The sequence below is a fragment of the Falco biarmicus genome, chromosome 9 (genome assembly GCF_023638135.1).
Source record: "Falco biarmicus isolate bFalBia1 chromosome 9, bFalBia1.pri, whole genome shotgun sequence".
Taxonomy (NCBI): Eukaryota; Metazoa; Chordata; class Aves; order Falconiformes; family Falconidae; genus Falco; species Falco biarmicus.
The window spans coordinates 40,387,394-40,448,703 of NC_079296.1; the positions used below are offsets into that span (position 1 = coordinate 40,387,394).

At 40.2% G+C, this 61,310-nt stretch overlaps 1 protein-coding gene across 3 annotated transcripts; it reads left to right on the plus strand.

Annotated features, from left to right (window-relative positions):
* The first annotated feature begins 5,247 nt into the window (after positions 1–5,247).
* RHOBTB1 (Rho related BTB domain containing 1) lies at positions 5,248–59,976 on the plus strand. Of its 3 annotated transcripts, XM_056352046.1 has the most exons (13): positions 5,248–5,521; positions 9,642–9,740; positions 28,902–29,020; positions 34,354–34,555; positions 34,913–35,016; positions 42,146–42,256; positions 48,082–48,267; positions 49,843–50,810; positions 51,225–51,343; positions 53,583–53,733; positions 55,477–55,565; positions 57,028–57,133; positions 57,657–59,976. In XM_056352046.1, exons 4-13 carry the CDS (start codon positions 34,364–34,366, stop codon positions 57,824–57,826), a joined length of 2,196 nt encoding a protein of 731 aa, XP_056208021.1. In that variant the 5' UTR covers positions 5,248–5,521; positions 9,642–9,740; positions 28,902–29,020; positions 34,354–34,363; the 3' UTR covers positions 57,827–59,976. The 3 variants fall into 3 exon arrangements, with proteins under 3 accessions (XP_056208021.1, XP_056208020.1, XP_056208022.1); XM_056352045.1 differs by lacking the exon at positions 28,902–29,020 and having other exon boundaries at positions 5,249–5,521; XM_056352047.1 differs by lacking the exons at positions 28,902–29,020; positions 42,146–42,256 and having other exon boundaries at positions 5,251–5,521.
* Positions 59,977–61,310: the final 1,334 nt, after the last annotated feature.

Genomic DNA, 61,310 nt, shown 5'->3' on the forward strand with positions numbered 1-61,310 from the left:
TGGAGATAGTGTGCTTATTCTTATCTTCCTCACTGGTTCCAGACTTCAAGATCAGGAGGGAAGGCACACAAAACAATTTGACATTTGAATTGTGCTAAACCTAGGAAGGGAGATAAAATTGTATTTTTTTCTCAGAAACTGCTGGTCACCAGAAGAATTTGTGCCTGCAAACAAGTAATTTGATTAAATGCAATGTACATTTTCAGCTAAACAGCATTTAACTCACAATGGTCCTGCTCTCCATTAGTTACCTCTGATCACTTATGCTTTCCAAAGTAGAGTAAAACTGTGCTGTTCTAGCTTGGTCGTATTTCACATTCACTGTGTGGTGAAAGGTTACGGTGAAAGGTTGCTGAGGACTAAGTCTAGGTAGTATCTCAGGCCTTGATTTGTTATACAGAGGATTTGCTAGGAATGCAGCTACATTGGTGCAAATCCTCTGTATTGGCAGAGTAAACAGCCACACACACTATGCATTATTGCAATCTACCTTGTTTCAAGCAGGGATTAAATTCTGCAACTCAGGCTAGGCAGAGGAAGACTCTATGGACACAGTCCTTCTACCAAATGTTGCAGGAACACACAGCCCCACACAAACGGAGGGACTTTGTCCCTTCTTCCCCATAGCAAATCCATTGCTAAACTCTGTAGTTACAGTGTAGAAAAAGGAAAAGATAGGAATTTTGGTCAGTTATTGCTTTGCCTCAGTTTTACATCTGAACACGAGCATGGATAAGCTTCAGACAGTTTAACATTCTACATTATGATTCCTTTTTGCCTGGATCAATTTTGTTTAATTTTAAAGTCATATAAGCTTTCCTTGCTGAATTTTGTGTTTTCCGAAAGACTAGCTGCACGTGGCTAAATGTATTCCCTGACTATGTTTAATGAAACTGTGGAAATTATTGAGGGAAAAGGTTTGACTTCTCTATCCTCCTTCCATAGCACTATTGCTCTTTCCAGTGTTCTTTGGAGTGTATTCTTCACAGGTTTGTCCAACCTGGTTATAACCTTTTTATTTAAAAAGAAGAAGCTGTATTAGGACACCATTTTGAGTGATGCTGGATGATCAGAAACTGTCCATCAAAGCAAAGTTAACAAAGGGTTTTCTGTTAGAACCTATAGATCTCATGAACCCTACTGTCATTTCACTCCTACTATTTCTGAGCCCCCAAAGCAATAGCAGATTCAGGTAGGTTTGTCAAAATTAGGAATGGATTCCCTCTGCATGAATTTTGCATATTATAGATTTGGCATTTCCACAACCTAACTATTATTTCTGCTCAGGCTAAAATATTTCACAGTTACAACAACCTGTCAGTGAAATCCTTTCTCTCTCATGTAGTGTCCAAGCCAGAATCATCACCCAGACAAACCTCCACCAGCCTTACATAAAAGATTTGTCTAGTACAAACACTACATGGTGTACAATCACAGTGATGATTGCTTCAGTGTTTAGACTATTATTTTTATAACGGCCTATAAAGATGATGTAAACCTTCAGCAAAAGGTTATAGGAAGCTTTCTAACATTTTTTTCAGCTGTTGCTCTGCTCACAACTCCCACTAAACTATGTACAGTGTTTTAGGTGTGGGCTTGCCAAAACCTCATAGGAAAGAACTAAAATCTCTCACTACTCTGGAATGATTTGTTGTATTACAGCTTAAAGCCATAATAAGGCCTTCTTCTAAGAAAGGCTCTAAAAGCCCTCAGTAGCTGTGATTCTGATGTCTCTTAGGACAAAGAAGCAGCCATAAGGCCAGTACTATCTTTGCCAGACAGAGATGTGGAGAACAGGAGTTCCACCTGTCCTAACACCAAATGGCCGGGAATAGGAATGTAAGCCAGAGGTGGCCACAGCCTGCTGGAGGCTGTGGGCAGAGTCATAGAATACTGAGCCATGGAATGCCACTATCTGAAGCCTGTTCCTGTCCAACATGGCAGTAAAGGGCTACAGCGACCACAGCCATAACCTTAAGACAATAGCAAGTAAAATATTACAAACACCTATTCGTGACAACGGAGGGGAAAATATTAAAAACATCTCAATAATTTGTAGCATAATAAGCCACTGGCTTCCAGGCCTATCTGGAAAGGCCAGGGACCTGCTCATTACCACCTCCCATATGACCTCCCTTGTCACCACAGTGCAGTTAGCTGAACTGAGTACACAAACACTCCCTATTCCAGCACAGCACAAAGGCCTACATTCTATTAACTGTCAGTGACACCTAATGCTTTGAGGCACTGTTTGAAAACAGGCGCTAGGACTTTCAGAACGTTCAGGCAGTCTAGTCGCGTATGTTTAGTGGGTACTGAAGGGGACAAATGCGCCAACCATCACAAAATGTATTTTGCATCACTTTTCTGGAGAACAAAAACCTCTCCCAAATCTATTATCCTTTAAGAACTTAGATATATAATGGAAGACATGAGTCATCTGGAGCTACTATAGTAAGAATAATGTAACTGCAGCTCAGGTGCAGCAATGAAAAGGCTCACAACCATAAATATTTTTGTTGCCACAGTACCTTCTGTGAATGGGGAGCAAGGTAATCACAGTCTTGACATCATGACTGGTATCAGTCTGTCTTATGACTAGTTTCAAGAGATATTGTCACAAAAGTTAAACAACTGTCAGCCAACAATTATTCTCAACAGCAAATTTTTTAAAAAATGCTTTGGAATCCATTCTGGGAAACCTAGAACATACACAGCTTCTCTTCATCTATTCCATGTGCACTCTGAAGGATAACATCACACTCTCCATCTCTGCTTAGAGCTTCAACACCTGCAATTTTGCACAAAAAGAAGCTGTGTCTTAAAGGCAAAAAGAATTTGCTTGCAAAAATCAATAAGGACAATAAATCAAAGTTCATGAAGACGGAGCAAGTTGCTGTAAAGACCATTAGCTTTCTATACTACCGCCCAACTAATTTAAGGATGAAACAGAATAGTCATACTTTAAAAAGCAGATGACATACAAATACTTGCTTTTTCTGAATTAAACACGCAGTCTTAGTATCCAAGGCATAGTTTTTGTGTAACAAAAATATCCTAGACCCAGTAACTACAGGGCAACGAAGATACAGGAAATCCTGCCTTTGCTGGCATGAGAAAGTAACTGAATGGGACTATCCTCAGCCTAGCAAAGTTTCTTCCCTGATAGCATCGAGAAGCTTCCTTGTGCTGGACCCTGTCTGGGATTAAACATGGGAGTTCAATTTCCAAAACTGTCAGTCAGGAACCTTTCACACATCCTAAATTTATTTTGAAGTACTAAAGGAAACATCAAATAGAAGCAAGTCACTCAATGTTCACAAAATGCAGCTGATTTAAAGCAAACTATATAACCTGTTGCGTGGGTTGACTTTTATCTCATGTGGGTTTAGTTAGCAGAGCTGAAAATGTTAGCCAATACAAGGTCTGAGGCTGTCTCCTGCACAGATGCAGATGATAACCTTGTGAGCTCAGCTGTCTGCTCCAATCGCCTTGCAAATGATAGTGTGTTTCCAGCACGTTACAGGAATTTAGACAGTTTGTTTGTACTAATTGAAATTGCACAACTATGTGCTTCTGCACGCAAATGCTGTGGAAGCACTGGGGAGGCTTCCTCATTGAGGCTTTAAATGCGAGTTGCCAGAACTCTGAATAAACTCTTCCCAAACAAAATAATCCTTCCGTTCCTCAGGGGTAACTATGGCCCAGCAATCTTTCTTTGCCCTTGGTACCACACATGGGACAAAGGTCATTCTCTTTCAGGATTTATTCAAAATCTTAAAATTCAGCCAAGTTGTTAACACTTCTTTTTGTTCCCTTAATGAGGGGCTCACAATACCAAGTGTCATTTATTTTAAAGGCCCAGCTCCTGGAATCCTGTGATTATCCTCCCACATTTCTTTTACAAAGTTAAGGCAGAGGGTATGCCCATGCTTGACAGTACTCTAAAGTGATGACTGATGTGCTGAAGGCAGTCTGTCCACAGCAGCATGGAGTTCCACACGGGCTAATTCACCCTGCTGCACAGTTCAGCATATTGATATGGTATGTATTGACACACTATGCACGTATACAACAGTATGGATACAGTACACAGCAAGTAAACCTCAAGGCCTTTGTGACTCCACAGGAAAGTATATGAAATAAAAATCATCATCAGAAGAAATAAAATTCAACGAACCCCACTTTTGTTCTGGTTTTCATGATCTGGGGGCTAGGTTCATTAGTTCTAAACAGGATGCCTGATCTCCGCCACTCAAATAGGACAGCATTTTGACATCTCCTGCTGTCTTTAGGCCCTGTATCACTGTTTCTTTAGCCTGGAAGAGCTGTGTTGTCAGAAACTCGCCATAACCAACATTAAATGTCGCTGCTGAGTGACATGAAGCACTGGCAAGTGTACCAAAGCTGAGTGCCTGGCCTCCATAGTCCTCCAAACTCCTGAACCCACAAACAGAAAGACCCAGGGTGGGAAATCGAGTCCAAGACATCCAGAAAACAGAGAATCCCTGTAATACCTGGCTACAGGGCCATTCCTCAAACTTTACTTAAGCATTTCAGCAATATGCTCTACAACCCTTTTACATACTGTACGGTGCTGGATTACTTATGACTTCCCACTACTGTTCTCTTTAAAGACTTCTGTCAGCGTATTATTGATGCAGAGGTCAGACACCCTGAGGGCAATGTAAATGGGAAAGCATCCTGGCAGGAAAACAAAACTCAATGTTGCTTTTTAGCAACAATTCAGCACGAAAATTCTTTGTAGGGAAACTGTGGTGAACAGTGCAGTGTGATTTTACTCAGCTGACAGAAATGTTGAACACAGAAGCATGCACGCTCTATAGAGGCACACAGACCCTGATCCCGCAGTCGGATTCAGCATTCTGTAACGCATGTGCTTACACAGAGCACGGGTGTCCTTGCTTGGCACAGCGAAGGGGGGACAGGGCACCCCCTCGCTGCGGGGACGGCCCAGCCCAGCCCGGCCCCGCCGGCACGGCCGCTCCCCTCACAGGGCCTCGCAGGATTTCCTGAGCCGGCAGCCCCTCAATTCCTGGAAGCGATTTCTCCCGCGGGCAGGAAGGACGGCCCGAGGGGGCGCCGAGCCCGGCGGGGGGCGCTGCCACAGCCGCTCCGGCCCGGCAGGAGACGTCGCACCTCACCTGAAGGGCGGTGCGCGGCACCACAGAGCGCAGCACCGCCCCGCCCCCTCCTCCCCCCCCGCCCCCGCTTCCCGCCGCCGCCGCGCGCGGCTGTAACGGCCGTAACGGCACCGCGTGCTCGAGCGTGCTCACGTGACGGCCCGGCGCAGCCCGCCCCGGGGGGCTGGTTGGCTGGCTGGGGCGCGCCGGCCGCTCCGCTCCCCGCCGGCCGGGCAGGGCCGGGCAGGGCAGGGCGGGACGCGCCGCGCCGCAGAGCAGAGCGCCGCCGGGGAGGCGGGCCGCGCCGGGCAGAGCGCTGCGGGCGGCGGCGGCTGGCGCGTCTACCCAGTCCTCGGCGGGTCCCGCGCCGCGCTCAGGTGAGACGCGCGGCCCCGCGGGGCGGGCGGGCGCCGCTGCCGGACTCTGCCCGAGTCTCTCCGGGGCGCTGGCCGGGCCGGGGGCGTCGGGACGCGGGTGACGCCAGCGGGGCTGCGGTCGGCCGGGGCGGGAGCTCCGCTGGAGCCGAGGCGGGCGGGAAGCTGCCGGGGCAGAAGGAGCGGCGGGCGGCTGTGGCACCGCGGGGTGGGGACGGCGCTGACCCCCTGCGAGGGCAGGTCCGGACCGCAGCCCCCGGCTCCCCCGGGCCGCTGAGCGGGGCCGCCGCCCCCTGCCCCAGGGCACGGCCGGCACCTGCCGGGCCCGCTCGGGCGCCGCCGGTGCGGCTAAAACCGCTGCCAGCTCGCGGGGCTGTGGAGGCGGTCCTGCTGCAACGCTGCTGAGCCGCTAAATACCGTTAGGTGTATGTGTCGTTTCTCTGGTTGAACGCGGTGTAAATAGTGTGTAAATATCCCAGCACACTGCACCAGGTAGGACTTCTACTTGTTCGTTCAGAGGACTTCTTCATACGATTTATTCTGGCTCTTTGAAAACTTGACAGACATAACTCAAATCTGTTCGTAATTCTCCTTCTGGATATTGGTCTGGCACATTCGCCATAAAAATTAAACTTTCCTCTCCTATAGATTCTCCAGGCGCTTTCTGAATGTGCTTTGTTTGAAAAGCAATTTAATGAATTAACGTAGCATGCACAAAGATAACTTGAGCTGACGTACTAGCAAAGTAACATCTATCGCATGAGCAAAAATGGAATATTCCTGCCCTGAGGTTCCTTTTTAATCTTAAATTATTAATGGGTCTCTGCATTACATGAATGAAATTTGCAATTGGTACAGAGAGCAAATGCACGTAGAAAACCGGATACAAGAGGAGCTGGTTGTGAGGAAGGACGTATCCCCAAAAAGGCTGGCAGGAGGAGGAAGGAAGAGAGCACCTTCTGTTCTCTTGGGGACCTCTGGGGGAGAAGCAGTGGGCCATACCCAGTCCATCTCTTTTGCAGCTCTCAAAAAAGAGGTGTGAGAAAAGGGCAAAACTTTTCCCTACCTGGGGAGTGTAGGAAAGTCCAGCTTTAGTACATACGTTTTTGTTTAGCAGCTGTTTAACTGAGTTCTTGTGGGTGCTCCTGAGGTAGGGTTTGTGGCAATCATAGTATCCTATCTTCTTTTAGAATCTGATTGTCAACTTCACACCAAATGCCATTTGTACTTAGTTAAATAAAGGTACTTACATCACATGTCATAACTTACTTTTGTCTGTGTAATCAATGCAGGAAAAAATGTCTTTTATCTCCAAGGGAGACCCTAGAAAAAGCCCACTTACCTAAACTGAAGTAGGAAGGGCAAAACACTTGCATTTATTATGGCTTCTGGAACATAAATGTTTGAAAATACGTTGAGAGGAAATGTTGGTTTCGTAATCAATGGGAAGTAAAATTTCTACTGTCTGTTCAACCATGTAATGTACAGTAAGTGAGGTGTGTCATAGTAAAGATTACAGCAGCGAGCTAAGGTTCTCCTCTTCCTTTTACCTGAACTTCCAGTATCTCAACTTTTAAAGGCAGAAGTTTGAAGTAAGACCATATTAAATAAAGCAGAAACATCGTGCTTGTAAGCAGTTACTTTTCTTCCGTGTAATCACTCAAGAGTTTGTTGAAGAGATTTTGGGCAGATATATTGAAAATGTGTGATGTTACAGAAGTACAAAACCAATACATAGAGATGATAGACTAGTAAAAGGCAGCTCTTAAGGAGGCTGAGAGGATATATTTCTGCAATATTGTTAGTTTGGTAATAATCTTAAAAAAACTAAAGAAACTGTGGGAGAAAAAGATACCGGATCAACTTAGGCTACTGAACAACCCAAAGGTGAAGCTAGCGTGGATTTGAGGAGAAAACTGAGCTGAATTTTCCTTGAGTTTTCTGTGCTGTCATTGTGTTAGAGGAGTGACTTGTCCATAGCAGAAGAGTCTCCTAGGCCACATCATACATGACCTGTTGGCTCCAAGAAGCCATCCAGGGACCTGAGCATTCCACACGGTCTCATCTGCATTCCTTCTGGGCCTGGTTTGCTCTGCGGTTGTATCACCTGCCAACCTGCAGCAACAACCACCTGCTCCTCCCCTTTCCATCAGTTTAAGGGAAGTTCCCCGTTTTGGAGAACTAAACCATATAAGCATATCCCTCACTGAATTACTCTTTGTTCCAGCTGGCTTTAGTTTCCCTTGGCTTATGGTGACCTTACTGCATGTCCTGCAGGCAGCACTATAGTGCACTTGCTATTGTGGATGAGCACTAGTCCAGGTAATGCCTGCCTGGGCGAGGAGCCGGATGGGAGAGAGAAGGAATGGCACTGCCATGGCCACTACTGGTGCTCTCTGTTGCAGGCGTGCAGAGCGAGTCACATAAAGCCAGCTCGCTCTTCTTGGCTGTAAGTGCCTCAAGACTAAGATAAGGAAGTTGCACGTAAGGTTTAGCTGCTCTATTCTGAGTGCAGGTCATCATAGAAATAGAAGATCTGCTTCCGCTACCATAGTAGGGAAGATGTTTATAGCTAGAGGTAGTAATCAGGCAGCACAATGCTAATTAAGATTAGAACCTTTCTTTTGTGGTCCCATCCACAAAACCAGAAAGCAGAAGTGAGATTAAGGGACAGGGGGATGGAAGCCAGAAACTGTTTTTCTGTTAGGTGGAACTTTTATGCTTTAGTAATGATGAAAATCAGGTTAAACTACATTTCTGTCTGCTTACACCTTTCAAACAACTGGTCTGACTTTACAGCATAATAATTAAAAAAAGTCTTAGCAAGCAGGAGAGTCTCAGTGTGGCCTTTAATAGAACAATACTGTAAATAATGATTTCTGAAAAAGAAATATGATTGAGCTGGTGGAAGGGCTTTGCATGTCTGTTTGAGAGTGAGAAATTTCCCAATGTATCTGTGGATGCCTTATCTGTAGATTTTAAGGAGGGCAATGGAAAGAAGGGCTGGTTGAAATGTATGATATCTCAGTGAAATAAAACCAGACAAAGCACTGAGTTTATGATCAGATAAATCAGATCCTTTTTTTTTTTTTTTCTCAAAAAAAGGGTAGTTTGAAAGAAGCTGCAAATAACTTATCATCTGCCACCCACAAAGCCTATTCAACAAAAGTGTAATGAGGTGCTACCTCATTTTTTCTGTTCTCCCTCACTGTTTACTTGTGCAGGGTATCTACAGAAGGTGGGACTTTTTGTGAGAAACTAACTTTAGTCCTAAATTCAACTCTGAAATGTTGCGGATAAGGATCAAGAAGTGCCTAGAAAAGCTAAGAAGGCTACTAGTCTCTTCAGCTGAAGAATTTGCATTTCACTTCTACTTTTCAAGCTGGCATGAAACCTCTGAAAGCTACTTGTATCTTTGAGCATTGCTTTTAGGGCAGTGTCTGAGGTGAAATCAATGTTGCTTCCACCTTAGGTTCCTGGAAAACTTCAGCCTTGCTCCTGGATGACAACCAAGCCACAATAGTACAGACATTTACCAAACCTAATGAAGCATTTTTATAATTAATTTCATTTGAGACAAAGGTAGAAGCAACGCAGAAGTCCCAATACACATAGCATCAAGCTGTCAGCTAGTAGTTTAGTCTTGTCACCTTCTTGAAATTGGGCAAAATACCCCTCCTCAGAGTCTGTTAGGTAACCTATGAAGACCTGGTTAATTGTGATACAGCAGTGTTTCAGTGTTTGGTTCTGACACATAAGGTTATTGATTATTATTTAAGTGTAAATACAGAGGGGAAAATATTCAAGAACATGCTTTTTTTAACAGAGCTGTGTCAGTCTCCAGTTATGCTCAAAAGCTCATCTAATTACCCATTACTTCAGTGCACTGGAGTGAACAGTTGGTATTTTAGTTCAGATACTCAATTTACCTGTTTAAAACTTTGAAAGACTGTTTTATTTACCAAGCAGGCTTGTTTTAAAATATAAAATGGATCATAAGAGATGTTTTTGCTATTGGATGTGTTGTAATTTTAGGTTTAAAATGGTGAGATTTATTTTGTCTCTCTTTTTCTGTTTTTTTTTTTTTTTTCCTTTTTTTCTTTTTCTCTCCTTTCCCCTTCAGGAGTGCCACAATAAGAGAAAGATTTGAAATATCTTTATTGGAATTCTGCTTTTGATCAACCTGTTAAAAATGGATATGAACATTATTTTCTCCTGTGAGGTAAGTATTCCTGGGGAGAAATTAAGAAAGAAAGAAGGGGGGGCTGGGGGAGGGGGGACAGGGGGGACACTGGACAGGACACCCAAATAAAAAAAGAGGAAAAAAAAAAAAACCAACCCAGGTTCGTTTCACTTGTTGTTGTCTGTCACCACTGCTGCTCTGTCTAGCAGCTTTTGGTCAGGAATTTTAAAGTTTTAGCTTATGTGACTTGGAGAACCTTGTACTGAAGGTCTTAATTGAAAAGTCCTAGAATTAATACTTTCATTTACAGGATTAGTCATCTTTGTTCTGATATTCCAGTAGATAAAAGCAACTGTATAAAGGATCTGCATTGTTGCAGAGTTGTAAAGGGTGGCTTCTGCACATAGTAGCTTTTGACCCAATGTTAAGCTTTTCTTCAAAGCATCAAAGAAACGGAAGCTGCTAAGTCTCATTTTCAAGAGTGAATACTTACACAGACTAACTGCAGATACAGGAAATGAGTGAGATCCTGGGGTGAAGAAAGAATTTGTACCACAAATACGCAGGTACTCTTTCATGCAACCAGGCAGCTTTCTCTGTTCTTGTTCGGTGCAGACTACAGACAAGGTTGGGCTGTTGCCAGCCTGAATTACAGGTGCTTATTAATAATGCTTTTACTGAGTCCCACATCCAGATTTTCATGGGTTCATATAGTAAGCATGTACGTTAGTAAAATAAAACACATTGGTTTATTTTTAAATAAATAAATTCTATAAAACACGGGAAAATTCGGGTTGTAGGGAACCTCGGGAGGTCAATGTAGTCCAGCCCCCTGCTCAAATTTTTGAGTAGTCAATGAAATTAGGTCGCTTTCACCCATTAATCTTCCCAGTCTGTTATATGTTCAGAAGCATTAACTAAAGGTGGATTCATATCTTGCCATATGTATTAAATGGATGCTATAATCAGATAGGAACATAACATGCTACTAAAATCTGTCAAAATAGGAAAATATTTTGAGACAGGATTGTACAAGAATGGTCTGCTTCTCTGAACAAAGGAAACAATCTTTGATTTATTAATTTCTTGCAATTACAAATGAAATCTCTACAGGTCATGCAACACAGTGACATGCTGCCAATATTTTCAAGACTGGTTCCCTGCAAGAGTGACCCCTTCCCAGGCATCTCTAGGGAATCTATTTATTTACTTCCTCATGTAAGCAAAATTGCTTTCTCATAATCAAGGGAAGGGAAGTGAACACATTGCTTATCCTGCCTGATACATGTTACTGAGACGTTTCCTCTGAAGTATAAATATTTGTTCATGGGAAAACATAGTGACAATGTGAATAAAAATAAGCGTCATGTCAGGAAGCTTAGGGAGCAATCTCTCCCCTGGGATTTCAAAGTAAACACAAACCAAATGTTCCCCCCCATCATTATGTACTACCAAACAGAATGTTTCATGAGCCCTAGGAATAACTTCTTCAGTGTTTCGGCCGTGGAGGGTCATGTGTAGAAGGAGTTAATGCTGTTGGTAGAAAGGGATTTCAGCATTCACAGCCTCATAGGAGGGTCACTGAAGTGAAGAGACACTTGGTTTACTTTGGATTTATGCTTATCTCAATGTGCTTTGAATTGATCCCTCAAAATTGGTAATTTTATAGCTTTAATAGTTACATTAGTAATTTAATGAGCCCTCTCCAGCACATTATCAAAGACAAGCATATACTTTGTGAATAAAAATAGAAGTCATTTTATAGGTAATGCAGTTCCTGAAAGCCAGTATATAATATTACATGTATGCAAGTTGTGATGCTATGAATTATTTAATATGCACCGAGTGATCTCAGCATCACAAAGGCAAATGGCATATTAAGGCAAATGACACACCTAAGAACCCCAATATCTCTTCACCTCTGCTCCCAGCATCAAGTCTCACTTCCCAGCCTGATTTTCTTTCTTTAAATGACTTTGAGTAACATGCACAGCTTATGTAATTAAGTTACAGAATAATGTTCTTGGAAACTTGCTGTTTCCACACTGGTTTGTTTCTTCTGTGATCGGGTCTCGCTTCTTGAAGAGAACATATCTGTAGGTCTGGACAAAAGTTAACTTGCTGTCATGTGCTTGAGTAGGAAAATGCTGCATCTGTGGAAGGCTTGTCTTTGTAGAGGTGCTATTTGCTCCTTAATATCCCAGTCACGGCTTATTTGCTTATGGGCTTCTGTGTCACTTGAGGCATTATGAGACAAGTAGTAGTAAATTTAGCTCTCTGGTTAAAGAAGCTACTGCTCTCTCGGAGATTACTTTCTCCACAGTCAGTGGAATAAAATAGGTACATGTGTGTTGGCCACTGCAACGCAGAGTCTGGCAATTTAATTTTGCTGGCAATTCAGATAGTTAAATGCAAAGTTCTGGACTGTGCAAAGTCAACAGAATTGTGTGTGTGAAACAGTAACCTTGAGTAGAATCAAATGTAGTAGAGCAAATTTAAAATTTTAAAACTGCTTGAGCTGTTTTTTACAATTGCTTGCTTATGATTGCTTGTGACTACAGATTAGAAAACTGGGGGGGACTGCTGTGCCTCCGTGGTTGGGGTGTGGGGGGAGGGGGCAGCGTTGCTGTTTGCTTTTAATTTTTGTAATTAAATTTATGTTTCTAGCACTGTCTATCACAGAGTGTTGAAATCCTGTACTAAGCATGTTTCTAACTTCATCATGAGATTTCCTGTGCTTTTGACAAAGGAGAATGATTCTTGCAACACCTGTGCAGAATCTGTAAACAATTCTTTGTCATTGTTAGGTGGGAAATGAAGAAAGCGATGATGTAGCCCTGAAAAGCCCATTCAGGGAGCTTAAGCAAAAAGAAATCCAAGTTGTGATATAAAAGCAGTGCTGTCACCCCAGAGCATCCTCTTGCCAACTGGAATTTCCTGTCTCTCACTTATGGAAGCAAGGGCCTAGCACTCTCGAGATTTGCAGCAATAAAAACATACTTAGTACGGTAACAGCACCTGAACTTTACATACTTGCTTGTTTTCACTGCTTTGTCAGTGGTGAAATGTGCTTCTACATGGGGTTTTAAATGGGCAGGAGTTCCAATAATTGTCCTGACCAACGTGTACCATTTACACCTGAGATAGATACACGTGTTGTTGCCCTTATGACTATCCATGTTTCGGTTCTTGATTTATTGCTATTGCTTAAAACCTGAAGTACTTAAATTTGTCTCTTCTATTTCAGGTACGTGTTTTCATTTGCACTTATGCAGATTATTGGTCACTAAACAAAGAACATTTCAAAAAATACTTCCCAGTCTTCTAAGGAAAATACTGGTGGGTCAGGCTTTTCTTGAGGCAATGCAACTGTCTCCACTGGAATTTCTGCAGGGGTGAATTTGGTTCTTTTATCCTCCTTTCTTTGTGTGTTTGCAACAGTGGTTCCCACTGGCAACACTATAAATAAGGAATTCTCAGCTTTCTCTTACAATAATAGTATAGTAGTATTTTAGCTGTAGTTCTGAATTTCAGCCAGAAGCCTATTGTAAAAAATAAGTGCTGTTCACCCATTTTAAATTGGAATTGTGGAGGAATGTTTGTCTTCCCTAACAGATACAGTTTAACAAAATTTTGTAGGCAGTTGCTTCTGTAAATAATTCACTTTTCCCTGCAAAAGTATTTTGGAGATGATGTGGGAGGTATTCAGTTCATTTGAGGCTCTATAATGCTACAAAATGCACCCTGCTTTAGCACTTTTGCCAATATGTATGGGAGCAAATGAGATTAATACCTTTGTAGCAGATCTCCTCTACCCTTACCTGGGAAAAGGACTTCTTGCCTGACTCAGAAAAGACTGTAAAGGGTTCTTTAAAAATAAAAAGCTGCATGCCTTGCTACTGTATTGAAAAAGAAAAAAAAACCAGTAGATTTCATGATACTTTGGCAATATAACTTCCAAGCAATGAGTGTATGAGAAATGTCAAGGCACTGGAATACTTTTTATTAAAGCTCCCTGAATGCCTGATTAAGTTCAAACCACTCCTGGTGGTTCTAGCTTGTTTTTAATTTTACAAAGGTAAATTCTACTGCTGGCATATTTAAATGCTGCAGTTATCTGTTTACATATGTGTAGTTGGGAAGTGATGTCTATTTCTCCATACTTTGCAAATCACACAGTATACATAGTAGCTTGGATCCTTTAAGGTCTGTGTCTTTTGCAAAATCTCTATTTCAAGCCTGTAATAATGATACTTTGACAGCTCCTGGGGGTAGTATGTTCCACACCCTCTGTAGAAACTGCAAATATGTGCAAGAAATATGTGCTTTCATGATTGATGGCTTTTGGATGGTAGCATTAAAAAAAAATAGAATCCTTTTTGGTCGCTATTCCTAATAAACATAATTTGGGAAAGTCTCATCAAGCATCCTGCAGTGAAACATGCAAACTGTCTTCATTCTCTGTTTCTTAGACCTAGAATCACTTGTGTGCATTCCTTTTCAATTTCTGCAATTACCATTATCCTTAAGCTACATGGTTTTGCTAAGAATTTATAGAAATTGTTTTAGGGGGAGAAGGTTGTCCATCAGAACACACCATGGTAATATTCTTTCTGCATATGATCAAAGCCCTTGACTCTGTGGGAAAACAGTAAAGTGACAACTAGATTTGCTTAAACGATTCTATAATTCTGTAAGTGGTAAGACAAGAGGAAATGGCCTCAAGTTGCACCAAGGGAAGTTTAGAATGGGTATTAGGAAAAAAATCTTCACAGAAAGGGTTGTCAAGCATTGGAACAGGCTGCCCGGGGAAGTGGTGGAGCCACTATCCCTGGAGATATTTAAAAGACATGTAGATGAGGTGTTTAGGGACATGGTTTAGTGGTGGGCTTGGCAGTGCTGGATTAATGGCTGGACTTGATGATCTTAAAGGTCTTTTCCAACCTAAATGATTCTATGGTTCTATATTGAAGGAAACTACTAAAATATATGAGCAGTGTTTGGACAGTGGAAACCTTGTGTTGGTATAATCCAGTCTAACTCACTGAATTTAAGTTTGTCTTGCAAAAGTGCAGTCTTTGCAAGGCAATATGTGCTAGTGTAACTAAATCATGTCATTAAACATGACTAAATGTAAATGGTTGCAAAAGGCGCATGATCTTACCCTGGAAATGCTTTCTCTTTCAAAAAAAAAATGGTTCAAAAGTAGAGAATATGCAGAATATAATAGAAGTTTCAGACTTAGAATTTGGAACTTGAGTGACTAAAGCCACAGTGTTGCTATTGTGCAAAATCATACTATTAAAAATAAATGAAGAATTGCACTGTAATCTTGGGGGAGGGGTGTGTGTGCATATGGAATTTGTAAGCCGAACCAGTACATTCTTTGAACAGTGTAGTGGAAAAAATATTAAAGTGATAGGTGTTTCATTCTGTACTGTTTGGTTTCAGCTGCTTTAAGTTATATATCTTCATCTTTCCAAGACAAGCATGTGGCAACTAGTTCTATGGACTTTTTCTTCATGAATTAGCACCTGAATTGAAACATGGAGAAGTCAGCGGAAACTTTAGCCATCATTTTTAGTAGGATTTATATCAGGCTTTTAAACCATAACTGGGGTCTTTCACATCTAGCTAACTATGGGACAGAGGTGCAGGAGAGTAAGTTGTCGTTAATAAGGCTGTTTCTCAAAGATTAGTGGTGATGAGATTAAGCTGCCCTTGATTCTACTGTTTAATCCTGCTCTGTTGGTTTGACACCCTATAAAGATCAGAATATGGATGTTGGCTGCTGTTCTTGTATATAAGCAGTGATTCAGAGACCAACAATACTAGCCTTTGGCAACTGTGAAAAAGAAGATAAAATCCACTTTTCTTCTCTTCCCCTCACCACCCCTACCCTACTCCTTCCAGTTCCTGTAATTAAAGATCTGTGTAAAAGACTTGTCCTCGTGATAACTTAATAGCACCAGTATAAGCAATTCAGAGCAGTAGTGGCATGTGATTGTAGAGATCTCTATGTATTGCTCCTGTAGAATTCATGCAGTCTTTGACCAGTATTTCAGCTCCTAGAATTTGGTCTACAATTTGTATCCTTCTGCATGTAAGATACTAGTTTTTCATACATTAGGTGATTTTTACAAACCTTGAAGGGCAGGGAGAGCATTTACAATGCTTTAAAGAATGAGAGCTGATCCATTTATATATGGCTTTTAAAGCTCAATACCTCGGATCGAGATGAGAAGCAAAGACTTTTTTTGCCATTGAAAACCTTCTTTTATAGTATAAAAGGATTCCAAGATATCACTGTCTCTTTGAATCTCGGTGCTTGGGCAGAAGTGCATTTTGTCTGATCTACGTAGAGGAGGGACAGAGACAGACAGCTACCCAGAAGGTCAGACAGACAGAAAATCTTCCCCAGCTGATGTTTTTTCCCCAGCTGATGTTTGCTGTGACTCTCATTCATTTCACAAAGAAGTTCTTTTCATTCCATTAATGTCTGGTTAAATAGCAGAAACGTTTTAAGAAACTCTGAACAGTTAAGTAGATGTCAGCACTACAGGTGAGATAATTGGATAACATAGTGCAGACATGAAGTCAGTTCTCCAAGGTGAGGATTTTCTCCTGGGATTAACATTTCATATACGTGTGAACCTTGTCCTGTGGCACGGTAATAAAGAGTTATTTGGGGCTGAAAATATGTTTCTGGTATGTCCCAATTTGTGAACAGAGGCAGTAGCTAGGTACAGAATTGTCAAGACATCAGAATAATTCTCATATTAGTCCAACTGCTGTGTTAAACATAACATTACCCTTAATTTTGGTTAGTGAGCTTCATAAAATGTAACGCTCCAATAGATTGAGTGAAAACCTTTGATTTTGAAGATTAATCTCCTGTACCTTGAAAAACCCCTTAAATGCTGGAAATAGCCGATAAAGCAGGCATGCTTTGGATAGTTGGGAAAAAATCTTATGACACTTTGCAATCACTTCCAGTTTCATTCCCTTGCCAAACAGAAAAATGGCACACATTCAAGAAGAAATCCTACTAGCCAGTTCCTCCCATTTAGCTTCTTTTTGGAACTGTTCTTATAAGCTGATTAAATCTTTCTTACCACATTGTAGTTCTGAGGATCTAGCAGCAGGGAATATGGCAAATACAAGCTGTTGTGAACTTGTTACCACTGAAAAAATTTACATATCTAATACAAAACTGTGCTGTCCAACAAATTCATGCAGCCTTGTCCTCTCTGGGTTGTGAATGCAGTGAGCCATAGCTCTGCCACTGCTTCCCTTGGGACAACCTTACATAACAGTTCAGCTGTTTCTCTTGCTGTTCTTCATATTAAGCCAAAATTTTATTTTGCTTAATTGTATCCTGGTATGCCTAACTTTGCAAACTGGGACTATTCAAGTGGATCCACTCCCTTTTAAGACCAGCCTAAGGAGCCTCTCGGAAGGGAAGTGCAGCCCTGAAGGCAGTAATAGAGTTTTCTAAGGTTTCATGAGAGAGACTCTGGCAGCGCGAGTGAGCTAGCTGAGACATACCTGACTCAGCAGAGTGCCCTCCCAGCAGCAAAGGCTGGCCACATACTGGGCTGCGTTGGCATGAGTGTGGCGAGGAGGTCAGCGGCAGTGGTTATTCCCCTCTACTCAGCGCTTGTGAGGGCTGCATCTGAAGTACTGTCTCCAGTTTCAATAGAGACTGACTGGCTGAATAGAGTGCAATGGATGGCCACGCATACAGTTAGGGGACTGAAACACAAGATGTACACAGAGACACCGAGGGAGCTGTTTATGTGGCCGGGAGAAGAGAAGGCTAAGAGGCCGTCTAATTACTATCTCAGGTACCTAATGAGGAGTTATAGGGGAAACTAGACTCTTCTCACAGCTGCAAAAAAGGACAAGAGGCAGCAGTCACAAGTAGCATCAAGGTTCTCACTGGGTGGGTGTAAAGAAAAACATTTCATAGTGAGTAGCTGAGCAATGGAACAGACTGTGGACTTACCATCCTTGACCTGATCGGGCTTTGAAGTTAGCTGTGTGTTGCAGAGGAGGTTGGACTAGGTGACGTGCAGGGTCCCCTTCCCACCTAAACTGTGAATTCTCATGTGGGATGAGGTGGGGACAGCAGGGTCTTATAATTTGCAGGTTAAATATGGAAGCGAGGGAAGGCACAAGTCAACATCCTGCATGTGATTAGACTGAAAACTAAAGCATTGTTGAAATATAACCCTCTGCAAAAATGGTAGGTATCTAGTTTTTATTCCAAATTATAAGTATTGGTGTTTTCCTTCTCTAGGTAGTCCCTTTCTTTTTTACCCAGCTGTTTAAAATGTATGCATAAATTAAACATTTTATATCTCTCTGCTAGTGAAAAAAGAATGTGGAAATGCAATTCATAAGGGAGACAACTGGTGCTGTATATCATTCATAGAATGCTCTAATAAAATCTGTGCACTGCAGGCTTCTTAAGTGGTGATGGTCTTGCACTATATTTAGCATTCAGTGAATAACTGAAAAAAACCCTAACAAATAAATGCATAGTGGTCTATGTTAGTGTCTAATGCATGCAGTGAACATAATATTATATGTGTTACATGAAAAGGGATGCAACTGGCCTAATCAGTTTCACAGTGGACTGAGAATAGATGTTGACATCACTAAAGAGAAGTACTTTATGTCTAATGTTAAACCCCATCCTTATTACACCAAAGAGAAACTAAGACTGTGTACAATATAGAACAGTTTTAAAAGAAAGCTAATTGTGAATGCATAAGCATTTGGCATAGGTACCTTACAGTTCTGAATGCAAACCCACTGATACAAAAATTGTATTGACAGGAAATGAATTTTATTTCAATGTGTATAGAATATGCATTTACATAGTTCTTTTGATACATATCTTTGTGTATTTTTAATGGATAAAATCTAATGAAGTATATATTAATCCATTACAGAACTAGTTAGAAATTATTTTGATCTGCCCACATAATTAAAGCCTCTAAGCCTAATTGTGGGGGAAAAGTAGACTTCAATGACAGGAGCTGGATAATTCTGATATTTTAATTCACATGCTGCCAGTTGGCTGAGGCTACACATCACATACAACGGGTGGATGGGTGGTGAAGTCCATAACTGAAGTACCACATGTCTCATTTTGGTTGCACATCATTCATTCATGTTCTTTTGTATTGTTGAAATGGTTTCATGGACTGTAGAGAGCACCTTCTGTCCCTGTGAGATTGCCATGTGCCTATACAGGATAATTTGACTGACTTTGGTTTACTTAATTCCTTGTGCATTTACATTTACTTCCGCTAAAAATCTTTTAATCCTAACATGCTCTTAAAGTCCCCTAATATGAAGGGCCCCTGCATTCCAGGATAAGGGAGAGAAGAACTCTAATTTGTTCTGTACTATTGTTTCAGTTTTGGACTTTCCCACGTGTCCTCTGCAATGTCAGATCTGTCCTGTCATCACACACTCAAGCCTGGTCCTGTAACTGTCCATGTTGACTGTTGTCAGTGTGTGTAACTTGTCTTAGGAAACTGCCTTCGTGCTTGGGTGTTACTACCTAAAGCAGAAGGGAAATAATCTCAGTTGTCCTGAATTAAAAGCTTGAGTGGGTCCTCAGAGGGAGCAAGGGGCCACAACACTAGATTTTTTTTTATTTTTTTTTTTTTTTAAGCAGGCATCTGTGATAGACCCTACCTAGACCTCTAGTACCAAACCCCATGCTTCCATGGCCTTGAGTGTGTGTGGGTCTGGGATGTAGACTTTCTCAGAAGGCTGGTAAACAGTAACATAAAAGCTAAACCCCAGGCTTCCCATGCTTAGATTACCATTCTTCTGCAGATACAGCAAACTTAGATTATGATGGAGTGGTAAGAAGCATTGGCTAGTCCATTTCCTCCTCTTGCAGAAGTTTTGACAAAGAAGCTGAAGTAAGTACATATAGTTCCCTCTTCCTACAGCTCCTGTTATCCTTGACTGGTATTTTCCCAACCTATCTACTCCTGAGCCTTTCTCTGGTGTCTCAGGAGTGCAGAGGATGGAAAGGCCTGAGGGCACTGAGCTTCAGCGTTTCTGAGCTGGTAGACAGTTCCCTAAGGAGTTCTGCTAACACTGCATGTTGGAGCAGCCTCTGAAGTTATACTAGCTCTCCAGATCCAGGAGCAGAAATGTTATTTGTAAATTCAGTTACGTTTTATGTACAACTGATGTTCTCTCCTGATGTTTTTTAATCATCTGAGAAATCTATTCTCAAAAACAAAAGGTTAAATTAGTCCTAGAGTAACAAATAAGATGTTGGAGCATATGGGAATGTACCTTTACATTTTCACTTCCAAATGTGTTTTGTGATTTAGCAAAACAGAAATAATTCTAAGTACAATTCTCCATGGGTGTGAATGCATTTTTAGATTTTTGTTATATTGCGTTTTATCCAGTTTTTCTCCAAGTTGTGTGACAGTGTTTAAAGCACATAATGGAGATGCAATGACGGGGCACTCTTGGCAGGCCATAATCATGTTTTGGAAAGCTGTTTAGACTTGGCAAAAGCAGACTGTAGTTAAATGCTAGCACGGTCCAATGCCATGTCCTTTAGGATTACTCGCAAAGATGGAACTCACTTCCTTCTCCCTTCCTCTAGCTGTTATACTTCCTGAAAACAAACAAATAAAAAAGAAAAATCCAATGTGGCTACCTGGAATAGTTAAGCATCTAATTGGGTAAAGCTTTACCACTCATAAATTTTTAATGCTTATGCAAAGTCAGTGGGAATACTTGTGGTTTATTACTATGCTTTCTTGTATCAGAGCCTAGAAACTGTCAGTTGCTCTACACCTTATTAGAGATCCATTCCAGACACTTCTCAAGGTATGTCACTCAAGTTTATGGTCAAAACTCAATTGTTTGTTGAAAAGTTTGGGAAAATGTAAATACAATGCAATAGGAATATGTGTCAGAGAACAGAGAGCTTCTGACTGCCCTGGGGTTTTATTTTATACTTTGCTGGAAAAGCTGCAGTCTGAATTTTGTAAGAAGTTATACATTTGTGGTGGGAAGGCACTAAATAGTAAAAGTTGCTGTAGACAGTCATTAAAATGGAAACTACATAGTAGCATGTAGCTGTTTCCACAGCTGCAGAGGCCTCCAGGCTCTGGGTACCCTTTGATGAAACAGAAAAAAAAGAGAAACTTGAAACCTTTTCTTTATCCTCATCAAAAACTAAGCCTTGTTTCTCTTTTTCCCATTTTAACCACCTGACTAATCTTTCTTGTTGCTAAATTTACTGTTGTGCACTAAAAATAACACTTCTCCCTTCTTCCCGCCCTATTCCTTTACTCCTGTAGAAAAGCTCTGTAACAAGCTTGCAAGCAGATCTAAAAGTCTTGGAGTTTTGGGTTTGTTTTGGTTTGGTTTTTTGTGTTTTGGTGTTGGGTTTTGTTTTGGTTTAGTTTTTATTGTAGTCCAATACTTCTTGAGTTTGTATCAGAGCATGTCTGGTTGCTTTATACCAGTTTTCTGCCACGTGATGCTAATTTACCTTTTCTGACAACAACATTCACTCAGTTTGCATCAGTGATAGTCTGGGTATGTTTAAATAGTGACATGGGGTTCCAGCTCTGTCATTTGTCTTCAGAAAGTGACCATTTAGACTGTAGAAAAAAGGTACCAATAAGGAATTAAGACCTGCCATACTGAAACAGTCCAATAAAAGGAATACCCTTTTTATCGCTCTGACACTTTTTTATCACCTTGCTTTGCTCAGCCCTCTGAACCAAGTGGGATGAACCTGGGCCCTATTGCTTTCCTAAAAGTCATATGTCCTAGAAACAGGTGAATACACAGGGATTGTTGTTCTGGCATAGAATGAAAATTTTTAGCCCTTTTTTTGTGGAAGAAACAGTAGTTCATGTAGAGCTTGAAACTTAAAAAATAGAAGGTAATTACACTATAAATTTTAAATCTGTTGACATCTTTTTTTACTTTTTGTTGCCTGCATTACCAATTTGATATTTCTTTGATTGCAAGCAGATGCTGAGAGGTTTTTTTTCAGTTTCTAATCCATTTGTCTTTACCATCCAAACTCTGTGCAGTTAGGAAAGTAACAATATTTGCAGTGATGCACGTTGTTCTTCTGCACCCAGTTGGCCTCCTGTGATACGAAGTCACAATCTGTAATTTGCTCTGACATAGATGTACTCAATTGAAAATTGTTTCAGTCTGACCTGGTTAATGTAAATTTGGCTTCTGGGTATTTCAAAAATGTAAGTAATTGACTATAACCAAATGCAGTTGGATGCTGTTAACCTGTTACTGGAAGTGGTGTTTTTGGAACAACTTTATAACATGCTTTCCAAAAAATGACTGTAGTATTGCTGCAAGACTGTGCAATATGTGAGTCCAGGTAGCTGTAAGAGAATATTTTCTTTCCAACAGTCACAATGATGTCAAAAATGTTCCCGAGCTGCAGCAGTTGTGCCTGTGCCCCTCAATGGTGATTTACATTTTTGTTGGTGGCAAGTGGGGTACTGAAGAGCTGGAGAGCAGTGTTTTAGCAGGGAACCTGGGCTGAGCTGTGAGTGCTGCCTCCAGCTGTCTTCGCTAGCTAGAAAACTCCAAGCCTAGATTGTCAGCTTAAGAGAAGGAGGGTTGTGGTTTAATTGTGCGCGTCTGTTTTACACGAAGGGTTCAAATATTAGTGAAAACGGAGAGAAGTCACTTCAGAGCATAACAGCAGCACCTGCACTAAGAAATTGCGCACCCAACGCAGGGGGTTATCCAGGGATGCCGTCGGGACCTTTGCACTGTTTATGGGTGTGCAGTATGTATGGAGTGTGCCTCTACAGGTGCGTTTATTGTTGGCCAGTGTCGTGCCGGGCCCTCTCCCCTGCGAGGCGGGGGCAGAGAGCCGTGCCGCGCACCGCGCAGCCGGCCCCGCTTGCGCGCTGTGTGCGCAGCGGGCCAGCGCCGCCGGACGGGCCGGGATGGGATGGGACGGGACAGGACGGGACGGGACAGGACGGGATGGGCCGAGGCGGCGGGCGCGGCGCCAGCCGCCGCCCCTTTACGCGCGGCCCCGGTTTCATGAATGAAATCCAATCCCCGCGCTAAAAATAGCACGCGGGGCTGCCGACGTCACAGCGCGCGGCTCCTGCCGGCGGTGCCCTGCCCGGCCGCCCGAGTCAGCGCCGTGGGCCGGGCCGGGCGGGCAGAGCGCCGGCGGCATGCTGCCCGCCTGCCGAGCCGGGCCGGCTGCTGGCGCTGCCCCGCCGCCGTAAGGAGCAGTGGGAAAGGGGCGCGGCGGCGGCTGTCACCCCCTTCCCGCCCCGCCGGGGCCGGGGGGCCAGCCCCGCTGCGAGCACGCCGGCTGCCGGGCGTCCCGCCCTCCCGGGTAGGTCCCGCGTCGCCCGGGCGCGATCGTCCTCCCACCCTCCGGCGCAGCCTCCGCGGCTGCGTGTGCAGGGCCGGGTCGGGCTGGCAGCCAGCGGCTCCCCAGGGCGCCGGTGGCAGCGCCCGGCACGTCCCGTCTGCCCGTCGGGACGCGCCCGGCTGGTCGGGGGAGAGGAGACGGGGTCCCCGGGCCGGGACAGGCAGAGCCCTCGCTGAGGTGGAGCTGCCCGGCTTCCTCTGGCAGCGAGGCCACACGGTGCAAGGCACAAATAGCGGGTACGGTGTGTGTGGGAACCAGAAACCTCCTGGCGCTTGGTGCTTCAGTGTCCTTTACGAAAAACCTGAAGGATTTCTCTTTCTCCCTGTTTCTCCCGCAGCTTTTCCGCGCGCTGTGGCCGTGGAGTCTGTTGTGGGTTGCTGTGACAACAGCAGGAGGCGGCTGGGGGGTCTTCCAGCGCACAGATTGTCAGGTGTTTGTGTCGGGACCTGTTTGGGGGCCCTGGAAAGGGGCTGTAGAGACAGGCGTTAGTGGACTTTTAGTTTCTCCAGTCAGCCTTCAGTGGGTGTTGTAGCAACCAACGTCGAGAGGAAAGAGAAATCAGTCACCGGACGGACTGAGGCAGACCAGCCCAAGAGCTCCCAGCTGCCTTCTCTTGGTCAAGGCGCTGCTCAGGCTTCTCAAGGCAGCAATATACTTGTTTAATAAATGATAATAATAAAAGAAAGCCCTTGAAACTCTGCATATGGTCACAGCGAGAGCAAGGAAATGATGCCAGAATATTCTCAATGACTTTGTTCATCCTCAGTTTGTGTACTATTTCAGGACACACCGCTGATTCAAAGCCAAATGTTCAGCTTGATCTGTAATAGAAGCTGAGGTGGAAGTTTGTTCAGTGTGCTTGAGGCGAGTTCTTAAGCTGCTGGTCTTTCTAGGCAAAAATAAAACACGTGGGGAGAAAAACACCATTGTTAGGACTATGTTTAAAGAGTTGCCATGTGAGTGCTCAGTGTCAGTAGCAATTGAACAGCACATATCTCTGTACAGGCTGTATTTGCATTTCAGGACAAGGAGTCACAGTACGTGGAAACAGAACAGACTGATTTATTTTCAATAGTTTTCTAAGATCCTCTCCCATTAGGTTATGCTTTTCTTTTATATACATATTGGATTTGTATGCCTGATTCTGTGTCTAAGGTATACAATGTATCTATATGCTATTAACAGGGGGAAATAACTTGGTAAGTTTGATATTTGTGCTGGAGTTCTTTGTTAAAGTGACATAATACTTAAGGAGCATAAGATCTGGGGCAGGCTCAGAGGTGTAGAAGTATTTTTATCCAAGAAGAAATAAACAACAATTCTTAGCTCTGGGGAGCTTTCTAAAATTCCCGCCCTTTTAAAACTCCAAGCTTCACAAATCCTGTAGAGCATTAGGCTGAGATGAAGCCCTGATCACTTGACTAGTAAATCCTGATGTTTGATTCTTTGCTAATACATTTTATTGACTGGAAAAATGCATAAGTTCTGCATCCAGATGTTGCCCTGTGCTGAAGGAGATGAAAGGACAGAGAAGCCTTGAAGTAGGAAAGGAGCAACAGGTGTTTAACTTGCTTCTCCCTTACTCCCATGTGTCGTGCTAGAAGAGTACACAAACGTAGAATGAAGTATGTGCTTGGGAGGGAGGGAAAGGAAAGGCTGAGAAGCCCTTGCTGCGTACAGCAGATTTGCAGGGCAGCTCATAGCAAGACTAGGCAGACTGGTGTGAATGCCCCCTTGGATCACTGATTGATTTTCCATAAAAGCACAAAATCTTGTGCTGACGGAGTGAATGGTGGCACAGTGTGTGAGCTGGAATTGGTGCGGCCTGCAGTATGTGTGGTGATAGTTAGGCCCTTTGTTACTGAAGGTAGGTTTGTGCAATAAAAATATGGATTCCCTTTGGTTCCCATCCTACACCATTCTGCTTTTCTGTTCCTTCCTTTCTGTCTGACATGAGAGACACAAGATGGCATTTCTTTCTCCTTTTTAAATTTTTTTCTTTGCAAATGAGTCTCTTTGTGGCACTAGACATTACAAGTAAACTCCACATCTAATTGCCTTCTACACAATTCAGTTAATGTTGCTGAATTTGCATTTGAGACATAAATGCAGAACTTGACCCAAGATCTGAAAGTAGCGTTTATCTGAGGTCTGCCACCCTGAAGTATTTACTATTCCAGTCAGTGTTTAGGTCTTTGGGTTTTTTTTACCTGCTGTCATTATGAGGTCTCACTCTCCTTGTAATGATCCACATGTGGGAGTGAATAAAATCACATATAGTATCTTTCTAACGTTGCTGATTAACAAAGAGGAAAATGCATGAGAAATGTCACATAAAGTTCAAGAAACAAGAGCCTGATTCTGTCTTTTGGAAGGAAAACAAGAACAGAAAGTGAATTCAACAGCTCTCTGTGCTAGAAGGTCACTAGTGTCTTTGGAATATTTTTCTTTGTAGCTCTAGTAAAACTTGATAAATATTTTCCCCAAGCAAAATTTGGGACAATGCCTCATTTGGTGGTTATTGTTTGGTTTTTTCCTTCTGTACTGTTGGGAGCACTGCTCAGAATAATGTCCTTACAAAACAGAGCATACAATGTCAACACCTATCTTTATAAATGTGTAAAATCAGTAACAACCTATGCCAGTTCAGTAGTTCAATGCTGTACAAACTTCTGATGCTTTTAATTACATAAGAGTCAAATCAGGGATTTCATGGAGTTTATTACCATGAAATCCAGTAGTGTTGAATCAGGCTTTTCCAGTGATCCTTCCCCCTTTAATCTCAAATTTTATGTGTTTTCGCAAATACTCTTGAGCATTGCAGTCACTAAGGATTCAGCTGCAACTTTGCCCCAGTTATCCTGTTCCAAATAACAAACCAGGAGCCAGAGCATCTGATGATGTGTCCACATTAGTGGGTCATGTGATGCAGTAGCAGGGGACCTGGGGATGAAAAAGTTGGTGCTGTGGACCCAGTGTCTACACTGCACATGTTTCGGGGGCAAAGGGTGTTCAGATTACCTTTAAATCTGGTCCTATGGACTGAATGTTTGCTCATTACTGGTGGGTGGCACATCTTTCGCTTCAGATTTGTCTGAAAGGAGTTCAGTTTGTGCACTCTGTGGCTGCACCTGATGTGAACCAAAGCATGAGCTATTTGCTTCAAAAATGTGTTCTTGATCTGAACTAAAATACCAGTAGAGGTACACCATTAATCTGCCTCTGCAGTGTAATCTTTTGTTGCAGAAGGAGGTCTAATCTAAGGACTCAATGCACAATGGCATTTTATGGGTGGCTGCTTTATAAAAAGTACCAGCTGTTTGGTGATGGTTATCACCATCAACGGGTATTTACTGTTCTTCAGCTACTTGGTTCTCAGCCACTTTTATTAATGTCAGCCACAGTTAATTTCAGTTTGTGATGATATGAGAGATTATGATCCACAGCAATGCCAGATCTTGGTCACTGCCCAGTCCCCTGCGCCTGCTGTGGTCATCTCTGGTAAATGGAAAGAACAGCCAGTTGTATCTGGTAATCCTAACAAAATGCATCTGCAAAGGCCAAATGTGAGCTTTAAATCAGTCATGTACCAGCAGTGGGTTATTTCCCTCTTTCTTGAGGTGGGTCCAGTGTGGTCAGCCTTCCTCACATTTCTCTGCACAGCAGGAAAGAAACAGAAGGAGGCGCAAGGGACTGCCCTGTGTTGTGGCTGGTTCTTGAGGTAGACTGAAAATTTGGTGAAGGGAGGGGTGGCAGTGTTGCAGGCTCTCTCCCTGTATAGAAAACATCACAGATTCTCACCCACAAGATCTGAAGGAGTTAGATGTCCTTCACCTGCTGTATAGATCAATTTCTAGAGAGATGATCTCATAACAAAGGATATTGCAAGGCATGCCACAAAAAAAAAAAATCAAAATAATATGTGAGCTGCTCAACATAATTAGTAATTAGCTTGTTGATTTCTGCCAATCAGGTCTTCCAGAACTTGTCAGAAAATTGACATTGTTCATGTCTAATGCTGAGCTTTGCATTTGGATCTCTATGTGGTCTGACAGACTGTGTATAACGCAAAGACAGGTCCTTGTGGACTGCACATTTTCAGGAGGCTCAGAAGAATCAGCTCAAGCTCAGCTATTGAGCTTCAGGGCAGCCTGTTTTATACAGTAATGTGGGAAGAATTTGTGTTTTACTAGTATCTCTGACTTTTGGTCATTTAAGAAAGTGCTCATTCTTAGTGATCAAAAGATGTGTCATCGCAGAGGTAGGTTGGACTTGATGAAGGGTCCTAATTAGTCTTTAGAAACAAACAAATCTGGAGTCAAGCAGGGTGAGAAAGAGCAGGCTGACAGGCTTCTGATACTACAAGCCATGAATTATTGTTATTCTATCTCTACAGTTTCTAAAGAGGTTGTAGTAATGATTTGACTGAGAAGTTTTCTAGGTAAACAGAGAGATGTCTGTTCTGTCTTCAACATTACATCTTCCTTAGAGGCAGCTCCTTTCATTTCTGTGTGTGGCCATGGTCAATTTTTTGCTGCCTTTTAAGCTTTAGGGATAGAGTAAGGATTATGGCAGCTGAATGGAGGCTTCCGAGAACTTCTTTCTTCCAGCAGGGAATACAAAGTAAGGGACAGGAACCAGGATTAGATCCCATGCTTGTTGGCCAAAAACTGTAATGAAACAAGCTGGTTCAGGTTAAACCAAGTGGAGTCTGTCTTGATGACATCCTCAGTACTTGTGTTCTCCACCTGTATGAAATTTTAGCAGCGTTCTGTGGGATTTATTTTTTGTTGATACTGGCTCTAAGCTGGAACACCACAACTATCCCAAAACAACTGAAAAAGGGTAGAAACAGGTTCTGCCCTAGTGGAAGATAAAGGCATTCCTGCTGACCTGCGCTTTCCTTTTGTGGACAGCAGCGGTCAGGTTTCTCTCATTTATCAACTCCTGTAGTGGAGCAACATTTAAGTCAGCTACCCTTCTCTTTCTATCCATGGTAGATCCAAGAGTCTAATGTTTGATATCAGGTTATTTTTAGAACATAAGGGCTTTTTTCAATTCCCAGTTGTTGGCTGTATCTGTTGTCTTCTGTTGATGGGCTAGGTAGGGCAAGTAGTTGATAAATTACAGGGTTAATCTTTAATTTCTTCCTCCCATGTCAGTTCCTTCAGTCTTTCCATGTAAACTGCCAGTACTTCACATAATGGCAACAAGGCAATGCCTCTTCATCCTGGATGAGAATCCAGCCTGATATGCATCATGCCCATCTTTGTACCCCGGTGACCTAGTGAGTCTTATTACCCTTTGTCACAGTCTGGTTCTTTGATGCTGGCAAGGAACAGTTTTTCTTTTTAAAGCAATCTCCCCATTGTCCCTTCTGTAATTTAATAAAATATTAGTATTCATTTATACCTTGTAAAAAATGTTTTGTGATGGTCTTTCAAGCAGCTGGTATAGTTTATCTGTTACTTGATACCATGTTGTGATTTATTTCACCAATATACTTGGTGGGGCCCTAAATTAATTGATTAAATTGAGCCAATCACTAAATAGCCTTTTGGCCCTTAACCTTTCCCCAAATCAGAGCTACCTGTGAATTCTGTGCTCTTGCACAAATGAACAGTAAGTCCCCCTGCTTTTTCCCCTGACATGTATGTGTTAATCCATTAAGATTCTGAAGCAACACATGGCAGGTTATATATTGAGAATGAACATTTCACACGCTTGTTCTGGCTCATGTGCTCTTTGGTCCCTGCCAGCATGCTGGTGCCTTGGGATTCTGCAGTGTGAGATAGTGACTTCAGTGCCTGAAGAATTTTGCATCTCCTTTTCCAGTTACCATGGTTGCAAGCAGTAATTTTGCAACTTGGGGATAGAGGTAAGAGCATTGTGTAGTCTTGTAAAATTTTTTATACTCCTTTTGATATGGTATTGTGTAATGGCCCTCTGAAGGAGTGACTCCAAAACTATACTCAAAAATACATCTCCAGCATAGATTGAAAAGTAGAGTACCTACAAATGCTCTTTCATATAGTTTCAAAAGAGTGTGTTTTTCAGGGGTAAATGTTGATAGTCTTACTACCTTACTGGTAGCCTGAGTTTTTCAAATAATTCCCACTCACACCATTCGTATTAAGCGGTGGTGGGTTTTGGTGTGTCTTTTCATTAGATTCCTTTAATACAATTGTGATGCAGTTGTGGTTGGCCGGTGTTTTTTTGGAGGAACTTCCTGGTTTGCATGTTTGGTCAGATTACCTGAGAGAGGTTGGATTTTTATTTTTTTTTCCCCATGGAATAACTTGCAGTCAAGGTTCTTACATCTTATCACTCTGAACCTTCAGCTGAAGAGTTTGCTCTTAACACAAGAACTAAGTAGCATGCTTGTTTTCATGCTAAGAGCTGCTATCTCCGTCTTACTGATGTGTTTAAGTACTGAGCTAAGAAGTAAACGCCTACAGGATCATTCCATAATCAGTGATTAATGTAGACGCTCTTAGTGATTTGCTTGTGGTGTTTTGTTGAAAAGGGTTAATAATTAGGTACTGCTCTTTGAAAAAAAACTCAGTTATATTTTCTATATGTTAAATGATGATTTTAAATATCTGAACATTTTCTGAAATTTCTGAAAGAAAAAATACCTGAAAATGAGCAGTTAGCTGCATAGGCTGTGAGATCCATGGGGGTGGATTCTTGAATCCTGCACAGGGATCCACTTTCTTTCCAGCAGAGAAAAATGCAATTATAGCTTTAAATATCTTAAACTGCATTCTTAAAACATGACGAGTTCATGGTTAGGATCTGGTTATCTTTTGTGTGTGAGTACACCTACATTAATACATAGAGTGAGAGATTGTGTGTGTCTATTGTGTTTAATCTGTGTACCGGTGGACTAGATAATCAAGTGATATGCTTCATCTACAGATCTTTTGAAAAATTTCTTTAGAAAGGCAGTGTTTCATTACAGAGGCTGACTAGCCAGAAGGATCTGCATGCTGTAGCAACCACAACTGTTTTTTAGTGATAATAATAACAACTCATTCAGCAATGAGGGAAAGCTAAACAAAAGCCAAGCACCCTACAACAATCTGAGGTGAAACAGCAGAGAAAGAAATCAGTGACCGTAATCATCTGCAAGCCATGGTTCAGAACAGTAACCTTATGCTTTTCTGAAAATAAATCAGCTTTATTTGGAATAGTTCTTTTCTGCTAGTCAAGTGAATTAGTTAAATTACTTTATCTTAGATCTTGAGTCTACTCACATCACCTGATTTTTGGCTGCCTCTGGCTCCTCTTCATCTGCAAACAATCACAGGTCACAAGGTAAAAATAGAAACATCCTAAGAGATTTTTGAGATCCTGTGTTATTCTTGCAGGTGGCTTTTTTTCATTTCCATCCATCTGCTCACCTTTCTTTAGAACTGGATTAAGCAGCTGAATCTTTCACAGCTTTCTTTTGGGAACAGCCATATTCGATCAGATCGTTCCCCCAGTAGGTTTCTCGATGCTCATCATTTAATGGCCTTTCTGTCTTTCTCTGGCTTTTTTTGAGTGTCCTCTCTGAGACTGGTCCTACTTTCAGTAACTTTCCTTTTTACACTAGTCTGTTTTGTTGGTAAACTAAACTGTTGTAGGTTGGTTTTAGCAAGTTTTTCATTGCCCTTGGAATTCTACGCTGTGTTTTTTGAATTAAGTTTTTATATACACTGGTTTGGTCTTGTCTAAGCAGTTTTGTTTCAGTTGCAGTTGGTCTTCCCAGATGTCACTAGGCTTGCAGAGCTCAAATCTAGATTATTATGTTTTTCAATTTATGTTTTGTAAATACATGTTTAGCATTTTTAATCAGTGTGATTGTACAAAAGGTTTAGCACAAACTTAACCTAGAGGCTACCTTAAAAAAACTAACTGTAGCTGTATTTTTTAGAACTTGTACATATTTCAGAAGGCTTCTGGCTACATTTGTAAGCATTTAATCCACATGTTTTGCTAATTTTTATACTGTAATTTATTGTTAGCATCTTTTTTTATTTGGGGTGTCCAAATATATGTCCAGGATTCCATCTGCAAGCCTCTTCAGGAGCTATTTCTGTTTTAATCCCTTTCTGAAAACTAGTGAACATTAAAATGATCTGCATTTTTAATACATAGATACTCTCTATATACTGGAGTGCATTTAAGAACTTTCTGTAACATAACCACAAAGCTCTAGTTTTGTTTTTATTCCCAGTTTTATTTTAATCTCTGTCCTGTGCAGTATTGAGTCACACTAGAAGTATCTTCATTAGACTGCCATTGATCTGCATCAGGGCATTTGGGTATGCTGTGTCTGAGTTCTGTGATAACTTTGCCTTAATTTAGTAAGTATATTGAAAATTTAAAAAAATAGTAATTTCAAAATTTTATTTTCATGTGTTCCTCTTCTAGGATTCTCAATAATCGCATTGATTTCTCCTGTTAGTTTTATTTAGATTTTCCTATTAATTTTAAACTAGCTTTCTTATCCTCTCGGAAATTGGAAAACAAAAAAATCTGGAAAAGCTTCCAGACTCTGTACTTAATACGTGTTTTGTGACTGACTGAAGTGCATTCTTGCAGGACTACCATTTAAGAACTTTTGAAGAATTTTTACATCAGATTGTTACATAAAACCTCAGCTAATCTGTGTAACAGCATTTTAATGGAATATTGGGTTGTAAGAAAAATTGGTTTGGCATCTCTCTGCTTGGTAGTTTAAAATCGACCAGACACACTGGCTAGCCACACTCCTTCATTTTGTTTTCCAGCCTTGTAAACATTTCCACATTCCATCTGTGATGTCTAGTCCATGCATGAATAAAATATGAAGTAATTTAATACCACGTATTATGTCAGGGAGTTGCTGTTTATTCTCAGACTTGAAATGAAACTTTTTTTAGATCACATACTGAAACCTCTTGAGGTCTTGCTACTCATTCAGAGTTCTGCCTTTAGGCCATGGTGTACAAATATGTCTCATTGTAATGTGGAAAAAAACACATTGGTTTTGTACTTTTATTTATATTGTGACTATATTCTGGGAAAGGATGTGGAGGAGAAGAGAGGACGTAGCTTTCATTTCTCTTCCTGCATTTAGACTCATGGAGATGGTACAGGGCTCATGGGCCATCCCAGGAATCAGCCTTGTGGGAGCTTGCGTCCAACAGGTAGCTGTGATTGGATTGCAGACAGATAACTGGAAGTCTCTGTAGCCGTTTACCTCAAGACTAGCAACCTTTCAGGATGCAGGTTGCAACTCAGATAAAGGGATAAAGGCAGTATCTTAATAGCTTTGTTTCCTTATCAGCTAAAACCTCTGTGCCAACACAGCAGGTTGGTGTCACAAGGCCATTAAGGTTTACAAGCAGTAGATATTGTGCATGTATGTTTGAAGCCATGTTATTTGCTCTACGTCTGGCAGATTGCAAAGCTCTAGTTGTGCAACCACGTACTTGTGCCAGGATGAAGAGTTCCTGGGCCTGTGGTTCAGTCTAGTGTTGGACAACTCTAAAATGTACTCTTGCATGCTAGACTGTGCTGTAGCATTTCTAGAAGCATTCAATGTCTGTGAAAACATTGATATAGTGTGTCAGTAGTCAGTAGTGACATTGTGTGTCACACAGTATAGTGTGACACAGTAGCAGCATAAACTTACCCTTGCACCTTACTGTCTATGTGGTCCCTAACTCCTCCCGTCCACACATAAATAAAAATCATAGCAGTACCTTAACCGTTATAGCTATTAGCATGCAGTCCATGCTCAAAATTTTATCTAAATGGGTAACTTTTAATACTAACACTGATTTTTGTTTCTTGCCTTACATCGCTTTAAAGAAAGAATGCAGTTAAAATGAGTATTTGGCTAAAATAGAGTGATTACTAAGCATGTTTTTTCTTAAATCAGAACATAGGCCTCTGACAGTGAAAAATGGACACCAAAACAGCTTGTATCTATTATCTTAATTAGCCTGACAGTTAATATGTATTCTGTATTTATGTGCGAATGAGATGTGAATATTAAAAAAGGTATTAAACCAAATAATTTGGTTTCTTTATCTGTAGTGCTTTCTCCTCAGGAAAAAGGACACCATCACTCCAGATGATGACCTGTGTTTTGTCAATTACATTGCGAAGTGTCCTTGCTGAAGTAATTATTAGGCAAGCCTTCCTGAACTTGTTTGTGCCTTGTGTTTTCCCTTTTCTCCCTCTTTGATTACAGTTTTCTGGCAAACACCAGATTGCTCAGCAGACCACTAGACATTAGAAAACCAAAATCAAATTATGATCCCACATTCCTCTTTATGAAAATACCACATTCCTTTATATGAAAATTACAGACTAGTAAACATGCAGGAGTTGTTTTTAGTTTTCCAAATATCTGTTTTTCCAGCCTACTTTTGTATCCAGACATTTTTTCAAGACGTTGCCATAGAAGATTTAAGTAAATATTTTTCAATAATAACTTTCCAAGAGGATAGTATCTTCAAAAATCTCCTTCTCTTCACTTTCCATTGTCATGTGGGAAATAATTTGTAGGTATAGATAAGTATATTTACAAGCTCCTACTGGGCTGTTTTGTTTCATTTTAGTCCATGATCTGTAGAAATTACTCCTTGGAAAATTAAGAGTGTGTGATACGTGCAGGATATAATGGGAGTTGTGGTTTGTAGAGAACAGAATCTCTGGAGTCATCTTACAAGTCAGTTTTATTGTGTGCATATAACTAAAACCATCTGTGTGACTTGCTGTTAGCAATATTTTTTGGACAGCCCTAAATCAAATCCTGAATGGGCAAGATTACAGAAGGCAGGTTTATACTGGTATCCTTCAGGTTACATGCACTGATGTCCAGTCTTTTTTCCTCCTTGGCATAAAAAGTATTAGCAAGAGGTAAGTTTGTGCTAGTTGTCCTTGTTTCACCAAGATCTAACTTCAGCAAACAGGCTTGTGTTTACAGAAACCAAAGTGAAAATAGCATGTGAACAGCATAAAAGGACTGCGGTCAAAATAGTTGTGTATTTACATAACTGTGTAGTATTTAAAGGGACGGCTAGCTTGCTTTGGTACAGTTTACTACAAGCTATTCCTTAAGTTAGTTCTCTTCAGACATCTCTGAAGAAGTGGAAGTAGAAGGCTCTGATTTTAAATAGCATTGGTTTTGCACAGCAATAGAAAACAAGTTTAACTGTCTTGTTACAGTTTTTGATAAATGGACACTGACATGGACTACGAAAGACCCAACGTTGAAACTATCAAGTGTGTCGTGGTTGGAGATAATGCTGTGGGAAAGACTCGTCTAATTTGTGCAAGAGCATGCAATGCAACCTTGACTCAGTATCAGCTGCTGGCAACTCACGTACCAACTGTCTGGGCCATTGATCAGTACCGTGTCTGCCAAGAGGTAAGGACTGCGGGTGTACAAAATACGGAGCACATGCTGTGAGCTTGTACTATTATTTATTGACAAGTCTTTCTTTGTCAGGGTGCAGCAATGAGCTCACAAGTATTTTAAGTGTGGTCTCTACTGCAGCCATGTTCTGATATGCCTCTCCCCGAGTCTCTTATTCCAAAGTAATTTTTTTATCAAACCTATTTTTAGCAAGATACATATTCTGCCTGTTTTATGAAATACAGCATTTGCTGAAAACTATATGTGGTAGGCTATTGTTCTAGAATGCTTTGGACCTTCTTACAGAACAAATTAGAAATGTACTTGTTTAGTGGAGGGAAAGAGAATGTTATGTGTGTTCTGTTCTAGGTCCTTGAACGCTCAAGAGATGTTGTGGATGAAGTGAGTGTTTCTCTCAGGCTATGGGATACATTTGGGGACCACCACAAAGACAGGCGTTTTGCTTACGGAAGGTAAATTGATCCAAGCAACATTTTAAGTAATATTTCTATTTTATTTCTATTTTATTTCTATTCTAAAATTTTCAGACAGAAAAAAATTGCAAATCTTAATATTGAAAAGCAAATACTTAAAAACAATCAAGGGTATTCATATTCCTGCCTGCTGCAAAGAGGATTATCTACTGCAAGGATTAAAAAGATATAAATATTTAAAAAGCAGCATAGTTTTACTACGCTACATTTCCTTGAACAGCCTGCTAAGCTCTGTCAACAACTGCTGTCCTATTTCAAATGTTAAAGAACATTCCCCGAAATAAGATTGTAGTTTTACAAAATTGAACATCAGCACTCCCTGCCTGTATAAGCAGCATATGATGTAATTGCCTAACAGGCAACTAACAAGGAGAGATGTTGGGAAATATCATTCTTACTCAATGAAATATTTATTTTATGATAAGCCTGTGATGTTGAATGGGCAGCTAAACCCTTAAGAGCAGAGCCATTTTCATGAAGGGTGAGGCTCTTCTGTATTTTCTTAAAGCTGAGGAAAGGAAAGGGTTTTCTCCTGTAAGTATCAAGAGTCTGCTAGTGAATCAGTTAACCCCAGAAATTCTAAAAAAACCAAACCAAAACAGAAAGAAACAAAAAAAAATCAATGTAATCTAGATTTTTCCAGCATGTATAATATGACTTCAGCATAGTTTCAACAGGGACTGAAGCCAGTTATAGTCTTTCTGTTTTGTTTAATGATAATTAGATCTGGCTTTGTGGCAGCACGGGCAGCAGAACAGCTGAGTAACAGGCTTTTGAATACACATATAATGAGAACAGATTACCTGTGTTGGGCAAATACTGAACTGAAGATGGATTTTGGACAGATATTTTCATAACTGACATTTGAGCAAGGTCTCATTCCTTGCACATTTTTCACCTTCTTGAACTTTTTCACATCCTTTTGATACCTGTTTCAGTCACTGCAGATGATCAAACTTCCATAGACAGATATTTTTTCCAGCTGGAAACACCCTTTGGAGAGTGTCTTCTCCAGGTTTGGATTCCATGTTGCCAAAATGTACTGTCACACTGTTTTCTTTCTGTCTGTGCTACCTGATGAAACAAGTTATTTCAAAGGATGACAGTCTTTTCTATTCTCTACCCTTTAGAACTGCTGAAGAGGGATTCCATTGATTGAATCCAGCACTTAAATTTTCACACTGTAAAACTCCGTATGGCTGTTTGTACAAACCCCAGTTTGTACACAGCACTGTATTAGCTGTGTTTTCAGAGTTGTGAATTACCCAGAATTTTGTTTTGGGAGCTAAAGTAGCTACACATCTGGGCTACACAACCTGTACCATTTGTAAATAAACTTTGTGAGTGAGGGAAGTTACATTGCCCTTAGTATGTGGTGCTACTTGAGTATGTGAATAGATACTGTTTTGGCAGGATACTACTTTGATAAATATGGCTGTAAACTTAACATTTCCACTAACTGTTCCTCTTTGATGTGTCCTTCTGATATTCTGCAACAGATACTGTGTCACTGAGAAGATTACTAGAGATTAAGAGCACAAAATCAGGCATGTTCTGAACTCTGATCCCACATTTACTGACAGGACTGGAGAGGGGAGAAGCAAGATACTTAGATTCTAATCCTGCAAACGCCAAGGAGGACGTGAATAACTTGAGATCTTGTGGGATTATGCATATAAACACAGTGATTCATTTGTGATGTTAGCAGAACTGAACCTGTGTAGAATCGGGTTTGCTGTACCCTGATTAACTTTAAAATGAGGTTCTGGAAACCTACCATTCTGTCAGTGTTTTTTCTGCCAGTCTGTTAATGCAGAAAGTAACTGGAAAATCTAAAGAAACTCTTTTATAAATAGAATTCCAGTTGTAAAATTTCCTGATTGTGAGCACTGATGAGGTACTTCATTGTTTTGCAAGGTACTAATGTTTCATTTAAAACTATTTGGTATTTCATCTATTTTAGCATTTAAAAAAGAGATTGGAAATCTATGAACTATGAATGTTCACATTTATAGCAAATCATTTTAAATAACCTCTGTACTTTAAACTACAGTCTACTCATAGCTGAGTCAAATCTTGCAGTACAGTAAAAGGCATATTTTATGCCAAACTGCTCAAGGCTACACCTACAAGTGCCCCATGTTTCTGATTGTCTGAAGGATCATATAATAATATAACCCTTTGGCTCCCTTCAGAATTTTTTATGCATATGCCCCTTGTGCAGGGGAAGGCTTATTTCAGCTAAACACTCAGCCAGTACCTCTAATTGTCTGAAATGTGGTGTAACAAGAACCAGTAGGTCATTAATTCACCTGTTGCTCATTGGAAAAGATTGTTCCATACAGTTTTAGAAAAGTTGCATAAATAGATTATGCTATGGATGACAGGGTGAACGATTAATAGGACTTGCAGCAAAGATCAATCCTTTTTTATTTTTCACAGACAGAAGTGTGAAAGGAGAATGAAAAAAGGAATGTGTTTTCCACTATTTTTCTGTGACGCAGAGAAACATATTTGAATGCTACTGAAGGTGGAATAGTTAATGTTTCTACTGCCATCCTTTAAAATGGGAGTATGGAGAGTGAGATGCAGCTTGTGTTCTACTGTGTGGTGTTTAGTTTAATAATCACAGTCCTCCAGGAGCTTTGAGAACAGTTCCTGACAGCTTAAGGGAGAGAGGGGGATGTGGCTGGAAGGACCTGTGGAAATATTTGCTATAGTTTTATAGCATGACATGTTTTTCTTTCCTTAAACTAGAGTGTGTGCTTCAATTTTGGAAGTATCATGTTCAGTTCAGCTTAGGCATTATGTGATGCCAAGCAGGCATTTGTTGATATTGTCCCATGAGGTTTCATTTGATGCAAAATCCCTCCAAAATATTGCAAAATGACAATCTCTTTGCTATGATTAGCGTATCGATTTCCAGCTCCTAGTAACCTCTTTGTATAATAACAATCTAGTCTCAGTGCTATTGCATTTTCGAAGCCTGCAAATAAGGTGGGAACTTCATAGAAAGCTCAAGTGGTTATTATGTACCAGTTTCCCTGGGAGGTACAAAATTGCATGTGTAAAGACAGGAAAACATCTTAATTTACATTTCAACTTGTCAGGATTCGTTATCCTCTATCCTCCTGTCCAATCTGGTTTTGAATGAGAATGTCAACATATCATTGCGTTCAAACTAATTCTAAAAGCAAGATGGGAAAAAGACTGGCCTGCACTTTTTTTTTCCTTTTGCATCCTTTTTTTTTTTATTTTTTTCAAGTAAACATGTTTGACCACAATTTGATTAATATCCTACGTATCCTGATTTTTTTATACATGCAGCTCTGCTATGTGTAAACATGAGCACCAATCTGCAAAGAGTTAATTCAGTCCCAGTGAAATATTTATTCTCAGTACCATGGATGTGGTTTGTCAGCTAATTCAACCAGGATGATTTATTTACTTGCAACTTAAATATGAGCTGTAGACCAAACAAAATCTGTTCATACAGCATGGGCAAAAACCAGCTTTTTCCTTGTGCCTTACAAATGTGAATGAGCTTGCTGTGAGACTGCTGGCAGAGCCTCTTAAAATACGCTTAGAGTGTTTCCTCTGCTGTGAATGGATTTCATAAGCCTTGTGGGTGTTGTATGTACACAGACGAACACATGCATTTGTCTTTTCCTGTGTGATTACAATTCCCTTAACCAGTTACTTCAGTGTAATTGAATCCATAGAAATATAGCTTCCAAACACTGCTGGAGAGGGTCCGTGAGGATAGGGGTTTGTCACTGGTGTTTAAAGACTTCCACCAATCTCTTTAGGGTTGTTTTGTTTTCTGTTTCTTTTTTCTTAAAGGGCAACATTGATGATATTTCTATAAAAACAAAACCCAAGCAGATTTCATGTAAAATGGTATTTGCATTCAGCTTGTTCAGTGAGATTAGGGTGAGGTGGGTGTCTTTGCAGAGTTGCTTGGTTTGCCTTTGGTTTGATCTGTGCCCTCTGTCACTCACATCCCACGCCTAAGCCGGGAATGGGCCAGCAGCTCCTCTTCTGCAGAGATGTCCAAGGTTTCAAAAGTGTTCTGAATGAAAGCCCACATTTTCCCCTGCACTCTTGCTATCCTTGTTTTTATGTTGAGGTAATTCTCCACCTTCCATGTGTCTTACCAAGCCGTTTACTGGCATGGTTTGGAGAGGAATCATCAGAGATGTGTCTTCACAGCAGTAGCACTTACCACAGTGACACAAGACAGTCTTTTGCTTTGTTTGCAAAAGGTCAGCTGATGCAGAATCAAGTTGTTTTCAGATGTTTCTCACCTTAGCTTCTTCCTTTTGCTGTGTTTTGATGTCACAAAAAGTGATATGCAGTATCTTCAAATCATCCTCAAATACCAAAATTTGCAAGCCTCCTCATCTATTTTACAGTGGTTTATAAGCTATTCAGGTTCCTCATCAAGCAAACCTGAAGAACTCCTGGAAAAACATGGGGTTTTATGTTTGATTTTTTTCTCTTTTGAGTTTGATTCAGGTTGGACCCAAGAAAGATCAGAATAAGCAAAGAGGTTCACAGAGAGATAACTTTGAGAAATTCTATTCTGATATGATGTGTATGCACTAGTTTTTTTCCTCTTTTGTTATCTACGTTAACATTTGAGGCTTTTTCCACTCACTGGGTGGGAAGGTGTATGCTTCATATACTTAAACCAGTGAAATTAATCTACAGATCTGCTACTTTTTTTCTCTGCATCCACCATGGTTACGTGTTTTGAGTAGAAAGAGGTTGCTCTGGAATTGCTGTTAGGAATCCTTCCTTCTTTAAAAAGGTGTGTGCCAGCTGGTTGCTGTTGGCATCTGAGGCTCAACTTGACGTACATGTAATCTAGCTATAATAGACACCTGTAGTGCTTTAAGCCTTCCTTGACTGGAGTGAAAAAGTGTGTATCAAACGTTATTTGTGGTATTACATGATTTTCCATTTTTCCTTTCTCTTCTAAGTCAGTGGCTGAGCGGCTGAGTTGAAGGAGGGTATTTGTGCTCTATCCTAAAACGCTTGCAAGGCAGCATCAAAAGGTTTTGGAAATGCTAAATCGGGGAAGTGACTTTCCATCAAAACCTCAATCTTAGTGAATTATTTCTTTGTGAAGAGGTGCTAAATGGATTTCTTGATCTGTTTTCTACTCCAGGGGTCTCAGGATCTCAGTCTGGATCTCCTTATACATATGCCAGAATATAGAAACCACTCTGCACAACCAGATATAACTGTTTTAAACTGAGTTCTTATCGATATCTTTGTGACTTCAACTTGCCAGTTAAAATTTCTTGACAGTTTTTTTAAATAAAAAAGAGGAGGAGTCTGGTTTTGATGGTAGGCCGAAGAAAGTAAAAAACATTCAAAGTCCATATTTTCTCCCCAAAGAAAGAGATACATCTATCATATGTTAATGTTCAGTTTTCATGTCTTCTGTGACTTCAGAAGTTGCTCTTGTACTAGATGCAAGCCAAACCCTATCATTCTTTCATCTTCGCTGGATTTTTACCTCCCTCTTTTTCTTGCCCCTGCTTTCCTATCTGTGTTCATCAGTACCTATAAGGAAACACACTTTTACTGAATGTTGGGACCTAGCTTTGGATCTTCCTTTTTCTTTTTTTTTTTTCCTTTCCAACCTTACATCCCTCCTCTACCTTGAAATATTTTTTTTCTTCTGAGTGTTGCTTCAAGTGATGCTTTAACTAAGTTTCTTTTTACTTCTTTTAAGTTCAATATGTTTTTCTGATTGAACATTGATTCCTGGGTTTTTTTCAGAGGATGGGACCGAGAGTAAAGAAACAGTTCATTTCTTCTTTCATTTAGTCTTCTGCAGTGTCTTTGATGGAAGTTAGTTCTCTGTAGAAAGATAGCACGGAGTTCTCATCTGTAAGCTGCCTCCTTACAGTAACAGAAAATAAGCTCAAAAAGCCAACCTTTCCCTATGTTTCTGGTGCTTCCATTGTTTTGTGAATTTATTTCTCATTATTTTAGTTTCTGACTGCTGTCTGGAGACAGCAGTCAGCTGATATGTCTTACAAAAGCATTTTTAGCTATATTGTAATCAGTCCCTTTGTTTGATATTGTGAGTTTTGGTGTTTGCCCCAGGCTGATCTGATGTGTTCCAGCTAGCCCTGTACCTTTTCTTGCTCTATCATTTTCTTTCATCTTTCTCCGTTGGTTTGGTGTTCAGGCTTTATGTCTTACTTTTATAAACCCTGACTATGCATGTGATACACAAAATATTTCAGTATTTCAGCCTCAATTAAATATCTCTGGAATTCTATTTATCATAGAATTTTGTTCCTGCATTAGAAATACAGTAATTGCAATCTCTGCTCCAGGGAAGGGAAAACGGCATGTATTGGAATGTTCTGGTGGATGTGCATACTGCAAGCATACCTGATTACAAAGAGAGTTTTAATGAGTCTACAGGGAAAATTTTTCATATTTAAATGTTGAACCAGAATTATAGGTGAATTTACTTCTTATAGTCATCAATAAAATGATCCAAATTCCAAGACAGTATGACCAGTCCTTTAATTTAAAAATAAAATTGTTTTCCTCTTGTTACATTCTTCCCTGTGACTTTGCCGTTCTTTTTACCGTTATTGCTGGTCAGGCATTTGTACATTAGGAGTAGCTCTTACACATTCCTGCAGTTTCCAATTACACAATGGAAAATTAGATATTTTAATTATTCTTTGTGATATCAAAACATTTTTTGTCATTCTCAGTTAATGCACCTGTTTTCCCATTAGTACCTTAAGGGAAATAGAAGAGATGTAAAAATACTTGACATTTAAGAATGATGTGTTTTTCATAAGGGGTGTATGGGAAAACACTTTCCACTTTTGAAGCACAGTCTTGAAATATGCAGTTTTCTTGAAGGTAGCTTCATCTTCTTTTTATTACTGTTTCCTACTATAAATGACGTTACAGAAATTGTAGAAATAGATCTGCATGTTACTCACCGCAAAATCTGAATGTATTTCAGGACATTTTGACAGTTTTGCACATTACACCAGTACTTAAGAAGCTTCACTGCTGTCGGTAACGTATAGAACTAATTGATTCTCCTGCTCACATCCAGGGCATTGCATGGTCTTGCCCTGCATTACGTGGATATCTTCAGTTCTTCACATGCCAGGCACCCCCTGCATTTTGGTTTACCTAGCCTCTCATCTTTTTTGAGTGTGTGCACGTAAGTCCTGTGTGTCCTCAGGTCATTTTGTTATGCTCACCAGTCACTTAATGGATTTCTTCTCATTTCATGTGATGGCTGCAACTGCATTTACTAAAAAATGAGCACTTAAAACATTATCAGCCTTGCTTATCTGCACAATTATTTTTTTCAGCTCAGTGAGATGCATGCATGAAGAATTCTGTATAACTTGAGTGAATCTCTCTTTTCAAAATATATCTGGATTGACATGGAGATGTAGCAGGGTTTTGTTCAGCCATAAACGAGATTCTTAATTTAATTCTTAGATGGCTTTCTAGTGCCTGAAGCTACTGTGCTTGGAAACTTGGGAGCTGGTGTTTGCACTCAGGGTGATGCCCAACACAGTTTTTCCTTTCAGGTGGCTGAAGGACTATGCAGGTGGACACTACGAGAGATTGCTCTTGTCAAATTCTGATCTCAAGTGGGATAGGTTCAGCTGTGATGCAGGTCTCTGAGAAATCTTGGGAAAATTATCGGAAGTGTATAGGGAAAAAAAAAGAGGGCAGAATGAGTAAAAGCAAACCAACCTTTTATTGATAAATAAATGTCTAAGGATAAAGTGTCCTGGTAAAGTCAAGAGTGTCTAACAATATGGATGAACCTCTACCAAATTTTTTGCTTTGTAAAATTCTAATAGACTCACTTGCTTCAACCTTGCGTCTCAGACAAGGCTGATATCTAAAAATAGGGGAAAATAAAGACTACAATACGAGAAATCCACTGAATGTTTTCTTTCCCTTCTGCCCAAGTCTGTTTTTAAAGTTTGATTTCAGTAAATACGTGCAGCAGACTTCTTGTCAACCAAGATATAATTTGTCTGTCCTTAAACTGATTCTGTCAGATTTAACTCTTGAGTCTTGTTTAAGCTCTCTAAAACAAAATGTGTACTTTTCACTTGTCCTCTAGAAAGATGAGAAGATAGCATGGCAATACTGTTCAGTCTTCCTTCTTTTCCTCTTTCACACTCCCTGCATTGATTTTCAGATCAGAGACATCTCCTCTTCACATTCTGTACTTCTCCCAGCTTTATTTCTTCCCCTTTCCAAAGCCACACATATTATTCTATGATTGTACGGCAAATGACATGACCAGCAATTCTTGCATGCAGCAGTTTTTCCCAGTAACTTGTAAATTGTAAACTAGGTAACGGTGTGTACGTTGCAGAAGGCAGCTTGTTTATTTAATGGGACATAAACCCATGTTAGCATATCTGTGGCCAGCACTACAGTTTATAACTCTAGATTCAGGCTATGAAACTTTACACTTTTAAACACACCTGCCATGGATTATATGAGATATCATTTAATATTGCTGTTTCCTTGAAGTTCTTTCTAAAACAAGAGTATTAGTGACGATGGAAATTAGGTAGTGGTTTCTCATTGGGAGATGGATTGGCAATGTGGTGTGTAGGTACACCTGCCGTGCAGCTTGTTACACCAGCTCCGGAACACACACAGCATGTAAGCACCTGAGCCTGCAGAATCTCAGCCCCAGCCCATTGGAGTGTTCTGTTACACAAAACAGCTCTAGTGAGAAAACAAGAACTTCTCTGCTGCTTCTAACAGCTCCATCAGAAAAGCTTGTTAGGTAACTAATATGCTGCTTTTTCTCCCCTGCCTCACGAGTTTCTTATTGTAGTGTTTGTAGAGTAACTTCCAGATGGTTAACAGTGGTTACCAGTAGCTTGACTACTGCTGAAGCCTGAGGTTGATAATTCAAAGTTGTCTTGTCTTTGTCAGTGCTATACTGCTTGCTTTTTGGCAGTGACTTGGACTGCTCTCTGTACATCTGATATAATTCAAAACTCGCACACTAGGAGCTCCCAGGGTGGCAGCACACCATGTGCTGATTGCCGTCGGGGATCTGGTTGTCTGGAGGGTTTCTTTTAATTTTCTGAAGTCTATAAAGGGGCAGTTGCTTCCATCAGAAGTTCTTCTTATCCAGGTTTGGGAAAATATGGCTGAGTGTGTTGAAGTAATACCTACGTTAGGTAGATGGGTTGCTTTTTGAAACGGTGGTAAGGTTCTTTCTTTGCCCACAGGAGCCTCTTATAGGAAGCCCAAGGTTATGCTTAGACCAAGCTGGGTTGTCTTCAGGTGTGTATGTTTTACATTAAGAATTACTTCTGTGACTCCAAGGGGAGCATCTGAAGTACTTTTGTGCTGCTGTTATGCTTTAATGTGAGAGTCCAGTGCCGGAGTCTGGTCAGCCAGGAAGCAACAGACACGAGTGAGTGGTGGCTGATTTGCCTACAGCTGAGAGAACCTGTTCCCCTTTTCCACCTGCCAAATCCCACACATCTACATTGCGTCTGCCCCGTTTGGAGCCCCAGCGAGTAGAAAGAAACCTGTTTTCTTACAGTGATGATGCAGAATGTTTCACTGGTGGTCGATCGCACTCTAGAGCAATTCACACAGAAGTTATGAGTTTTGGTGATACTTCAGTATGTTTGTATGTTTCATATAATAAGAGCAGATGATTCACAATGTCTTCTGATAAACCTATGAAAAGCAGAATGTAAGAATCAGCTATGCATTTCCAGCACGTACCACTGATTCTACAAGACAATGTGTTGGATATCAAAGCAACCGTTTCTCTTTGTGATACTTACCTTTGTTTCTGGTGATACTTCAGTATCAAACATCAGCACATGCAGTAAGTGCAGGTACGTGCTTTTGCTGTATTTAAGAAAGGTGGATGCATACAGTGCCTTATCTATTGCCCGTCTCAGTTGGATGGTGCTCTAGGAAGAATATGCTGGAGAAGTTCTAAAGTACTTTTTGGCATTCAAGTCTGTGGAAATGTTTCCTGGATCATTCCTGAATTTTACTGGGAAATGGTTATTAAATTTCTCTTTGGAAAAAGCAGTTTGTATTTGTGAATATATTGCTGCAGAGAGAAAGAAGAAAGCAGAAGTAAACCTGATTCATTCTTTCTTGTTCTCCAAGTAACCAAACCACACAAAAATGGCAATAAATTACTTTTTTTAATCCTATCCTTTTATGTTCCCTGAGAATATTAAAATAGCATTGGTAAATTTTTAATGTTTGAAAAACATTAATGCATTATTTTAACCTTACAGGTTCTGGCTTTTATGAACAAATGTCAAACCAAACTTTATACTGAGGTGTTAGTAAGTTGTAAATGTGCCTTTGACATTAAAAGGGATTGTAGGTATTTTAATTAAAAGTTTCCAAAGAACAGTTTTCCCTAAATGTTCACAGTCCTATGTAGACAGTTAATCTTCCTTATATATTACTGTCTCCAGTTTGTACTAATAGTGCAAATCACGCTTATGAATTGAATGAAAACTTAATTTATTGTCGTAAGGTGGATGTATTTTGTGAGCTAGCAGACCCAGCTCCCAGCTGTGGTGCTGGTTCAGCATGTGAACTCTGTCACTATCCAGTGATTTCCCATCCATCCTGTTTATGGCACAGGGTCATTTATTTCTCCTTGTTCAGTACAGAACTCTCAAGATACTCATTTTATGGGGAAGTCCAGGGTTTACCACAGAATTAATAATATGCAAATCACAATTTTTTTACCTTTTTATTCTGTTTTTCACTTCATTCAGAAGGCGGTAAGCTGGAAATATCCTGTTAGCACAATGGTGTGTGTGCTGCAAGTCAGGGGTAAAGAAACCAGCTTTCTCCAGCTCGGTTTTGTGGTTGCCCAGGGAAGGTCAGAGGTGGAGAGCTGCTCAAGAACCCCGTGCAGCTTTGTGGCAAAAACGTGAGACACCCTTGGCAAAGGCTGTAACACATGCAGGGCTGTGCTGCGGCCAGTCTGCTGGATAGCCTGGGCCTGTCCTGACCAAGGGAACGGAGCATCACGGGCCTTTCTCGGGAGCCCAGACCTGTGGCCAGCCCAGCAGCGGTCAGCAGCGGTGCCGCGGGGGAGCTGTTGTCATCTCCTGCCTGTGAGCTCCTGCCGGAGCTCTGTTGCCTTCTGGTTTTCTGAAAGATGTGATGTGTGTCTTGTGGTTAGTAGTCAGGAGGGTTGGATACTCGTGACTGCGATGACTTGGCTTAGGCATTACTTTCTGAAGGACACAAGGCAGTCTGTCTCTCTAAGACGCTTAGTTACAGTTAGGACCAGTCAGCCGACGCTTGCCACTCTGGCAGTCTGGATGATCTTGAATTAAACAACAATTGACCAGATTAGAATGTGTTTAATTTTAATTAATTAATTATTTTTATTTTTTTTAATTACTTACTTAATTTCAATTAATTATTTTATCTTGGTGGTGCATTGATCTCTCCTTTCTGGGATCTTAGCAAATGTCTGCTGGGGCCTCAGTTTTACTCTTACATGACCTTGAATAGAGCAAGTTTGAGATTAAAGGCTGTTTGCCTCAGTTATGAGGAAGACCAGTGTATTAGTGGCTTGCCACTTTGCTATTTACTAGATAACTTTTCAGTTTGAGGAGGCCTTGTTTCTAGAGATGACAGATGTGTTGCGGTTTATATAAGATACAAACTTGGAGCAGGAGCATTTATCTTGCATTAAATTTATGCTCACAGCAGTACCCATATTGTATGCAGCTATCTTTAGAAACAGTCTTGCTGGATATATCTGTACCCTCCGTGAAATGTAGGAAGCAGCAGTACTGAGGAGGTATTTCATTATTTAAAAGGTGAATGTTAAGGTTCACTGCTGCTGCTCTATACATTACACAAACTGCAGACACAACACATTTGTGCTAAATTAAAGAATAATAGAAGTGAGATAGACATGGTATTGCTGAGCTTATCCTGCTGACAAATCTGTAGCAATAAGATGCTTCCTCAAAATATCCCTTTTCCTCAATTTTTCTTAAGAGTTTCAATTCAACTTTTTTTTCTTCTTTTCTTTTTTTTTCCCATGAGAGACCCAAAAGCTTGAAAACTGCTTTGTAACATCCCATCCCATTTTATAAATAATTAAGTTGCCCCAAGTTAGAAATGCCCTGAAACAAGTATTCAAGCATTTATCTGCCTTAGGCTACTAGCTCTGACAAGAGTTAGGCAGTGGTTTAGTGGATGAACTGTCAACCTTAATCCTCGTACTTACCATTTATAAAGCAAGTTTATTTAGTGAAGTACTTTTTGTTTTCTTAAAACCTTTAAAAGCCTGCAAATACTGTCATGCTTACTCTGATTTAAGCCACTGTCCTATTCTACACTTTGCTGACCTTCTTTTCATTGTAATGTTTATTTTTGCTTATATTGTAAAGTGGTCATTCTGCAGTAATTTGCCCTTCTGACGGGTTATTTATTAAAGATGTTAGAGAATTGCTGTGCAAAGTGCATTGCAAAGGAGACCACTTCAGTATCTAAAATGGTGCAGCAAAGGTATTTTTCCATGACATGTTCAGAAGTGATCTGTGTCTGCCTGCATGGCTGTTCTTAAGTTTTGCATAATTCCTTCATAATTCCTAAGCACCAAATGATCTTTGAGTTGCAATTTAGGTATCCAGTCAGCAGAATTATTTCTTGAGCAATGACAGCCTGTGAATAACTACTGCAAAAGTAGAGAATGGCAATCCGTACCTCTCTTAGTGCTCTGTTCATACGTGCAGGGATCCTCAGCATAGACGGGCAGTGCTTCCTAGGTATGTGGCTTTGTGCTCCCATGCTTTTGTGGTGAGATATGTAGCTTCTATCAAACCTCTGCACAAATAGTATGTATTCTGACATCTAGGTGTCAGCACATTTTTTGAAGCGTAGAGTGAAGTAGCTTTAAGCTGGAGTGATGAATATAGGTGAAGCTGCAGCATGTTTGTTGGGTTTTAATTGCATGTTTTCCTGTTGCCTTTCTAGGTCTGATGTAGTTGTTCTGTGCTTTTCAATTGCTAATCCTAATTCCCTGAATCATGTGAAAACGATGTGGTACCAAGAAATCAAGCACTTCTGTCCTCGCACACCTGTCATCCTGGTGGGCTGCCAACTAGATCTCCGCTATGCAGATCTTGAGGCTGTTAACAGAGCCAGACGGCCTTTGGCAAGGTAAAGTTTAAACAAAACAAAATCACCTAAACTTGTTTGAGTGCCTGAGCACTGTGATAATATAGAGATAATAAGGATTACTGGAGGTTTTTGTATGTCTCTCTCCATCTGAACATGTGGATCATGTCCTGCCCTGTCACTACTGTCAGGTACTGTTTTAAATGGAGAGATTCTACTCCAGTTTTCTGCTTTCAAGATTTCGGGGGTTTGGGGTTTTTTTGTAAATGTAATCCTAAATTATGGCAGAAAATAAAGTGGTTTCAAGTTAAAGTATTTAAAGTTCTGAGATTAAAAGAGAGTTTGGGATCATTCTGGAGAAGCTTTGTTTTTCCCATATTCAAAAGGCAAGTATTCACATGTTTGTGGGCAAAGCAGTCCCACAATTACCTGCTAATTTCTTCCTTTTATGTGAGTTACAATGAGACCAGATTCACAGAAATAATATCCATGATCGTGTAATTAAAGACTGTATTGTAACAAATTTCCATAAAGGGATTGAATTAATATTTCATGGGCTCTTAGAAAACTTTGCATTGCATTGCATTTAGATTCTTGACTCGGCAGTATAATTTCTGTAGGTTTGTTTGTTTATTAAACATTTGTTCATTGTGAGGGTGGGGTGAGCTTTTTGGTTGACTCTTTAGGAGGAAATATTTTTTCAAAACTCAAGATTCTTCTTCTTCCCTAATCCTCCTTTCTGATTTCACCATTAATGAAGTTTGAATCAGTACTCTGCGTGTCTAGCACAGAGACCTGAACTGATTATTAACTGGTGACTAAAGCAAGCTGTTGTCTGGAGCGTGTTACGTCTGTGCCAGCTTGTGTCTGCCCAGTATGGCATGCTCAGAGAACACAGTGTTGGGTCATGTCTTCTGGTGGGATGATTTTTTGTTGGGAAGATGGATCCAAGCCCAGGCTTTTTGCTGTTTTGTTTACCCTACATCATGTACTAGAGCTGCTCTGAAAATTCGTGAGTTCCCACATAATGCTTCTACAGCCAAAACAGGCCTATCTCTTAAAGTGTGTGTGCAGTTACACTATTGTCGTAGGCTACTGTGATTTTCCTTTAAAAGCATAATAAGCTTAATAAATATTTCTCATTTCATATTTAGCTGTATTTGTGGAGTTTCCATGTCATGAGGATTCCCATTTGAGTTTAAGTGATGGAGACAAAGAGAGACATTGACAGAATATCTGTGTAGAAAGGGATGTTAGGAGGTTTTTTAAATAATGAAAGTTCTTGAACATCCTGTCATCTTTTTTTACTGTAAAATTCCCATTAAGAGAGAGAAGGCTTGCTCCATTTTGTGCAAATGATTTCTACGTATTTTTAGTAACATTGCAAAGACGCCACCAAACTTAAACAAAATTACAAGTGTTTGCTATTCTAAAACTCTCTGGAGTCATGGTTGTAGATTTCCAAAGGGCTTTGTGGGCTTAATTTTATATTTTGTTTCATTTGAATGATAATTACTCAGAATTGGTGCCGAGACGTTTTGTAAAATTCCATGCTTTCTGGAGTAACTTTGTGATGATTGCTCTGTGTGAGAAGGTTTATTTTTTGTTTAACTCTAGGCCTATAAAGAGAGGAGACATTTTGCCACCAGAAAGAGGCAGAGAGGTTGCCAAGGAACTTGGGATACCATACTATGAAACCAGTGTATTTGACCAGTTTGGGATTAAAGATGTGTTTGACAATGCAATTAGAGCTGCCCTGATCTCAAGAAGACACCTGCAGTTCTGGAAATCTCATTTGAAGAAGGTCCAAAAACCATTGCTTCAGGCTCCATTCCTACCTCCAAAAGCCCCTCCTCCGGTTATCAAAATTCCTGAGTGTCCTGTACCGAGCATGAATGAAGCTGGATATTTATTGGACAGCCCACTGTGTGCAGATGTTATGTTTGTTCTGCAGGAGCAGGACTACATTTTTGCTCACAAGATTTACCTAGCTACCTCCTCTTCAAAGTTTTATGACCTTTTCTTAATGGAATGTGAGGAAAGTCCAGACTTGGATGAAACACAGTGTAATAAAGAAAATACAAATAAGGATGTTCTGACAAGTCACCTTGAGACAAATGGTGACAGTGATGAGACATCCTTGAACTCTGCTGATGTTAAAATCCCCCCACCAGAAAGTACGGACTCTTTAAACACGCTAGAACCTGAATCTGGTGAAACAAATTCTGCAGCAAGAACTTTGTCATCCTGGGGTAAGGGGTTTGTTAGTGTGCATAAGGAAATGCAAGTGAATCCTGTCTCAAATAGGATGTGTCCTGTAACTGTGGTAAAAATGGATTCATCTGTGCAGGCCGGACCTTTTAAAACTGTTTTGCAGTTTTTATACACAGGGCAACTGGATGAAAATGAAAAAGATCTCACAAGACTGGCTCAGATTGCTGAAATCTTGGAAGTATTTGATTTGCGAATGATGGTGGAGAATATTATGAATAAAGAAGCCTTCATGAATCAAGAGATTACTAAAGCATTTCATGTCAGAAAAGCTAATCGGATAAAAGAGTGCCTTTGCAAAGGGACATTTTCTGGTAAGTAAATACATGCTGTAATGGGGAAAAGCACTAATTCTTTTCTCATTCATGTTACTGTTGCTTCACAGACTTCAAAAACTGACATCTTACATTGTTCTTAAAGGAGGGGTGAGGCCAGAATTATAGTGTTCCTCAGGCAGACTGTTCCAACCTGGGACTCTGCAGTTTAATTTCTCAAAATGTACACACAAGCTTTTGAATAAGTGACCCCATTTTCCAAAGTGTTGAATGTCCAATCTCCCTCTTTTACGTGAGGCTTTCTATTTAACTATATAAAATGCTAGCCTTATCTTCCAGGGGGTGGGTCATGGGAAGTGAAAGAATAGTTGGTTAATAGTGAATATACATTCCTGAGACAGTTTCAATTCAGTGCAGACTTGCAGCATGCCTGTTTCTTTGTTACCATGGCAGATGTGACATTTAAATTGGATGACGGAACCATAAATGCCCACAAGCCACTGCTGATCTGTAGCTGTGAATGGATGTCTGCTATGTTTGGAGGATCGTTTATTGAAAGCTTGAACAGTGAGGTATTTGCCCAGTTTTGTCCATTTGGGTTATAATTTCTGATGGATTTAGGGTGATGGAAGCATCATTCTATATCTACTTGAAAGGTTGCAATAATCCCTGGAACGATTCTTTATTCTTCCTGTGCAGACCTGGGATGCTTTTCTTCTTAAGGCATTACATTAGGATGTCTAGGAGGATAACATATCTTCTGCAAGGCATGAGACTTCCTCCAATGCTGGAACGTGTGTTTAAACCTGAAATCCTTTAAAATATTAAATATGAAGGGGAAAAATTATGAACCTGTGAATTACTTTAAAATAAGTTTTAAAGTTGTGTGAATACATATTCATAGGTTCTCTAGTGCATCATCTTGTCCTCTTAAGTAAAGCAGGTATGAAGTACAGTGTAAAAGATCTCTGCTTTGAATTAAGATTTTGCAGCAGAAGCCTTGTATTTCCAGGTGGTCTGTTTTTCAAATTCTAAACACTCTGCTATTATTTTTTTCTTGTGTTTTACCTGTACCCAGGGTTTGATTTTTGTTTTGATTTTCTTGTTCCTTTCCATACTTACAGGTCTTGCTCATATGAAGAGTTCAAGTTTTTTGTGTTTAATATTCTGAAGATTGTGTTCTACTTAGATTTTTCTTGCTTCTTCTAATACAGCTGTAAACATAATTCCTTTCCCAGAGGCGTGCTTAACAAGTGGTTCATTAAAAATACATAGTTTGACTCTAGTAAGCAACATTTGGCAATGAAGAACATACATTTTTTTTCTACCAGCCTATTTTTAATGATTGACTTAACAATCTTAGCTCATCTTTCCAATTTAAAATATTTAGCTTCCATTTTGTAGATTTTAAAGCATTCAGTAATGCTTTTGGAAGTTTTAGAATATACGTAGATATGAATCGAATGGTCTCCTTTGATTGGTGTACAAAAATTAAAAACATCTACTTTTTACTTGTTACTTTTTCTATATTTGGGAAAAAATCACTGAATTTACTATTCTCTGTGCTAACAAAAAGATATTAATAAAGAATGAGTTTCATGATTAGTTCCTCTTAATTGGAGAGCTGAGCTGTTTCCCAAGTGCTGTGCATAAGAGGTTCATGCTTTAGCGCTAACAGATCTGGGTTTGAATTCCACCCATCCAGGCAGAGCTGAAAGAAAAGTTCCCAAGCCCCCGACAGCTAACCACCAGCTGCGTGACAATTAATTCCCTTCTAGCAGGAAGTACATGCTGACTGCTTCCAAGCAATCAGATTAAGTTGCGTGTACATTTAATTCCTTATCATAATTTTGTTATTATTTTTCTGCTCTGCCATTTTTTTACTGTAAGTTCTTCAGAGTACCACAGTGCATTCTTCATTGCCAGCATCTCTTTTTGAGTTATGAAGACGTGCGTTACAAACTACTCATTAATGGGATCAACTAGCTTGCATATTGGAAGCAGATTTACCTGCCGCAACCTTGAGCCCTGCAAGAATTGGTTTTACCCTGTTCTTTGGAGGAGTGATGCTGTGTTCAAACTGTAGTTGAGATGCTGCAGTGATAGGTTACAGTGAGGCTTTCTAACTCTCCTTCCTCTTCTTTTAGGCTTCCCTGCAGTGAAATGGAGCTAGGGTTGTGCTGACGAAAAATTAGATAGCTTTGGTCCTAGTGTTGGTAGCTTCATTACATGGTGGTTACAGTAATTACACGTGTGGCACAAATGGTTTAAGTTTTCTTTGCCTCATTTCTTTAGTTCTCAGTCCCTTCTCAACCATCATTTACTTGGATAATTTGGTTGTTTATAAACAGACCGAGAGGGGTGGGTTTTTTGTTATCCTTTGGTTATTCTCAGAATCCCCAGAATATCCCTTGCCAGGAGCAGATAGATTACATTCCACAAGAAGTCTGCCAGCAGAGGTTTGGCATGGAAGATGCTCAGTGGCTTTTATGTATCCCACATAACCGTCCATTTGCAGGCTAGAAAGCATTGAGCAGATTCACTGTTTGACGTGGATCCAATTCCAGCAACTTTGTACCGAGTTGCTTGTATATAAACTGGCAAAGGATCCGACTCTGGAGGTATGCTTACCTGTTGGCAGCTTCTTGAACTTTAATGAAAAACTTCTTGTTTGAAAAAAGTTTTCCCTGTATTTCTAAAATGACTTAAAGAGAGAAAAGGACAACCCAGCAAAGTGACAGAAGTGAAATACGGCCTCTATATGAGAAATCCTTAATTATTAGAGACACTTTTCTTACATATCTTTTCCAGGTAGTTCTTCCCAATATAAACAAGACTTCCATGCAAGCGGTTTTAGATTACTTGTATACCAAACAACTGACCTCCAGTCAGGAACTGGACACACTTGAGTTAATTGCATTGGCAAATCGGTTTTGCCTTCCTCACCTGGTTGCGCTAGCAGGTAAGAATTTGCGGCATTGTCCAATGCAGTGTCTTCTGCAATGGCTGAAACATGTTTTAGTGGTTTTGGAACACATGGGATTTTCTCAAGTGTCATGGAAAATAAATATATTTATTTTCTGAAAGGGATATTGTAATAGAAATTGATATTTTTACTTAGAAAAATGTGTTTGCCTTTTTCTTGCCTTTTTCAGTTTTGTGCTGAACCAGCTCAGAACATTGAAGGAAGCTCTGCTTTAAAAACAGAGTAAAGCTGCTCTTTAGCATTGACAATAATGTCTGTGTCTTGTAATAGCCATTCTGTTGTTTTTAATTTACATGAAAACAGGATGGACCCCAGATTTCCATTTCATAATGAATGAAGTGCTCCATTATACATTTCTATTCAAAGAGAGTAACTAAGCTAATTCAAAACTGATCTAGACCTTCATGTCTTTTAGAAATGCTGTCTGGATCCCTTTTCACTGCCTAGAAGGGAATTGGATATTTTGGTTTATAAACAGGAGATTCAACCCTCATTTCAGGAAGACATAAGTTACATATTTAGAGAAAAATTACAGGATAAGGTGCTACTTAGTTGTAAAATGAAATCCATACATACCCCAGACCTCTGGGTTTCATTTTTTTTGTTTATTTGTGTGTTTCTTTCTGTGTATGCAACTTGGCATTGTTTTGAAGACATGGCCAAGGCCAAAACTCAAGAGACAGATGAAGCAAAGCTACATGTATTTATATTACAACACTTCGGCAAAATTTGATCACAGACCATATCCTAGCTCTCCTTCGCCTGTGCATCTGGCCTGTGTACCTTGTCTTCACTGGTTCTGACAGACCAAATCTTTATTGCCTGATTTTATACACACATTTCAACTAAAGTCTTGGGTATCTTTTTAAATATTGCAACATAAACATACATACAGTATTAAGAATATTTCATTCTACTTAATTCGTGCTGAAATAATTTCGGGTCCAAAGGTTACTACCAACAACCAAACCCAGTAGAATTAAATCAGCTGACAGCATTTCCCCAAAAAACACTCAAACCTCTTACGTTTCTAGGAAATGGTTATAGGAAAGGGTTAAAGATTCTTAAACTGAAATGACTTTGGGGGAGATGGTCAGCATTCATCTGGATCCCTAGAAATTACTAATCTAAGAATCTGAAGGGGACCTGAAGTGAGTTTTTTTGTATCAGTGCTGTGGGTATACTTATTAATAAATCCACAATGCAATGGCAAATGCAGTAGTGCCTAAAACCTTGGCTACTGCTTTTGCATTACCCAAGAGAGACAGCTGATCCATATTTCTAATTTATATTGAATATTACACTCATACATTCTGCCAGAAAGGGACTAGTGGCTGCTGAAATGTGTCCTTCTATATGTGATTATTAACTGCAGGGTCACTTTCTGTAAGAAAGAGATAAGAATTGTGTGTGAAACCAGAAATAAGTAGTTTGGCTTGAGGCAAAGGGGCAAATCCTCATATGGACTGTGCTCCACTGGAGCAAGACAGTATATATCTGTAATGCAGAATCTCCAGCCACAACTCTAAAGGCCAGAATTTGACTTTCCCAAATATGAAGTTTCTCAAGATACCTGGGTGAATGTGACACTTGCACAATACTAGAGTTAACATTAGGAGGAGGGAGAACATGCCACCTTCATTCTTTGTTACCTGTGTATGATCTGACCTTGAAATGTGACCATTTCCTGCGTGAGTCATAAGTTTTCTCCTCTAACAGAACAGCATGCAGTACAAGAGCTGACAAAAGCCTCCATGAGCGGTGTTGCAATAGATGGAGAAGTACTATCCTATCTAGAATTGGCACAGGTCAGTGTGCACTGGTTTTTAAAGATATTCTGGTCAGCTACAGGACTCGCTTTCAGCACCTTAGTGGTTCTGAGCATTGCTTCTAAGTGGCTCAAAGTCTGCAGTTCTGAGAGTGACTGACAAGAAAACCTGGTTTTATCTTCTATTTTAAAGCAGGTTTGTTTCTGTTAGTTCAAAGGTGAAGCGTCTATTTAATCTCGGAGAAGTTGCCTTTCAAATATATATTTTAGTTTTTCTTGATTGTGGAGTTTTCATGGCCATGCTTCAGTAACATGAAATGCAATGTAATGAAGCTGTTCAGCTTTGTAATGGTGACCGATTCTTGGGTTCCTTTCAATTCAGTTCTTGTAGGTATATTTAGACCTGTATTGCAAAGGCAACCTTTTTTATATGCTTCGACTGGCTACTAAGAGCCAGTCATCTGATAGTTCGGAGTGAGTACAAATCCTACTGCTTTATGTTCAAACATATTTCAGTCGTTTTTGAGTCCATGAACCATGAAAACAGAGAGCCCGTAGCTCACAGGTAAACTGCACACCTCTGTTTTCCAAAAGGAGTGATACAGCAGTCTCCCAGATACAGAAGTACAAATTAAAGGTTTTTTTTTTTTTAATTTATTTTATTATTCTTGGTTTCACGCTAATGATGAGTCTGGCCTGCAGCTTGGCTTGTAGTCTCAGGTTTAAGTAGCACTGAAATACAGCACAAGTTGGCCACCATGCAAGATATCCTGCAGCTGGCTTTAAAGTGCCTCTCTTGCAAAACCAGGACTGAACCCCCTCCAAGAAAAGGCAGCTTGCATCACTTAATTCTGATTTTATGTTTCCGTTTTCTTTTTTTTCTCCTGGTTGAAGACAGAAGTAATATGTTTAACTACTGTTAGGATATCCTCCGTGCCCAATTACCTACATTGATATGATGTGTTTATAACCTGAGAAGATCATCGTAGTCAAAATGCCAAAATAGATACACATGCTATGCAATTTGACTTGTGTTACAGCTGTGCTTCCTTATGACCACAGGAAGCTTGTACAGGATTTTGTATTGAGTTTTCAGTAATACTTGATTTCTGTCCACAAGCGTAGGTTTCCAGGGAATTACTTCAGCGCAGGGTTTGCAGTAACTGATAGGGATATATGACTGTATAATCATACCAGAAAATTCAGGTCCAGCGTGCCCTGGGTTCAGATCCTGTGTGGGACTGAATGCAGTTGACCAGATGCTGTGCATACTAAGCACCTTTTCATGAGCCTTTTGGGCCATAGGTTGTTTCCAGCAGAACTGTGTGACAAGGTCTAGGGCACCTAAATGCCACTTCAGCCTCAAAAGCTTCCTTGTGTGCTTGGGAGAGTGCTGCCAGATACAATCTGCTGGGGACGGTTCTAGCTTTAGTTGTTCATTGGGGCTGCAAAATGAATGATAACCTCAGGAAATGAAATAAGCTCTTTGTTTTTCTTTGCAGTTTCATAATGCTAACCAACTGGCAGCTTGGTGCTTGCACTACATCTGCACCAATTACAACAGTGTTTGCTCCAAATTCCGCAAGGAAATCAAAGCTAAATCTTCAGGTACGGGCAACTTTCCCCCTCAGTTTTCATGGGTCTTCCCCTTCTTTGTCCCCACCCAGTTGATTAAGCAGGAAGACAAAGATGAGCTCAGATAGCTAAGCCATGAGACTGAACCTCCGTGCTATCTTGAGTAGCATTCATAAATTTTTATCTGTAAAGAAAGGTCATAATCATTAGCCTGATTCCTGGGCAAGCATTATGCTCTTTACCTATTTCAGCAATGCTAAAAGGAACGGAGCTATTTTCAGGCTCCACAATGAAAAATGCACTCTGTAAAGGGCTTGCTTTTTTTACAAGCCACTCTTTGGTGGACCGAAGCCTGTTGAGCATGACTACTTTCAAAGTCTTTTCATACTAAGTAAGGCATACAAAGAAACTGGGGGAATCCCTGATAAGACAGCTAATGTGGAGACTGGATGAATGATTAGCAGCATGGCTTTTTGCGGATACTCAAGGCGTTTCTGGGATTTGTGTATCTTATTGGCTTGTTTGAGGGCTTTTTGATTTTATTTTTTTTAATCAGATAATCAAGAATATTTTGAGAGGCATCGGTGGCCGCCTGTGTGGTATTTAAAAGAAGAAGATCACTACCAGCGAGTTAAAAAAGAAAGAGAAAAGGAAGATGTTGCACTGAATAAACACCATTCAAAGCGGAAGTGGTGCTTCTGGAATTCCTCTGCTGTAGTTGCCTGAACAAAGCAAATAAGTGGAAAACCATAGCCAGTGTCAGAATTTAGTCTTACGGTTAGAAATAAGATGTAGTTCAGGTTTTCAGGAAACTTTGTTCCACACGTGCATTTATTATTGCTAAGGTCAAAAGCACAAGCTCACTGACAGTGAGCCTGGAACAGCTCCTTGAAGTCACATGTATATTTTTGGCTAGTAAGCAGATAAATGTCTACCATTATTACATTTCTTTTTATATATAAAAAAAATAATTCCAGCATTAATGTTTCAATCTCCAGTTGGGAAATATTTTTATACTGTCTGGTGTGGTTTTTTCAGATAAAATTCTGGATACCATTTTATTTTACAGACACAAAATAACCATGTAGCAGCTTTGTAATTAGATTTTAACTATTTTTACTATGTCAGTACAGTGAAATAGACAATCGTCAACCATAAGAGACCGCTTTTAGAGTATCTCAGAAAAAGTAATCTTAGGAAAAAATCTAGTTGCCTAGTATAGGTTGTCTTTTTTAAAATAAGTACTGTGCACTGGTAATATAATTAGATGGTTATTTCCCCTTTCTAAAGTAAAGGGTTAGAATAAGATCCAATAACTACAAGATATAGAGTGCTTGATCTTTGCTCAGCTGAATAATAGGCAGTATAATTACCTGTTCAACTGCAGGCAAATGTATTTCTAATATTTGCCATGTAAGTGCAAATAATTATGACTGTGTGGGCCATGTGAAATCTAATGATTCTAAGTATTCAGAGGTTTCATATATCTAGATCAAGGAGGATATTTCTAAAAATCATTTAGAAGGGCTTATTAATTTATATCCTTATACAAGTATGGATCTGAATGCAAAAAGCAGTTATACTGCTTGCATTTGAATTACTGCATGGCAGTTACCTTGTTCTGCGGGATTCTTAACCATGCAGCCATTCCTCATCCGAGTTCCTTTTTGCTTCAGTGCAAGCAAATGAAAGGGCTGCAAAAACAAGCAGGAGTTATCTAGTGTTCCAGCTTTTTATAAATGAAGAAGGGTCTTCACACACAAGATCATTTCAGTTCGATCCAAATTTTTTAATAGCTTTTCCCAGGTAGAGCTCAAAATGGTAGATTATTTTTAAGTAGATGATATATTTCGCCTGGAAGTAGGTATTCCCAGAAAGCTGGGGGCAAAATGATGGCAGAAAGGCGGGAATTCTGCACAAGTGGTGTAAGAAAAGGAAGTGCCTCCAGTGTTTTCAAATAGCCTGTGTGTTTGTGACTTTTAATCAACCATTACTCTAAAGCTGCAGTGTTACACTAGGTTACATAAGAATGAGACATTTTTTACAAGACCAAAACTAAAATACGTAGACTGTAGAACATACACATGCAATCCTGTATGGTGTCTCAGGCACAATTCTGTAATCAAGGTAGTATTGTGTATTAGGTTCGTTAATATTGTTTTGTGCTGGCAGCTCAGCATACCAATGTGAAAAGCTGTTTGTTTGTTTGTGGTTTTTTCTGTATTCAAAGGCAAGGCAGTGCAGTCAAACCCCAGTACTGTAGGTCAGGAAAGGCTTTGGACTGAAAGCCATATACACCTCTACATACCTGCATTCTGAATGAACTAATTCTTGGCAGATTCTACCACAGGATGGTAGAAACCGCCCATCATGGAAAGAGATGCTGCTTTACAAACATTTGGTAAAGAAAGCAAGTGAGAGATTCCTACCCCTGTAAGATTCACCACCGTATGGTGATAAAGAAGGGCTATAAATGATGGCTGCAAATGTGTCTCCTTAATTCTTGGTCAGTGATAATGTATAGTGTGGAGGGTAGATGTGTCAAGACTAAGTTGAGATAAATATCTGTTGTCACAAAATGTTAACCTGTCACATTTTAAGTAAGTATTGCTACTAGGTTTTACAGAACCAAAGCTACTGTATGATTGTAATCTTGCCAAACCGTAATGGATATATAAATGAACCTGAGGTATATGCAATAATATCCAGTTGTTCTAGTAATCAGCTACTATAACCAAGTGGCTGGTTCATTTGGTTAATGCTGTCTATGGCCTTTAATCTTGGTGGTTATTTTGTGTTTTTTATTTTGCAAAAAAAAGAAAAAAAAAGAAAAAAAAAAGAAAAAAGTCAATAAAACTGTTTAGTTACAAATTGTCTTCCAGCTCTTTGAAGAAGCTTCCTAAATTTTGCTTTAGGTGTAGCCCTTTTTAGTGCTGCTTGTAAGCATCCAGTGAATTTTACTGAACTGATACTTGCATGGCATATTAGGATTTATGGTTGGGAACGTCATAAGGAAATCCTACAGTGTTTGTACATGATGGTGGAAGTTTAGTGCTTGTCACTTACTGTTAAACTGCATAGCAAAAAAATCTCATGCCACTTTTCCCCATGGTTTCTGATATTTAATTAACATGCTGTTACCCAAAGGACATGAAACTAATTAGTTATGACAGACACAGGGAGGAAAAATGCAAGTAAACAGCAGGAAGTCTGTAAGGTTTTTAGTTTGCTCTAAACTTTGTACAAACACAGTTTTGCCTGCTTTCTCACTGCCTTAGTTGTCAACTGTTGTACAGAATCCCTCATTAACTGTTAGTAGACTCTCGGCAGCTACATCTCCCTGAATTTATGCAGGTTTAATTGATAGAGGTAGAAAGTTGGTGCTTTTCTAGAGGATCTTTTCAAGTTATCATGCAAAGGATGCCATGTTTGTGATTTTTTTTTAAAGCTCTTAAGCAATGCCAAGGACGTTGAAAGTAAGTGCAGTCAGCACACAATGTACTTTTTAAAGTGCTAATTTATGAGAATGTTACATATCTCAGTGGTATATTTTTGGAAGCAAAATTTTAATTTTTTGAACTTACTACCCTGAGGAAAGGTAATGGGCTCAACAGAGAAAGTGGTGACATCAGATGTAAAAACATTTCTCTTGATTATAGTAAAACCAGTAGCATAGAAGTAAGGAGCAAACCAGAGGCATTGCTCTTCAGGGCATTCTTTTTTAAATATTATGACCATTTACAAGAGGTTGCATGTCCTTTGTTTCTGGTGTGTCTCATTCAGCTTATTTCTTAGAAGCAGTGTTTTTGTATTTGTTCTTTAAGATACAATTTCTGCAAGTTCCTCTGTGTCACAATACAAACCAATTTCTGTGGCTTCCCACCCACAAACAGCACACCAAGGCCAGAAATAGTAGTGTTTTGCCAGTAAGGTGGCTGAAGTCTGGCCAACCCCATAACTCACTAATTTCATTCACTGAAGACCTACTCATCACTGTTGTTCAGTCAGATCAGGCCTCAAAGTGTGCAAAAGCTAGACAGTACTGCATAGGTGGGTATCTTAACAAGGGTTGCCTAGTAGAAGAGACAAATCTGGACAGCCCTTCTGAGCCCTGAAAACAGGATTGTACCAGATAGGGTAAGAGAAAACCAGTACAGTGCTTAATTGCCCTAATTCTTCAGCAGTGTACCCACAGATACCCCTCAAGGAA

Coding starts and splice junctions, on each gene's coding strand:
- RHOBTB1 (XM_056352046.1), top strand. CDS start 34,364: ATGGACACTGACATGGACTACGAAAGACCCAACGTTGAAACTATCAAG. Junction 51,344..53,582: donor TTGAAAGCTTGAACAGTGAG/GTATTTGCCCAG, acceptor TATCTTTTCCAG/GTAGTTCTTCCCAATATAAA. Junction 55,566..57,027: donor CCTATCTAGAATTGGCACAG/GTCAGTGTGCAC, acceptor TTTTCTTTGCAG/TTTCATAATGCTAACCAACT.